We start from the raw sequence: 66980 nt of genomic DNA, 5'->3' as shown, positions 1-66980 counted from the left end.
ACACATGCTTCTTCTACTTCTACTTTAGCATCAAGTTATTGATAAATATTCAACGTCAGGTCAAGTTAGCAACAGTAGCCTAAATACGAAATGTCTGGTTGGACCAATCAACCGACTGGCATTGCCATCCCCGCAGCCAACATCGCTTACGTGGATAAATATGTATATGAGTAATCCATAATTGTCCTATGCCATAGGTTTATAACTTAAACTATAAACTATACTATACTCAACCTCAAGTTTTTTCATACCACTTTGTCTGAATGAGATAAGCATAAACATTTCCTTGATATACGGTGAGTGCATAATTTCAATGAGTGGCTTTTACTAACAGTAATTCATTTAACTCTGAAGGCCCAGTGCCAAGTTTAAATTTAGTTTGCGGCACAACATTAATTAACATACAGACGTGCTTATCGTTCACCTATCGATTCAGAAAGGTTTCCATCCCCAGTTTGCCCCTTTTAATTGCCTTGATGGGCTGAGACACAGGCCGAGACTGGGTATAAGCACTAGCAATAGATGTGTTACTAAAGATCGAAATTTGTGATAGTCATTACTTTGATTTCATTCACATCCGCTAAAGGTTTGGTGTCAAAGAAAGATAAACAAAGAAAGTTGAAATACTATAATTTATCTGATCTGTTCTTATTCTCATGTCAATATTAGTTTGTCAGCTCCATTTGTTCCAGAAAGTGCCTCTCACACATTACACTACACACTCTCACACTCACACTGACAAGCTGACATGTTCATGCTACCCACTCTTTAATCAGTCTGTGCCAAAGTGACAATCAATCTTAAGTTATAAAGACACAAAGATGCACATGCACACACCTATATACACACACATTCCTCTGAAAATGGACAAAACATTTCCCCAAGCACAAATTGCTAGTTACTTCCAGGTAGAATAAGATGGTATTCAAATAGATTACTGGCATTCAAATGGACTGATGTGCAGCTCAGAGGCTCGTCCGTGGAGCCAAATTATTACGATTCCTTTTACGATACTTTTTTTTTAGAAGATGAGCCTGAGGTTGCTACTAACATGCTATTTGATAGAGCCAATCATCACATCTTTGCAGATCTAACAACCTCATTGGAGGTGAAATTGCACAATTTAGGCTGGAAAGTCTTTTCTCGGATTTTATAAGGAAATAATTCCACAGTTTCATTTACATGCCAACAATCACCTGGAGGCTTCTCTCATCAGAGACCACTGTATCATATGCATTGGTATTTCTTCCGCATTGGTCAGACAAGATGCAGAGCACAGTTTTATAAAGTTCCAAGGATGTTGTGGTAGACTGTGGTGGATCAAAGACCTCGTCATCATGATCCTGCAGCGGAAACACTGAACACTCTCCTCACGAAAAACCTCAGAGGCAATCATCTAATGGTTGGGGCTTGCCGCGCTGCTAAATTGTCCACTCAGCAGCACTCTGTGTATGTAGAGCCTGGGCTCCTGCCAGGCCATTTCCAGCCTCAAACATCATCTGCCAAGAATCTTCTCTGATGAACGCACCTTTCTTACAACCCCACCACTGTACGGCCCATCATCTCGCACCCACACCCTGCCCCGGTCCTGTTTTTGTCTTTGTCAAACAACCTGTGCTTACACAAATTCTGCAGCCATGAGCATTTCTGATGGGGTCAGCCCGGGGACCACACCAGATATTTATCAAATTTAAGTGATGCAGCCCTACCTTGACTACTTCGATTCCCTTTTGTCAAATATAAATAGTGCTTAAGAAAGTGCTGGACTTGCAGGTTTCCCACTGACAAAAAAGAAATCACCTTTTTGCCAGCTGTTCATTTCCAGCAGGGCAGGTACCATATCGATGTGCGGCAGTAAATGTGCCATTGTATAGTGTATGGGCAGTCATTGTGACTGTGTGGGCAGGTATGATAACTTATCCTGGATGGCCAGTAATGTCCAGAGAAAGAAGGAGGGAGGGAGAGAAAGGTGGGTGCAGACAAAGTTAAAACTGAGCTAATAAATAGTGTTTCAGTGTATCTTCTTGCAGATAAGCTCAATCATGCCCCGGGCTCTTTACAAGGGAGACAAAGGCTATTCATCTGCTCTTTTGTGCAGCCAAAACAGTTTGGTCTCATCTGGCACACTGGCAGCTGAGCAGCATTGATGAAATCCATTTTCTTCTCTTTTCATTACTCTTTACTGACTGATGCCTGCTGCTGAGCCGTCCTAAAGCTGTGATGTAACCACCAGGATCTTGTTGTCCTTAAATTATTGTAACTGCTCTGGTCCAAGATCCACAAGTATGAGAGCAATTTTCAAATACTTTAAACTACTCCGATTCACATTAGACAAAAACAAATGAACTGATCCGATCAGACCGATAACAGTCTTTCTGTCAACAAAACTGTTGCTGTAGATTTCAAAGTTCTAGTTTGCAAGTTCACATTACAATGTAATCAACACACAAGAATAATCAGCAACCGCCAGCAATAATAGGACAAATGGTGCCATCAGACATACATGCTCTGTGTTAATAATAATGAGAAAACAGAAATTGGCAAAATACTGTGAAAAGAAAAGGAAAAACCGCAGAAAAAAAGGAAAATGAGACAGAGAAGCATAGGATTCTCCTTCCACTGGGGTTTAGAGTGGTTAATGTGAAAAACACTTGTGTCTAATTTAATTATGGTTTATTCACCAGTTCACTGAAAGAAACCTGACACTATTCACCGTATTATTATGCTAACAAAAGTGTTACTGACTAGAAAATACTTACTCTGAAATCAAATCCATTCTTATCCTGACCACTACCTTTCTCATAGCCTTTAACTCCACAGTGATGCAGCTGACAAAACCTAGAAACTGGATAAGGAGTGTGAAATGCAAGAAAATTGTCTGGTTGCTGTTCACACAGAAATTCCAATATGACACAGGATAAGGGAACTTGGAAGGTAATGTGTATTACACGCATTGTAGCAAGTATATTAAATGATAGTTGGTCACGGCTGTGTACATAATATCCACCGTCTCTGCAGGTATTTCCATTTGCAGCAGAAGGCTTTTGCAAAACAATATAAGCAGATCTGCATGCATAAAACATTAGCAAACCGCTAAAATCAGCAGTTTGACTTATGGGAAGCTGGGGGAAATGGTTTCTATTCATCTCTTCTGCATTTCAGCTGAAAAGCTTTGGGCTTCTTCCACAGCAATTTAGCATTGCAATAATCAGTCCACTGCTACATCGCTGTCTGGCTGTCTGGAAGAATCTAGCTGCTAGAAGAAGTCAAGTATGTCCGTAAGAATAAAAATACCAACATATAAGGTTAAAGTTTTTTTGTTTAATGCAAAAGACACTAGAGAAGAAAGTTAAATCGGTAAAAGGTCAGTTTTTCTGGATACATTTTAGAGATTTTGCCATTATTATCTTCCACTGCCCTTCAAATTCATTCCCAGCAAAGTCCCAAAGGACAGTTTAACTTCACTTCCCATTTTATGTGACAATCTTTGGAGACTTGGAAAGATATGTGGATTTCTTGTCCAAAATATTTCGTGTTATCCCAAATAAGAAACATTCAGCAGCAGCTCCAAATGTCTGTTGTCAGGGAAACAAAAACATTAACTCAGCTTATTATGTGGCAGTGACTGGGAAATGTGCTACCAAGTGGCCATGCCTGTCACATCCATGAGCCGTGGTGTGAATCCTCTGCTCCTTTGATGGAAACCAGATGGGATCTTCCTTGTTTTTCCAAGGGAGGGCAAGGTCTTGAAAGATAGAAGGAAATATTATCTTTCAGTCAAAGTATAAAATGTATGGAAAGATTTGTGCTGTAAAAAACCACAGTAGCTTGGTATTAAGACAAGGATTGTTTTGAGTAGTTTGGCTTTTTCAGATTACAAAACAAAATTAATATGGCAAAAATTTGACACAATCCCAGTATGCCAAAAAAGTTTTAACTCAGCATTAATTTATTTTTCTTTCCTCTTGGTGGAAGCACAATGAGCTGCAAACACAGCCTTGATGTATCATCACATCATAAAGTTAAATGTCGAGCATGCTTAGCTGGCTTATTTACAGTGCAATACACTCATTTTATCTCAGTTTTTGGTCACACCAACTCCTGAGGGAAATATCTGACTATTTAGCTGCTGAATGCTCCACTATGTTCACACTGCAAAAAGTGAGCTCTCAAAAACAAGGGAAAAAGCATTAAAATTGGGGAAATATTACTTAAAATAAGAAAAATTATCTGCAAACAGAACAAGAATATTTCACTTGCTACATAAGGAAAAAAAACTTGAAACAAGTGAAATTCTCTAACATAAAAGCTGCCAGGTAAGAAGAAATATCTGGTCAGACAAAAAACATGTATATTTTGCCTTCAATTAAGATAATTAAACTTACTTAGATTTTAGTTTTTGCAGTGCACCAGCTACTAGCCAAGTGTGTCTGTCTGCTGTTTGGCTCCAACCCAGCTCTCAAATTTGCCAAATACATCTGCATACATGAAGTCATGCTTCAAAGACACCCCTGCCTTTTTTGTTTGCCTTCTGTGCAGGCAGGTCAGCAGGGTCAGAACACATGAAAAGAGCACTTGAACCAGAATCTTCCAGGTGGTGTATGGTCAGTCAGCCCAGTCTGGTGGATCACCTTGGCCTCATTCAGCTGAGGAGACCAGGACAGTGTCTGCGATGCTGATTTAGTGATTGAGTGTGCTTAATGGTTTCATATAATGAGGGCTTCCTTGAACCAATGTCTTTAAGCTCTGCTTTTCTCATTTTCCCTTCCCCATGCTCTCAGTATTAGATATAATGGTCAAAACTGCCAAAACTCAACACACCAGCCCTGAAGATGAGAATGGAGAGCTTGAACATGTTGGCGATAAGCAATCCACTTTAAATTTCAAGATCTCTTGTATTCAGGACTTTTGTTTTCAGACTTTCCCTAAATAGAGATGAAGTTAGCCAAAATGTATGTTAAGTATGTATGTATGTTACTTGTGGTTCAGATACAGTAATATGTAACACATACACACAGTACACAATACTATATAATATAATTTTTACTGCCATTTTACTTCCATTGTTTTAGGGGATGATTACAAAAAAAAGAACCATTAACCTTACTGATGAAAGATTAGGCCTCTCATGTAATTGCAGGCGCACACATAAAGGTTATTTTAACAGACGTCACTCTAAACATGCTGAAATAAAACTTCCTCTGAGAGATGGATACAGAATGTACAAGCTGCAATCCTTTCATGATACAGCATGATGTGCATCCTGTTATTTATGGCTTTGAAGGCATTAATTTCCCCCCCGAGATGAGTGCTTGAAGAAAATAGTGACAAAACCAGAAAAGCTAATCGTGTGCTCCATCTTTGTATCTTGGCTCCTTGAGTCTATTTATGGTCGTTCCAAAATCATACTAATCCCAAAAAACAGTTATACAACAAAAAGTATTTTCTCGGTCTTTGGCATATTACACAACATCGTCCATATATGGTGTGGGAGAGACTACATGACCAGGCAGCAGGAGCCCACTCATCCAGGTGGGCTGCTATAGATTAGGTCTGTGTGGGCTTCACTGCCAGCTGGCAACTATCTGCACATTGATGGGATCAAAACAACTATAAGAGGAGGTTTGCCCTAAAATGATATACTTTGTGTTATATAAATGATGGTGAACCACTTCCAGACTTATTTGCCTCGCAGGTGCCAGATTTGTTGCCCAGTCAGGTCGTAAGCTACTAGGAAATTATGAAAAGTGTTATTCATTTCCAAATTGAGTAGAGTGTTGAGGTACTTTAGTATTTCTATTTTGTGCTACTTTATATTTCTACTTCTTTACATTTCAGAGGGATATTGTAGTTACTGTGTAGTTACTTTTGCATTAAAAACAAAAACACATGAAAGGCTTGTAAAATACAGTGCATTGTTAGATGAAACCAGAGGTACCCAAACTTTGGCATTTAAAAGAAAACGTGTTTGGTTGGTGCCCTTTATCACATTTATGAGTTGTTAGCAGTTCTTCCCCTCCAAACTTATCAGGTGTTTAAATTTAAATCACTATTTGAGGCTCAAAGATGTAAACGTGTCCAATATTTCACAAAAAAAGCAAAGATTTGAGAAAAAATATTAAATCAACAACAGAACTTTTTTCCTCTTCTGTCCTATCCCATTCAATTATGACCCACCAAATTTATCTTATGACCCTTTGGAGGGGGCCTGCCTCCCAGGTTGGGAACCACTGGATTCCACATACCTAATTGTTAATAATGTAGTTGAAAGTAGCTCCACCTCAACCAGCAGCAACAGTAAATTTGTGCTTAAACACTGTTGCATCAGTATTAACAATCTAATAATGTCAGCTAATAATCAGTCACGGGTGCCAGAGTTTTTTTCACTTTTGATGTATGAAGTACATTTTGCTGATAATTCTTCTGTACTTTAACTTATGCAGTATTTTTAATGCAGGTCTTTTACATTTAATGGAGTATTTATACACTAATGTATACTTTTACTTAAGGTAAGGACCTGAATACAACACTTCATCTTCAGACCTGATAAGCAGTAAACCTGTCATACAGTCAAACACAACTCTGCACACTTCTTTCTGCACAGTTTGTCATCTAAATCAGTCCTGTGTGATGATAAAAGGATTTGTTTCTCTTGCTGAACTGGATAGTGCTGAACATGTGGTGTCAGTGGGCAAAGCATAGCCGTGACCAGACCGGTCTGAGGTCAGGCTCTAAACAGAAGACTCTGACCTCTCACAGCAGGAACAACATTGAACCAAACAGTTTAAGATCCATGTCAAACTGGAAATCTCCTTCAGTTGCTGGCGCTCAAAGGAGAAATAAATGTCTGACATAACAAAACAAACTATTCTAAATGTGGGAATGTCTTTATCTGTAGTCTAGAAAAAAACATCTTTCTTAATCTGACTTGATTAATGTTAAACGGTTTGAAATAATGACAAATGACTGTGCAAAACTAGGAGCCATGTCTTTAAAAAGAAATATAATTGCTCCGTGTCTTATGTAATTCAAGATTTATATTGTTTGCCCTGCCAAGAAGAAAAGTTGATCCTCTTGAACTTGAGGCAAATCCTCACCACTGAAGCACACGAACAGACGGAGGACGCTCCTGTTGAAGTTGAATTTCCAGTGAAGGCTATGAAACTTTTCTTTCACCCGGAGCACTTGGCAGCATGCTAAGCTGCAGAAGCTTTTATGTTATCTGAAAGCGCGGTCTATTTAATCAAGTGAAATGGGCAGTGAAATGCACTTAATCCCAGCACTAAAATCCAGCCTTAGATATGAAGTGATGATAATTCCAGGTGATTCATCTTTTAAGAAAGATGCTCCTAATGACAGGGTGCTCTGGTGTCTGTTGAAGGATTGAAAGACTACGTGGGCGTCTAAAGCCTGATCCTCTCGGAAGGAATGCTGCCACACACTGTAAAATTTAGGGATCTCTTGATTTGCAGCTGCATACCTATTGAGCTCTGAAGAACATTAAGGTACATGAATAAATCCTATTAATTTATTGTTATTTAAATCACTCAGATGTTTTAAACTGACCTTTTGTGATCTTTTGGTAACCCCAAAACATAAAGAACGGGAAATTAATATTGAGAATAAACAAACAAATCAATTAGAAATGTAACAAAATGCCAAACTGGTATCAAAAGACAACCTGATGCTATGAACATTCCTGGGGAAAAGACAATGAAGCCAATGCAATCTGATGAGTAAATTAAAAAACACTTTAACTGAGCTTTAAAGATTCTGTTTTGCTCCACCAGTGTTACATCATGAGAAGTCAAAAAGCTCTTAAACAGGACGAACCTCAGTTATAGGAATGTGCTTGTGTCTGAACTCATTCCATTAAATCAGTCACTCCTCACCAACGGAGCTCATATCCAAAATGAGTTTACTTTGAGAAACTCTTGCATTTGACCAAACTAGGAGAGAAATACCTGCTATAGTAGAGGGGATTGTATGTTATTTTGCCTCCCTGAACATATTTAGGTTAACCACACATAGATGTAAACTGAGTAGATCCTTATTTCAAGGGTTATTAACACTGAGACATATTTGCTCCAGCATACCTTGAGTCACGTTTGTAATCCTCTTATTTCTTTCTACTGCCACTGAAATATATGGACCTTCTTTAGGTATTTCACACTAAAAGCTGGAAACAAAGTAAAAGTGGTTTTGAGTCTTTCACTTTGTCCAGTCAAGCGCTCCTCCCAAAACACTTCATTCTCTAATCCTTTATACAGTTGTGTAAATTGTTGCAAATACTGTGGAGTCACAGCTCTTCGTGTAATTATGCGTCATGCGTGGTTCACAGGCTGGTGTTGAAGTGGTCAATAGCTACATGGCAGAGCTGTGTGTGGTGCAGAGGAGGCAGGAGATGACTGCTGCCCCCCTCACTTCTCCACTCAGCCCCCAGGAGAGTGGAGAGGGAGAAGGACTGCATGGGGACTGTAGCCTACGGCTGCACAGCGAACGCTTTTTCTCAGCGCTGGTTTGGAAATGATCTTACAAACACGCAGCTAAACCATGCAGACTCAGGCCATTTAAAACCTTTTATTTATGTTAAGTAAAGCTCTTTCGTGAGTTGCAGTTACAAGTGAGTAGAAGCCTGCTATGGAGGACCTCTTGAGTCAAAATGAGTCTGAGCACTGACAATGTCACAAACTTGTGGAAAAATGGTTCCTCGGAACTCGACGGGACTCCGGGCGCGTCCTCCCAGGTCAATTTCACCAACAGCTCCGGGGGGAACAACACGGAGCACAGCGAGGTGGACCTCACCCGAGCCATCCCGCTCGGCTTGGTACTGGGGGCTTTCATCGTGTTCGCTATCGCGGGTAACATCCTCGTCATCCTCTCGGTGGTGTGCAACAGGCACCTACGCACCCCGACGAACTACTTCATCATCAACCTGGCCATCGCCGACCTGCTGCTGAGCACCACGGTGCTGCCGGTGTCCGCCACTCTGGAGATCCTAGATACTGGGTGTTCGGCAGGATCTTCTGTGACATCTGGGCGGCGGTGGATGTGCTGTGCTGCACCGCGTCCATCATGAGCCTGTGCGTAATATCCATCGACCGCTACATCGGGGTGAGCCATCCGCTGCAGTACCCGGGCATCGTGACCGAGAAGCGGGCTCTGCTTGCCATGCTCGGCGTATGGGCGCTGTCTGTGGTCATCTCCATTGGACCTCTGTTCGGGTGGAAGCAGGAGCCATCGCCGGACGACACGGTGTGCCCGATCACCGAGGAGCCGTTTTACGCGCTCTTCTCCTCCCTCGGCTCCTTCTACATCCCTCTCGTCGTTATTCTGGCCATGTATTGCCGGGTGTACATAGTCGCCAAACGGACCACTAAGAACCTGGAAGCCGGTGTGATGCGAGAGAGGATGAACTCCAGTGAGCTGACCCTCAGGATCCACAAGGGTTCTCAGGTGCAGGAGGACCCCGGCGGCACCGGCAAGGGCCGTGCGCACCAAGCGAGAAGTTCCCTCACGGTGAAACTTCTGAAATTCTCCCGGGAGAAGAAAGCGGCAAAAACTCTGGGAGTTGTGGTCGGCATGTTTACGCTTTGTTGGCTGCCCTTCTTTCTCGCCTTACCCATAGGTAGGTCCAATGGGTCGCCATTACTTTGGTCTATGATACTGTCATAAATAAAACCTGTTAGGCCAGTTAAAAATACAACACCCAGCCCCTTTACTCACAACCCATTCCAATTTAAAAAAACTTTATGATATTCAATAGTTGAAAACACTTTCCACAAAAAAGACATTTCAGTCTTCTAAATGACTGTAAGAAGTTAAAAATGAGGCCTTTAAAGGCTGCCGCAGGCCTTGTAAATCATATCTATAGCTGGCACTGGGAAAGTCTCATGGGTAGCATTAACTGCTCTGAACTGTCACCAAACTTATGAGTGGGCTTTGATATACTGTAGTGGTCATTTTTTAATGCAGGAATAAAAAATAACACCATCCATATGTTATTGCAGCATTCAATATATGGCCAGTGTAGGAGTAGATTTGTTATTTCACTGACTTCACAGCTTCTGTTTATGTAATTAAGTTATTTTGCATCATATTTTATGATTAAGATTTGATTTGAACAAAAATAAAAATGTTTCAATCCTGCATCATTTGCTCTACAAGCCAAAGCTAACATTATAAATTCAGGGCCCATAATGAGGGACAAAATATGACAATGAGAAGAAATTCTTCACAAGCTTATACAAACATTGTTAGAATAATCTTTGCATTATTCCCTGATTTTAAGTTAACCTGTTGCTGCCAAGTTAATTCAGAGACTTGTGGGGCCTCTCAGGGTTTCGTGATGCCACAGAGACAGGCAAGCCGCTGTCATGGCTGTTTTAAAAAAAAACTGCAGAGGAAATTAAACTATATTCTGTGGTGAAATGCTCATGCCGCAGGCTGTGTTGTGGTAAGGATGTTAAGAAAACACAAAACTTCTTTTTTTCTTTTTTTTAGTGATGGAGTCCGGACAAAGAGCTCATTGAAAGTTTGAACTACAAGCATGGCTGCTGTATTTTAGATATTAGTTTGCCTGATTCTCTGATTGTCAGGCCATTGATCCATTGTGGCATTGTGGGTTATAGTTGTATGGGAGTGTGTGTTTGTATATCAGCATGTGCCTGTGTGTACATACATTTCCAGTGTTTATGGGAATGTGTCTATGCCCCTGCCTTTAAGCTGCACCTCATCACATCCTCACATGGACACACAGACACACACACACACACACACACACACACACACAGGGCAAGATCATTATGCAAGGTGACATAGCAGGGATTATTTTGACTCAAGCCATTCTAGATAACAACAGTGTGTAACAAATGTAATTTAAAGATCAGAGAGGCTTTAGAGAGCAGATACGGGGGGATATGAGGTTCAGGAGGGGCCTGTTTATGTAACACTAATCAACAAACTGCCAAGAAACCCCAGAGGGTGCATTTTTTCTGTACAATCTCTGGTGCAGCATACTGATGCATTGTGACAAAGCACCATACAACCTTATTTCATGCCAGTTTTTAACTGGCCTTAGAAATGCATGAAAGAAAAGCACTCAGACAAGTCCAGCAGTCTTCTGGCGGGGAATTCCACATAATGCATCAGCTATACATCCACTATGTCAAAGCAGGACACTGAAACAGCTCTTTTCCCAACATTAGACCCTCCTCCACAGCTCCAAAAGGAGATTTGTGGTAGATGTTGTTGTTTTTCAGTTTAAGTTTGTGCCTCTGCTCTCTTGTGTGACTCTCATCTGGACTTCAGTAGTTCTTGAAGTCTGATATGGGCAGTAGCTCTCCCCTCGTGTTGCTCGAGTGTTCATTAGCCTCCACCCACAGAGTGGGATTTCCTGTCTCACACTTGTTATTACCTTGCTCCTTCCTCTGCACACTGTCACTGGTATGTAAGGGGGTTTCTGGTTCGAGGTGTGTGTGTGTATGTGTGTATAAGAGTGCTTAAAATGTATGCACGATAATGCTCATGAATCCAAGTGTGTTCACATGCATTCTGAGTGTTTGAGTAAATGTGGCTGCACCTGCCACCCTCCTCTATCGTCGCCAATTTTTAAAGAATTAAGAGCTTGCAAAGATGAAACTGAGGCTGCCAGCAAAAGCCACTGTGACCTTAGACCCCTAGGGCCTCAACCTGATAGCATATTCAGGTTAAAGAAATATATGAACTCGCTCCTTCACAACTGATCAAACGTATCTGATTCAAATTCTATAAATACCTTGTTTTTGTTTTTGTACATAAATGGCAAGCATTCAGCTACCAGTCTAGTTTCATTCCTTTTCAGTGTCTCCTTATACGCCTTTAACTTGGAGCAAAGTAAGGTATGCAGACTTCAAGATTATAAACATTACATCAAAGTTTTTAAGTTAGTGTTACTCCAGGCAAAGTTCCTTGGACACAAATCAGCCCAAAACTTCCCACACACTCAGTGAGCGCAGTCTAACTTTGTCAGTAAAGGTGACATTTCTAAATTTAAAGTAATTTCATAACACATTCTTGTGTCACATTCTGAAAAATTAACAATGTAACATCTTAATTACACAGTAATAATCAGAGGCTTGACCAAACAAGGTTTTTTTAATTGCCAGACACAGTGAAAGTAGAAATTCTTATATATTTTCTATTTGACGGCACAGTTTTATGTTTGATATCAAGAATGTATTTTCATTGAAACTCTTTGTCACCTTTCAAACTGCACCAGTCCCTCCAGCAGGGCTCTTCTACAACAGTATGTGGAGCAGCTAAACATCGTTCAGACACAGAGAACTTTATTCAATAATTCAGTTCAGATAACAAAGTCTCCAAACATTGAATGTAAATGTAAACATGATATGTTTATGGGAATTTTGCACAAACAAATGTTTGAATTTGGTGTTATAACCATAGTGCAGTTCAAAAACAAAATGATAATGTCTGATTTTTTTAATGACTAATATTGTATTGATTTTGACAACAAACAAACCAAAAATAAAATAAATATTTAGTTTAAAAAATTTAGTTTATAGTTTACTTACTGTAAGCACATTATTTCTTCAAATAGCACCAGAAAAAGCATCCAGCAAGTGGCTCCACAGGCCTCTGAATCAACTTGGCACACAGACCTGAGAACAAAGAAAGATGCATGTATACAGTGAATATGGAGTTAAAGCTGCAACTAACACATTTTCATAATAGATTATTCTCCCAGTTGTTTTCTAGATTCATCATTGATTTATCCTTTGGTCTATAAAATGTCAGGAAAAAGTGAAAAATGCTAATGGTGATGTCTTCATGCTGCTTTTTTTTTGTTTGAACAATGATCTAAAACTCAAAAATATTCAGTTTACTACAATGTAAGCAGCAAATCTTTATATTTTAGAAGCTTAAACCAGTAATTGTTTGGCAATTTTGATTGAAAGATTTTAATAAATAACCGATTCATTGATTATCAAATGTGTTTCTTGTCCATCGACTAATCGATGATTGTTTCAGTTCTATATTCAGGTTAACAAAGACAATAAAGGCAAGATAAGGAAACATAAACATAGAAATATTATAAGCATTAAAGAATTGTAATAAAGTGTAAAGAAAACATGGAGAACACAGAAGACTCAGTGGAGGGATTTGTCTACATTTAGGTGTTTCAATGAGCTGGTTTCTCTTATCTGCCGAAGACAAATCATCAGTCCTCGGGGGATACTCGTCTTATTTCATTGCACACATTGTCCCGCGGCTCTTTAACACCCAGCATAGGCACTGATGTCCTGTGAAGGCCTCGCAAATAGCAAGTGGTGCAAGCAGTGTGCCCAAACCAACAGTTTGTTTCCGTGTATATGTGTTTTTGGAATAGATTCTATGTCTGTGTGCATGTTTTCATTTCTTTTGTTACTTGAGCTGGCCAGCCCCTATGATAATTGAAATGGTTTTTGAAGGGGAAAAATAATGAGAGTGCTAAGTGTCAGAGCGACGACGACAAGAGGAGTTGAGCTGAGCTGGAGGGGTCAGGAGGCACGGGGGTGAAAGAGAGGGACCCTGAAATGTCAACCCAATTTTCCAGAAATAGCTTCATGCTATGGTTTCATTTAAAGCAATCTGCAAGGGCAATAACACGTCTGTCCTTTTAGATCAAGACATATTAATCATATTGGATGTGTTATGAAACAGGAGGTGTGAGTTTTGGAGAGCAGATGTGTGTGTGTGTGTGTGTGTGTGTGTGTGTGTGTGTGTGTGTGTGTGCGCGCGCGCGCGCTCTACATGGCACAGAATAGGCATCACTTCTTCCAATTAGTGAGAATAACAGGATGCTTTGTTTTGTTAAGATGTTCCTGTGTTTCATAGTGAGATGTGTGTGTGTGTGTGTGTCTGTCCTCAGGAAGGAGGTGCAAACATTTCTCTTAACAGAAGGGGCGAGACCACCAACAGTAACCCTCCCACAGTTATCTATATATACTATTGTCTTACAGCCGAGCCCTCGCATCCTCTGCCGTTAACACCTATTGCTTTCAACACAAACACTCTTCAAGGGACAAAAATGGACCACGTTCACACAAAACTTAACACAAACATGTACCATATCTGGGTACAGGAAGGTCTAATGTCAACCATATTTCTCCTCTGCAAGGGCCTGTAGATGCTTAAGGGACCCTACCTTGGAGCCAGGCAGAGCTGCACAGTTGTGTTTGCCCTTGCAGATGACACTATAAATACATATAGCTCATCTGAGAGGTTTATAAATGAAATGCAGATTTGAAGTTACTACACAGTATTGTGTCTCCAGCATCTCAACTATTAAGTAAACCATTTCCTATTGCCGATGCTACAGTTCTGCCACTGAAAATGCCCATTCAACCCAAACATACATGTCCATATTTCTGTTATGTAAAAGGAAAAAAAGAAAAGAAACAGATAACTTTAAAATTTGTCATCACATGGAAAAAAGCTGAAAAAACTGCAAAGCTCTTGTACCGGGCGTAGTGTCAATTATTGAAGAAAATAATTGTCTGATAAATGGACAATGGAAAAAATACGTAGTCGCAGTTCTAGCACAAAGGAGAAAATTATTTATTAATGATTTAACAAAGAGACTGGATATGCTGGTTTCTACTCAAGAGAATTACATTTCAATTTATTATTCTAGTTATACCGTCATCTAGCGTTTGTTGATTAATCGGTCAATCAACATACAGTAAAATTTACTGATTGGCTCAATATCATATTAGTCAGTTATCAAAAGCATTTGATGGCGAGAGCCTTACAAACACTTAGCTCAGCTTGTTTCTTTCTTTGGGGTTTTCTATGTTTGTGTTCTGCTACACAAGAATAAGACTTGTGATGCAGGCAAATATCAATATTTGAAAGTCAATTAAAGAGAGACAGATGAAGGGAGATGGAATGAGAGGAAGAGACAGGGAGAGACATTGCCAAGTATTAATTCCCCTCCATCGCACTCTGTATCCCAATCACAGGCATAACTCCCAGGGTTATGCAATCACACTTAAGTGGATGTCAAGAAGCAAAAATAGCATGTGAAAATACCAGCCACTATGAAAAGGGAACCATTTATCTACAGTACAGGAGGCCAAGAAGACAAAGTGAGATAGCCTTCTCTAGTTTTAACACACACACAGCTTGTAGTGCTGTCATTTAGGAGCCACTCAGTTAAATGAAAGCTGGAAGTGACATTTCCTCATATTGTCGCACAATCACTTTCCTTCAGGATAACAAATTGACTGGGGCATGTGTGTGTGTGTGTGTCTGTGTGTGTTTTCTCTGAATTTTGAATGGAAACATAGACCTTCTGTGACTTCAAGTTTGCAGAGTTGCAGGTATGTGCACAGGTTTTTGTGGTCTCAAACCAAAGCAATGTTGTGGATCATTTATAACTCATTGTGGACAAAGCTCCCTTCAGGCTGTTATCATTATGCAGGCATTAATACATTTCACCCCGTGGCTGTGTACTATATAATGTATCTTGTACCGGTTTTAAAAAATTGTTAAAGCTGTTGATCTGATATTCATGAAAAAGCACGCTGTCTGCCTGTAATAACTTACCAGAGGTAATTTCACACTTCAAAGCCTGAGATTATAGTGCATCCTCAGTCTCTCCAGGAATTATATCAATTTAAGAATGTGGGGGTAGCACATCTACCTACACACACAAATGTCTTTCTTTCTTTATTAATCTCACACTTGCTGTGAATTCCCTGTTACCCCTCTCACCTCATTAGCTTGTAAGATATTCTTCCTATATTTAAGCTTGGCCACAGGAAAAAAAAGCACCAGAAGGGTGGATTAATGCAGTTTAACAAGGCCCAAACTCACTCATTAGCATACACGACAAACCTGCTTCAGAATCCTTTGTATATTTGTCATCAGGATGGTCTGTAATTGTGGAGCTTCAGCTGTGTACATGTACTTATATTTTGCACAAACAACGCTACTTGAGACATCTGCAATAGCAAAAAATTTCCTCCATAACCTCTCACAGAGAAGGTGCCATTTCATTTCAACTAAAATGCCCCTTTGCGCGAAGCCCCCATTGCATTTATCTAAAAGGAAAATCAGGGTCACTGATTATTTTTTTCTGTATTCACACAAACGTCCTCCAGATGAACTGTGACAGAGCAGCTGGTATTTCTTTAATGATAAATAACCAAAGGATTGGTTGCCCTCTCTGGTCTTTTGCTCTTCTGCTTCACATCCTGTATGTAAGCAGTCTGACTCCTATGTTATTCTTAAACACTGCTGCCACCTACTGGGCAAAATATAACCTGCTGTCACAGAGAGGATCAACAAAGCCAAAAGAGAGACAAACACTCATGTACTACAAGCAAGGATGCTTTGATACTGCCCAGATATCAGTCATGATGTAACCAAACCATATTAAATACAGTTTTTTCATCATTATCATTTCAACTATCAGTGTTTTCAATATAAGTTACACTGATTGCATCACAGCAGGCTGGCAACTTAGATTTTAGTGTAATTCCTGCCCTCATGAATTCCTTTGACTTAATTTTCTCTCTCTGTTCTACTGTTGCTAGGGTCGTTTAATGTGAACTTGCGTCCACCTGATGTCCTCTTCAAAGTGATCTTCTGGCTGGGATACTTCAACAGCTGCCTGAACCCCATCATCTACCCTTGCTACAACCGTGAGTTCAAGCTGGCCTTCATTCGCATCCTAAGATGCCAGTGTCACCAGCGTAAACGACCCGGCTGGAGGGCGTACAATTACCGTTCCTCCAACTTCAGCTCCTCTGGACACTCACGCAAAGGCTCAGCTGACCACAATTCCAGCTGCTTGAACGGCAGCCAGCGTACTCTGCCCTCCTCAGCCAGTCCGAGCCCAAGTTACCTGAGCAAGTGTCTCCCACCTTGCCCTGAAGGAGAAACATTATACATCTGGGGGGCCACCACCCCAACTCCCTCCATACCCAACTTGCTGCCTGGTAGCCCCGTAGACTGCGAGCAAGTAGCTCTGAGAGGGGAGATAATGGGAGGGAAACCAGCTGAAGAGACAACCAGCAGCATTTTGTCTTTCTCCTTTGGGAAGAATCGAGACAAGCGAGGGATCAGCAAAGACAGCATTGTACCTGATGACAAGGTGTGACTGCTGAATCTTACTGAGATGTGACTTGTTCATTCCTTATAGGGATTAAAGTCACATTTCACAGGTTTGCTGCTTTCACTGTACATGGTCCCATGATCATTCATCGGTCAGAGGACTGTCATTGTCATTAGTGGTGAATGTAAGGAAACTGTGTATTGACTATGCTGCTGATTCATTCTCTATTTTGTATGTTACTGTATCTGTGGTTGACATCGACAGGAAGATTTCTTTCAATGGACAGCAAAGAGACAAAATTACTGTTGGCCACCCTCTTCAGGACTGAAGACACCAGTGCATGCATTTTGATTAAATTAAAAACACATTCGTTGGGAAAAGGACACATTTTCAGAAAACAGTCTTACCCAACCTTCACTTCAGTCCATCTCTGCCCTGTAAAAAGACTGAACATGACAAAGAACTTGACTTGTGTAAAATGTGTGATAAGACAAATGATCACCTTTCTGTTGCAGTCACTTGATATCTTCATGGTATGTTGTGGAAATTTGTTGTGCGCACAATCATCAGATATCTTGTTTGTATGTTTGATGTTCAAAAAGTTCTGAATATCAATATTAGAAATGTGATCGATATATGAATAAACATAGAATGTTGCTGAAATGCTGCTTAGAGGCAAACCCTCTCTTTGTGTATCCTGTATACATTCTGGATTTGAAAAGAACACTTTTAACACCATTATAATATAATCGTCAGAGATGTTAAAGTCAATCTGATGATAAAAGACCAGCAATGGGTGTCATTTGTTTTGAGTGGGGATGTGTCCCGGGTTCAGAGAGGGGCGCAGGTGTGAGTGTTTGCGGTAAAGAGCAAACATTAGGTGTTATTTAGAGGAACATTTCCAGTGAGAAGAGATTATACAAGGGTTTATTGCTTCTACAGACACAGACCTTTGATCACGACTCAGCCAAGAGACATTCAACTGTATATACCTACCTGTTCACTTACCTCATGGCCCACTGACTCCCAGTACACATCAGTTAATCATTTACTCCTGATGGGCTTTGTTATGGCAATGGATCAATACCGGACATATGCAAACACACACAAACAGACGGACTGGTACACATCACAGGACATGCAGCTACATATGGTGAAGGAGCAGAGAAGGGTTTAGATTAACCAGCAAGACATGATCACTCTGAAGGGAAAGGTATCCACTTGAGCGGCCGATGGCTTGGTTCTTCCTTCATCATGATTTCCATGCCAGGGACTAACACCTCAGGCAACGTCAGCCTGACTTCTGACAGCAGCGATTCTGCTTTATTTCATGCCACCACTGTTAATGTCTGTGTGCTGTGCCTGCTCCTACCCATCCCCATCTTTGCCATCATGGGAAATCTTTTCATCATGGCTGCAGTGGCACGCTTCCAACATCTCCGGACGCCCACCAACGCCTTTGTGGTTTCCCTGGCAGTGGCGGACTTACTGGTTGCTGTGCTGGTGATGCCTTTCAGTCTGGTGCGTTCCATCAGCAGCTGGCATTTCGGGCGCCACTTCTGCCGAGCACACTTCTTGCTGGACGTCACTCTCTGTACATCCTCCATTTTTAATCTCAGCTGTGTGGCACTGGACCGATACATAGCAGTGTGCGACCCGCTGCACTACCCTGCCCGAATGTCTCCCAGACGTGTGGCCATGCTGCTGCTGCTTTGCTGGATTCTGCCTGTGGTCATCTCCTCCCTTTGCGTCTCTCTCGGCATGTACACTCAGCCGCCTTTTGATGTGGTAGGCAGCAGCACACAGCAGGATACTCAAATGTGTCTGGCCACGTTTCATGTCCCCTATGCTTTTGCAACCTCGGCTGTCTCCTTCTTCATTCCCATGGGTTTCATGCTGTTTGCCTACGGGAAAATCTTCAAGGCCGCCCAGAGACAAGCGAGGTGGATCCATGCAATCGATCACCATTCTGGGCACCTTCAGATGAACCAGAGCCCCACGAGGACTGCTTCCACTAGACGAGACCAGTCTCCTGTGGAAAGATATTCTCTGAAGAAGGAACGGAAGGCTGTTAAGACACTGGGGCTGATCATGGGGGTCTTCCTAATCTGTTGGCTTCCTTTCTTCTGTGTGAATGTGGTCCATCCTCTGAAGGGCTACAGCACCAGCCCTCTGGTCCTGGAGGCCTCCATGTGGCTTGGATATGCTAACTCTTCTCTGAACCCCTTCCTCTATGCCTTGTTTAATAAGAACTACCATCACATATTTGCAGCCATGTTGGACTGTGGGCTTTTGGGGAGGCACTTAAGAGCCAGTTTGGATTCCTCACTTTTTGGTAGACAAGCACATACTGTTGTTACCTTGGAGACCATTTCAAGATGATCATTGTGTATTAGCCTGATAATGTTAACTTTTAAGTTACTTTGCATAACCACTCAGTAGCAAGTTACTCATCTGTTGCACCGACAGACAGATTTAAGAATGGTCAAGATATCGTGATATCTTGACTTTTAGTTCCTAGTGTGGGTCAAACACTTGAGCGTACATTTCCCACAATGCAGTTTAATAGTGTCTTTCATTAGGATCTCCAGTCCTGGTAAACGCCCACGTCTTTCAAAATACACACCTTGAGTTTGTCACGCATGCTTTCTGTTTTAAACGTAGTTTCAAGGCCAAAACAACCCTGATGACATCACCAGGGTTAATTTTTCAGCCGTTCCAAAGCTCCCTTCTGAATCACAGATATTATAATGCTGTTTCATAGCGTGAGTAATACTCCTTATTAGGAAAAGTTTTGTAGCAATATAACTGTATAGAGTGATGACCTAAATTATATACAACACCAACATTTAAAGACTAAAAACTGATGAAAGGTTTAAACACACTTATTTAACTAAATAAATATAGCTCGTGCCATCTTTGAGGTGCCAAAGAAAGCACATTTTGTTGTCACAGAAACTGTTGCTCTACATGCACTTTCTCAGTGAGTTTGGACGTGGTAGAGTGATTAGTAGTTAAATAGACTGGTCAATATATATATTAATTATTTTGATCATTTTTACTATTTAGTATTGTATTTGCCACTGCTGCTGTTATTCTTTGGTATTAAGGGATAATTCTGGGCCCTATTTTTTCATATCTAAATGACTAATAGTTACAAAAGGTTTTAGAATTGGTCCAGCTGGTTTTTAGTGGATGTACTTTTGACCAAACGTTTACTTTTAACAGAGTATTTCTACATCGCGGTATTGCCACTTTTGCTTAAGTAAAAGATATGAGTAGCCTACTTCTTCAAAACAATAAAATAAAAATCAAGCATGTATTTTATACTTTTATGCAAAATACAACACTGTTACTTTTTTTTAAAAATATTTCTCTGTGCACTACACTAGACAAACATTTGATGTCAAACCAAAAAAGATAATAAAGGTCACTCCAGCTCAGGCACTTTCCAGGGACTGAAAGACAAATAAGATAAAGGCCTCATTACCACTGACCAGCTCTGCTGAGACAGACATTACCTGGCTAAACAGATATGCCAGAAGGCAACCTCAGGTCACTCAAAAAGTGTAGGGTCTCTGCTTTGAAGGTAAGTAAAGATCTTCCTGCTGGCTTCATTTCCTTTCCTCTTCACCATGTCGATGAGGCAGCGTGCCATATCTGCACGGGTATTGTTCTCCCTAAGTATCGCGTCTTTCTCCCTGCCATTCAAGACACGATCTTCTAAAAGGTCATCCAGCAGATGTTTGAAAACTTCTGTGGAAAGCGTTTCCACAATTTTAACACTGGCAAGCTCATCATCTAGAATAATAACATTATCCTCAACAAATACTCAATTCTTTGATGAACAATGAGCTTAAAAAAGATCCATATGAGCAAATATATTTTTCAGTGAGTTGAGCATCCTAATTGAAGTTCTAGCCGCCTCCATTGTGCAGGGTTAACTGCACAACTCTTAAAAAGATATTTAAAAATCTCAACGGATAAAACTGAAGACGCACATTGGACAGTCAAAGTAGATGTAGCAGGACCAGAGACATCTTTTTTTATTCCAAAACCTGGCGCATACATTACTCACAATGCAGCTCAAGAGCCGACAGTTAGGTCAGAGATTCATGTGTTATGTCAATAGCGACTAATGTAGCCTCAAGCTCCCAGCTCCCCCACCCCAGATTATCAGATTCCCGCATCTCCCTCAAAGGTCACAAAAGGCTTTACACAACTTTTTCACTTTCAAGGTTCTGTGAAGAATACTATTTCAATGTATTAATGTTTGTGGTGTTTGTGTGTATTTAACTGAATTTATAACATACCAAGGTGATCACTGGGTTAGTGAAAGATCTACTTATGACTTATTCAAACAATTGCAGCTCTTCTAAATACTCATTACATACTCACTAAGTCATACCTCAACTCAATCTCACCAGTGCTTTGATAGTCATCTGAAATAAAAAATTGAATAAAAATTAGACATTTGGTTGATTTTGTGGTTTTATGTATTGCATTCACACGAGACACTAATGCATTTAGCTAATTAAGGCTGGTATATATGTAGTGTAAACATACACACAAACATCATAGTATTATTCTATAACCACTGACCTTTTTGAATTGCACAAGTTCACACTGGTCCAGAGTCATGTCTGAGTGTGAGTTGGAAGTTTCTGTCAGGATTGTTAATGAACACTTCACAAAAGTTCACTGCTATCATGTACGAGCTTTAATTTCTGTGAAAGAAATACATAAGGGGCGGAATTAGACTTTGTGCCTGGGTCAGTTTTTAAAAATGTGATAATTCCTACGTTATTTGTCAGATAAGGTAAAAAAAATGTGTTGATACTCTCAGACATGGAGCCAAAGAAAAATATACAGGCTAGTTTATCAAAAGCTGCAATTAATGAGAATATATCTATTTGCTTTCTTGCCATAAGTTAAAGATCAATTCCACTCTCACGTCTGTCCAGTAAATTGGATGGTGGTTAGTTTAGCACAAATACTGGTAAACCACTAGCCTTGTTCTGTCCAAGGGTTAATCCTTAGGATTGTCCATATGATTAATCCTTAAAAAACGCTGTTGAGGTTTTACAGGAGGTTAAATGCTGGGTGACTTCTTTGCAGAGTTCAGTTGACAAGATACAACATTTTAGTCAGTTTTAGTGGTGCTAGTAAGAAGATTGTTATTTTTGGACACAGCCAAGTTAGCTGTAACTCCTTGAAAGAAAGCACATTTCCTAAACGTTGTTTTCTCCCCAAATAAATGTCCTCATTATCTCCCAGGGATACCAGTTTAGCAAGATAACAAGATCAGACCTTTTAAGTCTATCAAATGAATAATTAACAAATGACATCTCTTGGCAATATGATCTTTGAAAAAACTGTTACATTAGATATTAATAGCATGCATATGCATACATTTCTGGACCACAATTCACTCAGATTTAATAGTTGAAAGACAGTTCAAACCATACTTCAGGGCAAATTTCTGCACTTTCCTTATTGGCTGTGAAGATGAAACAGTCACATATTCTGAGGGACTTCTCTGGGTATGGCTTTTGGATCATTTGTATCCACAGGATGACTCACCGTTTTTTTCACTGAAAAAAAAAAAGGTTACACAAGCCAACATTGTGTTTTGAAGTATGAATTAATATAGTGAGAGGTATATGAGATAACCTGTTGTAGAGCAGGATCATGAGGGATCAGATAAACATATTGTGTGAGGAATGCTTTGATGGTCCTGTAAATTAACACTTTACAGTTCATTTTCACGGGTAAGCTGGCTTTCATAAGGACTCCTTTTGGAGAGAGAAGTGGCTCAGACAGCTTTACATGGGATGGAGTGACCTCATACACTTGTTCCACGGGTCCATGTTCCAATATGTTCAAATATTATACATTTAAAAAAATATATATTGATTCAGTGATGCTTATTAAAATTAAATTCCACTTGTTCTTTACTCAATAAATGTAATTGTGCACAACTTATACTCTGAGTCTAGCAAAATACATTTTTTGATTAGATTTCCCTCGAATACTAAACAAAATTACAACTAGTCAACTTGAAATTAACAAAATGCCCATTTTCAGATAGTAGTCCTGAAAAAAAAACAAAAAAAACAAATACAACTCCATTACTACAATTCCAGTTCCCTTTATTAGCATCAAAATCTTAAACATCTGTCATTTCTACATTTAACAGACACAAAATAAGGCACATCTTGCATAAAGCTGAACAGACAAAGTAATTAACTGCTTGATCAAATAATTATCCAACAATTTTGATCAATTTGTTTTCATTCTGTTTTGCAATAATATTGACATTCTCTATTTCCAGATTCTTAATGAGATTTTTTGTTGTTAAGTGATATGAATCTCTTGAGCTACATAAAATTTCCTTTTACTACTCACTTGACTTTGTTTTGTGGGAAAAAGCGACTATGCATAATATTCCATGAGCAGTACTTCTACTTAATATTTACATTTATTCCTTTAGCTGACGCTTTATCCAAAGTGACTTACAATTGCTATATGTCAGAGGTCGCATGCCTCTGGAGCAACTAGGGGATAAGTGTCTTGCTCAGGGACACAATGGTGGATGTGTCACAGTGGAGGATTGAACCCGGGTCTCACATTAAAGTCTTACCCATGCGCCATCAAAATGTGGATTTAAATGTGGAATTTTTCAGAATCATAAGCAAATTAAGATAGCTAATAAAGTCCCACACTATGCAAATTGTTAAGTCAGGTAGACGAGGTAATGGAACAATCAGGGTTCAAGGGTGTCTTTTCGGTGACTTTATAAAACATAACTACTGCTGATGTGGAGCAGACAGGGAGACAGAAGCAGGGAAAAGGCAGGGTGTGTGTGCAGTAGGGCTGACCCGCAATAGTCGAAGATACGAAGGGCTGAGTCTGATTAGAATGTCAGTCCAAGCTTCGCAGCGATCATGCCACTTCGGCGATATGGAGGTCTGATTTTACATAGAACTGCCAGTTTTCTCCCAATAAGTTAATATACAGCCTATTACAATATACATTTCAACGTTTAATGCTGTAAATAAACATGTAAAAAGAATAAAACTTTCAATGTTTAAGAGTGCGTAAATAAATCCAAAATTAAAACCCTAACCCTGGATCGTCAGTGCGCATGTGTAGGCGTAGCATGTGTGGTGGCGGAAGAGAGGGGGGAGAGAGAGATAGCGAGAGCGAAAAAGGGGTCTTCAAAAAGCCTCAGTTTAGCTGGAAATTTACAGTGTAAGTTGAATGAATAGTAACTGCAGCTCTGCAGCTTCAAGATTAAGGCGGAGCTACCGTGTGTAAAACCAGGAGGACTATGTAAATCTTTAGTCGGGGACACCCCTACCCAGATGAAAAATCTTTTGCTCAGAATAGTCTTTTCTTTAACTCTTGAGAAAACACTAAGATCTCAATAGTATATCTTTTTGAGATCACTCCAATCTGAATTGTTGGAGACAAGGATGTGATGAAGAGAGATTGAGGTTTTGAGACTTAGGTAAGACAGATGGATACTGAATTGAGATTACAATAGGATAAATGAAAGCAAAAGATGAGATCTCATAATTGTATCTTTTTGAGCTCATTAATGTCTTGCTTATTGCTCCTAAAAACAGTTGGGAGCTCTGGGCAGATGTTTGTGAGCTTGATTGTATTACATTACTGTCTGTGCTTGGAGAACCGTGCTGGAGGCCCTGAGCTGGATTTGAACCCCACTGCCGCTGCGCCATCCAGCTAAAATTAACAATGAAGGACTGATTGTCTTTAAATAGAGTACAATTTTCCTTTACTTTAAAGAGGAGAAATACCATATCCACATTCATAATCCACTTAAAATTCTACTCAGGTAAAAGGTGTAAAAGTATTCCATAGTGAATGTACTGAAGTTTCAAAAGTAAAAGTGCTTATTCTGGATGACAGATACATGTTGTATCATGTTGTAGTTCTTGCGTGCATTCGGTCATTAATGAATTAATCTCTAAACATCATGTCAAAGTATTGGGTGTTCCAATTATGCTGGCTGTGACTTTAACCAATTGGAAAGCATGACATTTGAAAGTGTTTTAGTAATTATTTTCAATGTCAAAATTTATTTTATTTTTCTCAGTAACTTGTAACAGATAATTAACAATAAATACAATAAGGATTTGAAATTAAGGGGAGTAAAAGTACAAACCCCCATAAAAAGAAAATACTCAACCTCAACATTTGACGTGAGTAAAGTACTTGAGTAAAACAACCCCTAAGTGGGGTCACTAAGACAAAACTGAGAAATATCTTGGAGCGTTTTTTCTGATCCACATTCTGGAGACCGAAATTACACTTATTTAAGATACTGTAGAGATCTCATCTTTGAACAGAGTAAGACAGAGATGAGTTTCTGCTCCTGAGGCCAATATGAGAAAACTGAGACATATTTGAGAAGAATCATGAGATCCCAGGAGTCACACAGGAGTTTTCTTTGAGCTCTTTCTCTGAACTCATGGTCCAATGTTCAGGAGACTTAAATAAGACTAGAGATCTCTTGTTTTGATCAGAGTCAGACATAAATTAGATTTTATATGGTTGTTTCTCCTGAGATGAATTTGAGAAGTGGGAGAAAGGCCTTTGGTCTCATCTTGGTATTAATAGCAGCTTATTTGTGTCTAGGAAAAAAGAAGGAAACATCTATGAGATCTCATCTTGAATTTTGCTTTCCTATGGGTAGTTTGCAGTGAGAGACCAGAGGTAAAAGGGTGTGAGTGAGTGTAGAGAGAAGTCGAGGCAGGTGCAAAGCAGGTGCATTTACAAATAGAAATAATGTAAGATACATAAGATGGTATTTGTGTGGGGGATTGGGGGTCCTCCCAAGAAAATTATGTTTACCAATAAAGAAATATTGGAAATACTTAATTCCACATAATTGTGGAACATTGTTATTACCACATCTGTGAATCTCCCTTCTGTATTACTACAAGCATTTCAGTTGTATATCAAAATCCAAAAGAATAATCTCCACATTAACTTAAAAGGACCAACTTTAGTTTGCATCCCTAATTTGCTTTAACGTTACTAACCTCAGCTCCTCCGTAGTCAACACCATCCTCTTTAATTTACCTAAGTACAGGACAGAGCTGTAACCTGACAACTTAATGCTGATCTTATCCTCCACTAACTTTCACCGTCACTTTCCGCCGCTCTCTCCCTCAAAGTCACTCGTCATTTGAATATCTGTGGTACAATCCGAAAGAGACTTGCGGCAAAACATGAAAGCTGCCTTTTAGTCTTTGTAATCATAATACAGCGAATTATATTTGGACCAGAAAGAACTACACCACCACGGGAGGAAACATTGAGCGCTGTGGGGGCATTTCAATGAGCATTAGAGGTAGCGTTACATGGACGTTGGAAAATAATACCGTTTAAAATGATTTAAGACCTAGAACACAAACCTCAGCGAATTTAAGACTTCAAGGTCTTAAATTTTGAAATTTTAGACTTTAAGACCCTGCGGAAACCCTGCAGGACGTCTACCTGACAGGTGCTGTTATCAGAGCAGCTCCTTTAATCTGGAGGTTTCAGAGTGTTTTATTGTCCGAGTGACAGAAAGTGACGGGGAATCTCAGAGGATGAAAATATTCTGGCAGTAAAAGTACAGTGTCGGTGTGTCAGATAATAAATGCTTCAGCTTCTCCAGACCAACAAAAGTCTGTTCCCAAACGGTGGAGAAGTGATGCAGGTTAAAACATCTCTCCTTCAGACTGGAAGCTGAGCAGGAAGCTAACAGAACGTCTTTTAGTTCAATTTATAGAAAATAATGAGCAGCTGTGTTTTATTCCAGCCTACCTGTCCAGCTGAGAGAAAAGAGGTGTTCAACTCCGTCCTGAACATAGACTGAACGTCCATGGGGTACCATATTTAGGTCACACATAGCGACTTGTCAATCACAAGGTAGCCCCGCCCTAAAGCCTCCCCTGCTTTCTGGTCTATTTTCCTCTAAATGGGACCATAATTTACTAAATAATCATGCCGTGTTGAAGGAGACTAGCGACTGAGACCATAAAGTCATTAGAAAAGTGTTTACTGAGGTAATGAATCAGCTGAGAAATCAGCTGAGAAGTAGCCACATTTTCTCATAGACTGTTAGAGAGAATGCAGGTTTGAGGCTTCACTTTTCAAACCTGACACAAAGCTGCTTCCTGGTTTCACAAATTAGACACATTAAATATCAAATTTCCATGTGTGTTTTGAAACTGACCAATCAATGAACGAGACGCAGATTCAGGTTGTCCTCACACAGAGCAGCAGATGGAGGTGGGGCTAGGTACTGACGAGCTGCTGGAGGTGCGCTCCTCCTCGTTGTTGGGCCAAAGCGAGGTGAGGAGGCCGGAGCCTTACGGCAAGACTTGGGAGTCTTGGTCTGGGAATCTTTGTACTCCTGCAGGAGGAGGAAGTGATATCAGCCGAGTGAGTGAGTGCAAGCGTACCTCATCTTGTGGATTTCGTCACAGCTGGCCTGAACGTGCTGCAGAGCCTGAAGGATCGGAGTGAAGACTGGCAGAGAGACACACAATCAGTTATAAATACCTCCTGAAGCGATCAAAAAGCCTGTGTGTACCGACTGCTGTTCTGGTGTTGCTCAGGCTCAGCCTCAGGTTGTCCATGAGCTCCAGGATCTGTTCCAGGGTGAGTTGAGCCAATTTACTGTTGGAACTGTGAAAACTGAGGACGGAGACATAACCGCTGTTCAACAGGTATCCAGAGACCATCCACCATCCTCTGTCCTATGTCCTCATCCATTCGTCTTCACCTCTGTCCTGTCTGTCCTCACCTCCGTCTCTTGCAGGGCTGGTTGTTCTTGATCAGCTTGGCCTTGATGTGTTCTCCCAGCATGTTGTCCTGATTGGACGCCTACTGTCTCAGGATGCTGGTGGTGAACTGGTCCTCAGGGTGACAGGGACAACTCAGGACCATCTTCACCATCTCCTCACTGGGCCTGGGACACACAGATAGATATTAACGGGGATCCAGGAGTCTCTAAGACCAGTGTCCAGGTGTGTTCCTGTCGTACTTCTCTCTGCGGAGCAGCAGCAGACAGGACAAGGCCTCCGGGTGTTCCAGGAACACAAAGGCAAAAGGAGTCAGGACTGATCCTACTGGAGTACAGGGACCCTTTCCTGAACACCACTCACCTTTATATTTAAGGTGCTGCAGGATGGGATGATGTCTCCAGGGGGATGCTGTGAGCCAGGAACAGCTGCCAGGCGCTGTACTGCTCGAAGGTCTCCCAGTCTAGAGACTAAACTGTAGACACGTGAAGATGCCGCGAGGTCCTCTGAGAGTGTCTCACTGAGGATGTTGAGCACAGAGTCCTTCCTGAAGATCAACAGGCTCACCATCATCATGTGACACGTCAGCTCCTGCAACACAGAGAGGCCTGCTTACTGAACACAAACTGGATCAGAACCAGACTAAAGGTTCTGCAGAGGTGAGTCCTGATCAGCTGTTACTTGTGTGGAGTTGATGACAGCTATGATTATGTTGGGAAGCTGAACGCACTGCAGCGTCTCATCTGGGAACTGAACTGAGATAGAAACATTCAGATTTGGATCTGTGTGCGTCAGTGTAGATGGAGGGGGTGAGTTAGAGCAGCCAGACGTTGTCCTCCTGACACGCCTTCATGTACCCTTACTGAGGCTGCTTAACGATATCACTATCAATAATTTATTTGGTATTTGGTAAAATATTCAGTGTGCGATAACATTGTTAAATATTTAGATGAATGTAAATGCTCTGGATTTGTCTAGCGCCTTTCTAGTCTTTTCGACCACTCAAAGCTTTTACACTACACTACACTACATCTGCATTCATCATTCACTCACATTTATACACTGAGCCTAAGTGCTCAAGCAGAAACTAACATTCATACACTGGCAGAACAGCCGCCAGGGGCAATTCGGGGTTCAGTATCTTGCCCAAGGACACTTTGACATGCAGCCTGGGGTCACCTGGTAGAAGGAGGAGTGGCTGGTTTGACTCAGCCAGCAGCTGAGTTTACAACAATGTGCCAAATTGTAAGGCTGCAGACAGACAGATTTCCATTTAGCTTGTTTTTAAACATTTGGGTAATTGCCAAGTTAACATTAGCTGTGCAAGTAACATAGCCTACAGGATGACAGACTAAGGACAGATGATTTGTCTTAAAGACAGGTGTATTGATAAAGTATTGTCTTTTTACTCGGGAAGGTTTTATTGCACATACTTACAGTAGGACTAATGAGCATAGGTGTTGACAACTCGAGTAGTTTGGAGCAAACTTAACTTCACCGTCTCCTCCGCGACGGCGTGGCATCTCGCTCTGCTGGGCGCTGTGTGTGTAGGAGCCGACAGATAGCAGCAGAGGCTGCAGCCTGATAAACAGTCCTGGGCCGGTTTAAACACATAACGTTCCGTTTCCGTGACATCATTAAACACATTACTTTTCTTATTCATCAGATTAGACGCTCGAGACATAACGTTACATTATAGGACTTTTTTGAGAAATTTTGGAACCAGGTTCTTGTAAAACCGTGTCTCAATCCCCATCCCTGCTTAGCAAAAGCCAAAATGATTAGCATGTTAGCCGTTAGTTAGCTCGTCAGTTAAATAAGTTATAACCAACTGGCCCTGAGTAAACTAAACTAATGCAGTTACTGTCTGTACTAAATTCCATTTAATTTAGAGAACACACTCAGGCATTGAACGATGCCAACAATGAATCACTGTGATGAATGACGACATGATAGGCTACGTAATTAATAAGCTGGCATGCGGTGCACCTCCTGCTGTGAAAAAGGATCACGGGTGGAAATATCCAGTTCTGTGTCTTTTCTGCGACTTTATAAAACATAACCTACTGCTTATGGAGAAACTCAGGGGAGAAGACAGGGAGAAAGAGGCGGGAAAAGCCGGTGTGTTTGCAGTGAGAGACCAGAGGTAAAGGTGTGTGAGTGAAGCGAAGCGAGAAGTCGAGGCAGGTGCAAAGCAGGTACATTTAGAAATAAAAATAATGTCTGTGGGGATTAAAACTTGCTTCGCTTTTTTATTATTTATTTTCCAATAAAGAAATATGCAATTCCACGTAACATAACATTGTTAACACATCTGTGAATAAGTAGAGTAAGATTATGAATAAACTACACCCAAAAGCTAAACTTGCTAAATAAGTCTACATACAGTAATGAGCATACTTATTGGTTGTGGAGCAGTGGATAACACACATGCCTTTGGTGTGAGAGACCGCCGTTCAATTTCAACTGTGACACATCCATCAATGTGTCCCTGAGCAAGACACTTAACTCCTAGTTGTTTCTGAGGCGTGTCGCCTTTAACATATCTAGCAATTGTACGTCACTTTGGATAAAAGCATGAGTTAAATGACTAAATGTATTATATAAGTGGAATACACTCCACCTGGTTCACTTTACTGGCCCCACCGCCCTTTCAGTGCTAAGGTCTGCTGACTTTGCTTGGCGAGTATGAGGCAGATGCTGCAGCATTATATTAAACTAACTTACACCAAAACTTAAGAAGCAGAGACAAAATAACCAGTAACATTGCAGCTTATCAACAAAATTACAATCTTTAATAATTTAGCCCTGGGGCTCATTTACCCATCCCTAAAATAAACATAACAGTTTGTCAAGACCTATATCACCTATGGCAATGTTTCTTTAACTTAACATTACTGAGACAAGACTGTCAATTTTACATTTACTCATTTGGTAGACGCTTTTATCCAAAGCAACTTACATTTCAGGAACATACAAGCATTAAAGAGGTGGTATTATGCTTTTTGGCTTTTCCCCTCTCCTTTATTGTGTTATATATTTTTTTTGTGCATGTAACAGGTTTGCAAAGTGAAAAAGCCCAAAGTCCGGTCCAAAGGGAGTTCCATCTCCCACAGAAAGCTCTGCTCTGAACCGCTTGAAAACAGCTCGTTTGTAGTCCAGCCCTTCACTTCCTTCACTGTGACGTCACAATGAAAACGCGTCAGAAAGCTTGCCAAGCTGCTAGCTGGGTCAGGCACGCCCTCAAACCAAGCTAGTCTGAGCGGAGGCCCTTTGATTTTAGTTAAGCCCCTTTTCCACTGCTCACTGTTCGACTCACCTTTGTTTGGTTTTCCATTGTGGAAATGTTGTACCTGTACCTGCTTCCAGGTACTTTTTTTCATATCACCTCACCTCCATCGAGGTTCCAAGCGAGCTGAGGGATACTAAAATGTAACGTGAAAACACGACAGACTGCTGATTGGTCAGAGAGAACATTCACTGCATCATCATTGCCACCAGACAGAGGCCAGCAACATAAAGTTTTATATTTTATAATTTTCATATGGAATTTCATCACTAAATCCACTTCTGAGAAGTTTTGAGGTGAGAAATCAACTGTGTAGATTTCGAATATTGACAGTTTTACGAGAAGTGATGGCGGAACAAAGATGTGCTTGAATATTTTTGTAGTTCAGGAGCTCCGCAAGTGGCTGCGGGAGAAGCGTGTGAGGCCGGCCAGCCGTCCGCTCACCGAGCCCTCTGCTCCCGCCGTCACACAGACCGCTGCAGCAACAACGGCAGAGGAAAACACAGCTGGAAGGTTTTCATACCGCTTATCTGTCTTTACATTCTGATTAATGTTGAAACATTTTAACTTAAAAAAGAGAAAGCTGTGTGGATCGCTGGTGTGTGTGTCGCATTAAACATTACGTCGCGGCAGTTGTGTGTGGCGTCGCTATGAAGATAAGCTACGTACTATCTCTGGTACTATCTGCAATGTAAAACGGAGCAGGGCTGAGTAGAGTCGAGTCTATCGATTTGCGCTATGGTAGCATTTTTCGGCAAGGCAGCATAGATCATCAGAACACCGGCAACAGTTCAACGTTTAGTCCTAACAGACGATGCAACTCCGACTCTGGGCCTGGAAATTCACAATCACAACCTGTAAGTATGCTTTATTGGTTGTGAATTATATTATAACACATTGCTGTGTTTAGTAACTTCACAGACTGTTCAAGTGCAGAGTTGTTGTAAACGTTGGTTAACACAGCTAAAGTTATAGCTATAATGCTAATGTTACACCTGATGTGAAAGCTATTGAGCAAACCATTGACTGTATATAAAAAGGAGCAAATGTTCAAATTGTTTGGCCAATTTTTATGTAAAAGTGAGTTGAAATATGGTGATTTTTGTAGTGGTTTATGGTAAGATCTGGAACAATGATGTTGTGTGGTTGTGGACTTGTGAGTAACTTATACCATCTGCTAGGTTACAGTTGCAGTCTGAAGCGGCTTTGAACCCTTTCCCAAAAAATATTTTCTACAAGTAAGATGCATCACTCTGTAGCTCAAGAGCGGAGAGTACAACACATAGGGTGAAAAGAGGACCTGCAGCAATGTGCAGTATAAGAAAAATATGTTGTTTTTTGAAAATTAAACCATGTAAACCTGTTCTGGTACAACCCCTAAATAAGATTTTGAACCTGAAAATGGGCATAATACCACCTCTTTAAGAAAGCTAATTTAACTAGCTAACATGATTGCCAAATACACTTTTGAAAGGGCTGTGAAAGTAAATCAGTAAGGTAACACTACTTACTCCTAAATAAGCAGTTACTTATTCATGCGACACTAATTTGCTACGTCCTTGTATGAATGCCTGTGAATTGTCCGGCAGGGATATCTACAGTACATTAAGCTAAAGTTAGTTTGTTTAAGGTTAGCCAACTCCTCACACATGGACTCTGACATTTTAACTGATATATGGAAGATTTCAAATATTACAACAAAATTACTCTTCCACGATGACAATGTTAACATTACCTCTTGCCAGTACGGTCTAGTTTGACATGTTACTTCTCAATTTAATGGCACATTTAAGCTAGCCATCAACACGTCACGTTAGCCCTTTGGTATTCGGTTTAAAGATAAAACCAGCCAGCTGGAGTTTATGGTGAACATCAATATCAACTTAGTCTTCAGTACTGCTTCTGTTAAAATACAAAACAGTTGTTTAATAAGTAGGAGAGACCACAGCCCAATGACAAGTCATTTGATGTGCGGCGTCCATGCTGGTTTTGGTTTTACTTTAACAAAGCGCATGTTGCCGCTTATATATGTAGATATGACATTCCACTTCACCGAAATTTTGGCGCCAAATGATGCTGCAATATGAAGGGGCAGTAGTGTGAGCGAGGGCGCGACTGGAGGACCTTGACGTCACCATTGGATCCAGGCTGAATTCAGCGGAAAAATGTAGGAAAACATATATTTTTAAATGGAAACGGTGGTGCCTGGAACACACATTTGTGTAGCACGCCGATTTTTACTGCATTTTTAACCACAGCTGTGTTTACAAATGTGTTGCAGCTGATTGGGTAACACCTCTGACACGCCCACCAAACGGGGAAGCTCGTTGCCCAAGTTGCACAATGTTGATTGAAAAACTGTTAATTAATAACTAATTAAAAAAGTTAGAGAGAACCCAGCTTTCTTCGCAGTGCTGTGAAAGTGTTTTTCTGTTCTGTGACTTTATTTTATAACTGTACACTGGGATGACCGGAGGCAGTATGTGGAGTCAGTTTGCTGCATTCCTGTTATGGTAACGTTAGCAACCGATGGCTAACATAACGTATGCCTATCACCAGTGGCTGAAACCTTTCCAGACAGTCGTCAACACATATGATTTTTCATCTGAGGCTGCTCCTTGTTACCTGCGCTTTGGTCTGGTAAGTGAAAAAGTTCTGTTTTCAGGCGCAGTAATTTTAACAGAAAAGCTAACATTACTTGAAGTTAGCTGGCTAACACAATGATGTAACATTAATGTTAATTAACTTTGCACTGAACAGCTGTAACTTAGTAAACCTTACCTTAGTCCTTTAACGTTACTGTGGTCAAGCTCTGCCTTCATATAAGTTAACAAGCAGTTTCTGAACTTAGTGTTTGTAGTAAGATGTACGTACGGTTCCTCAAAAAGTGTAAACATTAATAATGTGTGGAACAATATAGCAATAAGCAAGTATTTTATATGTTTATATTTTACTTATATCTGTTTTGTTTTTCTGTAATCTGTTTTAATAGATCTGTCCTTTCAAGTGGTACCTGAGCGCTGAGTTTCCTCGAGCTTCAAAGACATTTCGGTAAGATGTATCCTGAAATAGTGTTGACGCATGGCTGAGTGTTTTATTTTATCAGCGGTGAACGTAATAAACCCCTGAGCCCTTCAACTGCAGACACAAGTTGCCTCATCTCAAGTGGCTGTAATATGTATTTGTAAAGGAATATTTTTACACTGTGGTAATGAAAGTTGGTGAGGAATGTTAAGATTTTATTTAAATTTAATATTATTTGTTCATTTTGGCAGATGTAGTTTGTGGTCTGGTGAACTGCATTGCGTTATAAACAGCTGAGTCTCTTTTTGTTTAGCATGGCCTCACTGATATAAATGGGATAGACGAAATATCAGAAACACCGGTCCATGTGATCCAGAACGATCATACAGTTGCAACAAAAACTGAACATTATCATTTTTATGAAGGGAGGATTTATTGCTGAAATGTTGGATTGGACTGCATTAAATTTAGCTAGATGTACCAAATAAACTGGTTACTAAGTCTTAAACACTAAATACATTTATCACAACAATAATCTCTGCCCATATCACATGTTAGTGAGAAGTGTTTATATGGCCTTTATTTTGTAAACTAATCAAAAGTTGGTGTTCATATATTGTGTGCTCATGCTGAAGTAATTTTGTCATGCCCTTAATCATCTGACTTGCGAAAGCAGATCAGATATTGGTGTGTCAGATAAATTATAATTTTATATAAATATATTTTATAATATAATTTTTTTTTAAGAAAATCAGCATTTGATGATGATCTTGTTGACTGGGCTAATGGGAAATCTTTATATTGTTTGTTATATTTGCTCTCGCAGGATCAAACAGAGTATTGAGTGGCACTACAGCTATCCAAGGTATGTTATCAATTTGCATATTTCTACATCAATTGCTGGCTTGCTAATCTGACATACTGAGGATATAAGAAATACTACATTGCTAGAACTGGAGCCAACAACATTTCACAGTGGATGACATTGAAACATGAAGGAAGATATTTTAGCCCTGACTTGAGACATAGGGGGGATATTGTACTATTGTACTGTTTTAGAAAAGTGCTTTAGTCCAGCTGTGACTGTGAGATTTTATTATGAATATGTATATTTAGCTATTTAAAATTCTCATAGATTTCTTTCAGAAATGATTGGCAGTGATCAAAAGCTGAGAAAACTGTAGATCCATTACAGCATTAAGTGTAAACATTTTTCACTGTAAGCTCTGTTAAAGGCTGTTATGAAATTATGATGAGATGGTGGAATGATTCCTTTATGGTTCTTAAACTATTTAGTACCTGACTGAAATTCTGTCTCAGCCCTGTTCAGATCAAAAATGGCACTGTTGAGAAAAACACAAGGGTCTGTGTTGGTGGGAATGTTGCTTCAGATAGAAGCTAAATGATGAAATATTATACAATTAGTCTAGTTTAAAATATGTTTGATTGGCTAACTCAATTCTTAGCCACATAATCTTTCATTTTGATGCAGCAAAACCTAAGTTAGGTTAAAGAAATTTGCAGGATGACCCTGCATTTCTTGTCAGTGCAGTGGTCCATGTCCATTTCTCAGGTAAAAACTATATTCTTTTTGCCATATAGTCAGCCATCCTGCTTAAAACAAGTAAGTAATACATTATGTTTTTCTGTCAAGCCCCAAGTTGGAAAACATTAATCTACATACATTTATGTGTTTGCTGAGTTCATCGCTTTACAAATGTTGAACCTATGCAACCAATTCTACTGCAAGCTTGAGAGAGACACACCACAACTGATTGCCCTGTACAGGCAGAAGGCCAAGAGAGCAGAGGCCCTGCAGAGATCCTCAGGATTTATGACCTTCAGGTGAGTTTAAGATTACCTTTGCCGTAGCAACAATGTTGATCACATAATGGTCAGATAATAAAGATTGGGACTGCACTTATCATTTCTCATTTGCATTTATTTTTGTAAGTTTTCCGGTACATGATTACTTTAAAAGCCATTTAAAAGCTTATTTTTAAATTTTTGGCCTGCCCTGAACACATAACCCAAGACAAAAAGTCCTCAATTTCGCTCAGATCTTATGTGCTGAGCATGACTTTTCTATTTTAGTCTGTTTTTTAGTCTAAGAGACTAACTCCATCCATGATCGGTCACCATATGGTCTACTGACAGTTGCAGAGACACAGAGAGAGATGTACTACAGGCCTTCTCCACAAGCAGTTCACCTGCGGTTGTTACCACAGAATCGTGGGTGAAAAAGTTCAAAACATGAGCTTTGTTTTTTGGGCAGTAAAACATACGGCTGACAATGAAAGTTGAAAGCGGCCAGATAGCAGCGTGTATGTGTCTGTCGCTGCATGATACAGCAAGAAAGAAACTGAAATTGCGGTGCAAGCTGGTGTGTGTCCTGTGTTGTGTGGGACAGAACAGTAGGTGCTTATGCGAATCTCCACATCCCAAAACTGAAAACTGTAAACCAACCCAATGAAGGAATAGTCGAATATTTGGTTCCATCTCTACTGCACTGGCTTCCAAATCTCTTCTATTGTCATGTTTAAGGTTATAGTTAGCTTCTATTTCTCACCCATTGTTTGAGTCACTGTGTTTGTTTAAATTTGACTTGTGTTTTAGTAGTTGCAGCTGGATGGATTTGTTGTTATTGCTATCAATATTATTATTATTTTAGAATTATATTGGTAGAACTGTTACACTTTATGGCTTGATGTGTATTTGTATAATAATAATCATTTTGATTGTCAATCTAGGAACAACACGAGGTACACATGAGATGCCATCCAACCCTCCGTGGCCTCCCAGTGAACCTGCTAGCGGATGACTGATGTCTTCAAAACCTGCAATGTAAGTACTCAGTGCACTCACAGAAATGTAAATATCATCGACAAGTAATGTGAAATGTAAATGTAATCTAATGAAATGTACTACGGAAAACCAACTCAAATACCTCTTCCAGCAACTGACAGGTTTAAAGAGATGAACACTGGCAGAGGTGAATTTTTTTTATAGTCTATCTCATAACAATGCTAAAATATGATGTGTACAGTGAAAAGGTTCCTGTTGGCTATTAGCATCCCCTTCATAGGCATGGCCAAATTGTTAGAAATTAGGGACAAATCCACACTTCTCCTTTCATGAAAAAATGTTTCCCAAACCTCCCAAGACCTGGGCTTTGATTCTGTGTGTATTTATATTAGTAGCATTGTCTTTGAACAGGGCGTACTTTTAGAAAAAAATGAGTATGTGTACTCAATGTGTAACAAAGAAGAAACACCGATTAGCACGCAGTGCTATCATTCTTTTATAATTATCCTCATTATTGGATTGTTTGTATTTTGCAGTGCAAAGATGAACCAGACATTGCTGAACCTCCTCATTGTGGTCACTGATGCTCCTGGTGCAGTCCGCTTCAGCCAAAGTGAAAGGTGGCTGTGGATGGATTTGTCTGTTTCTCTGGGGGTGGTGATGGCACACTGGATAAGACACATACCTTTGTTGACCCGGGTTTAATTCCCCATTGTGACACATCCACCAATGTGTCCCTGAGCAGGACACTTTACCCCTAGTTGCTCCAGGGCCGTGCGATGTCTTACATATATTGCTATTGTAAGTAGCTTTGAATAAAAGTGTCAGCTAAATGTAAATGTTAATGTAACTCATGTAAAAACTCCTGAAAGCACTTCTGAACTGGCCATTCAGGCCACCTGTGACGAGGTCCACAAGATGAGGTATGCACGCACTCACACACTGATGGGCGACATTACTGTGGAGGCAGATGATTTCACTTCCTCCTCCTGCAGCGACCTGTTCCAGACAAAACACAGTAAAGTAAGTAGTAAAAGGAAATTTGATTTAGCTCAAGAGATTCAAGTTATTATCACTTAACGCCAAAAAATCTCATTAAGAATCTGGAAATAGAGAATCAACATTAATGCAAAAAAGAATGAAAACAAATTGATTATCAAAATTGTTGCTGGTTAATTATCTGATCAAGCAGTCAATTACTTAGTCTATTCAGCTTTATGCAAGATGTGCCTTATTTTGTGTCTGTTAAATGTAGAAATGACAGAAGATGTTGTGAGAAAATTATACTAACAAAGCTTGAACTTGAATTGTAATAATGGAGTTGTATTTGTATTTTTCAGGACTACTATCTGAAAATGGGCATTTTGTAAATTTTAAGTTTACTAGTAGTAATTTTGTTGAGTGAGTTTCCATTAGTATTTGAGTCTAGCACAATTAATGTTTTTGAGTAGATTTCCCTCAGAGTATAAGTTGTGCACAATTACATTTATTGAGTAAAGAATAAGTGGAATTTAATTTTAATAAGCAAGCGTGAATCAATGCAATTTAGTATGCGGAAATTAAAGTTTTTTTAAAAATGCATTATATTTAAGTTAAGGTTTACTCAAAAATATTATTACCTACTTCAAAAATTTGAGGTAATTTGTGTATTCTGAACGTATTCGGGTTTACGGTGTATGCAAGACTGACAGACAGGAGAACTCCCAATGCTGAAACGCAAATTGCTCAACCACATACCATAAGTGTAACTTGTGGTTATGTTCATTGTATGCACAACTATGCTGGTGGAGGTTTATTTGTTACACAAGTCGTTTTGGTCCTTTTTAAAGTAGTTATCCACGCAGTTTGTGTGCTAACTTCAATTCAAGGATGCTATTTTCTCTTAACGTCATTAATCAGTGCTGAGCCTGAAAGAAAGAAAGAAATGGATTACATTAAACTAAAAAAATAGCCACATGACCTCTATTGCGGTAGGGTTAGTTGGTAACATGTAAAAAGGCACACTGTATGTTACGTGACCAGTATTTTACTGCAACATACGTGCTCAAACTTGCAAAGTACTGGAAAAACCGGACACTGCCAGGAGCAGGTAAAAATGGCCAAGTTACGACATTCTAAAATAAAACAATGCGATTATCCACCTTGGAAAAACACTGCTGTGGGGCTGACACATGGTAAGGGAGAGGGAATGAAGAGCAAACAGAGAGAGTATCTGTCACAGGCCACTCCTCTTTTTTTTTTTTTGGTTTCATAAACTCCTTCCTCACTTCGTCCTTTCTCTTTCACCATCATGGCTTTCACTGGGAAATATGAGCTGGAGAGTCAAGACAACTATGAGGAGTTTCTGCAAGCAATTGGTATTAGGATTTTTATTTTGTTGATACCAAAGCCATAAACGTGAGTCGTCCTTTATTTAAACATTGTGGAATGTCTCTATTTTGAATTTCACCTGCTCTGCTACAGGGCTTCTCAGTGCCAAGACAGACCACAAAGTCGTAACAGAGGTGGTTCAGGAGGGAAACAACTTCACCTGGACACAAAGCATCCCCAACTGGACCTGGTCCAATAAGTTCAGCATTGGTCAGGAATGTGAGTTGTCGACAATGACAGGTTCCACATTCAAGGTAAGTTAATAACAGGTGCTGAAAATTATCATTTAACAGCAACTTGTCATAAAGCTTTCATGCGAGCAGGATCATTGGCTGTTCCCTCTGTGACCTTTTGTCCTTGTGACCTACAGGCTCCTGTCACTATGGAAGGAGGCAAGATTTCAATCCAATTTCCTCAGTACCTCTTCACAGCAGAGCTCATTGAAGATAAGCTAGTAATGGTAAGAGAATGAAACTTTTTTTCATTACCCTGAATAGAAATTGTAGTTTGTTGTATTTTCATCCCAAATCTTCTTTATCTTTGCACACTGTGTCCTCTAGAATTGCATAATTCCAGGGGAGAAGGGCGTGACTTTCAAAAGAATTAACAAGAGGATCTAATGCTGCGAGACTCAACATGCTTCAAAGGAAGTGAGTGAGAGACATTGTGAAATTGCTTGCTCAAGTTACTGAAGCAAGAGGAACAAAGTCACATTCTGTAGTGAGGAGGAAGTGGAACATATCTCGGCTTCACTGGACTGTATTTTGTTTTAGTTTTTTGAGATCTAACTTATCAGAAATGGTGAAACTAGGCCACACTATGTACTGTATTCCTGCTAGGATGAAACAGTTCACCTCTGCCTGTGTTCAAGTTTGATCAAATAAAAGTCACTTTAAATATAGCCTGATTTGCAAAGCAATAATGGGCATTTTCTTTTACTTGTTTCACATCATTGATGTTGTGTTACTTGTATCTGACATTTTAAGTCTAAATATTAAAACTATTTCTTTGTAACTTGTTCACATACTCACCGCAAAGACATACTAAAAGATAGGATTGATTTGGCATTAGAGTAATTTAATGGTTAAAGAATCTATGTGTAGGTTACAAACTGATATTTTTGACACAGACGCACCCTGCTAATAGATCCTTCGGTCAGTTTTACCTCAAATGAGCAGAAAATACATATATAGTGTCTATAAGGTTTTCTAGTAATATTCCAGTTGCAGAGATTTTTCTTTTGTGTTCCCTCATTTAGTTTGTATTGAAGTGTTGATTCAGATCCACTAGTTTGTAATGGCACCAATGGTGTTGACCCATCAAAAAGTGAGGGAAAAAGGAAAGCTATTTTAAAAAGCTGCTGGCACGCACATACACCTTTCTGCACACAAATTTCACCAGTGTAGATATGCTCACCTCAACAAGCTTGTCTTCAACCACCTCACCAGTGTAAATATATTTAGGGAACTAAATCTTCAGTTTACCCCCCATCCACCGTGACAGTGGTCTAAATAAAACAAAAACAAGTATGATCAAACTGCAGTGGAACAAATGCAGTCAGTGTTTAAACATCATAAAACATTTGATGAGAAACTAAAATGTGACATGACCTTGAACACCTTCCCATCCATAATTTCCAGTTCACTCTCCTTCCCAATGAGGAATGGGTTGGTTCAGGTCTTGTCCATCAGAAATTTAGTCAACCTGGAGTCGTCATTCTGGTAGATGTCTGTTATAATTTCAACATTGTAGGGTTCTTTGGCGTCTTTAATTCCTACAGAGAAAATAACACATGCTTGATAATAGAATGCTGACATATTTATTTCTGTAGGAAAGCACAAGAGCTTTTAAGAACTCCTTGTAGTTCTCCTGGCTCTCTAGCACATATTTCCCTGTAAAAGCCATGATGAAGCAAACACTGAACTGACAGCTGAATTAAACTAAATAAGCGCCCAGGACCACTTTATATGCTTTCTGCTCCATTCTCTTCATGCAAATGTTTTAGGGTAGGGCTTTTATGTGTTTTTCACCAGTTAACCGGATGAATGTACACTTTTAAAGAAATGTGCCTCTAGTTGTTGGTCTGTAGTCAGTGTTTTTCCAGACATGCAGCTTACAGTTTTTCTCAATTGCTTGAACACTATAACCAGGCTATTGAACTAAAATTTTTCCATTTTTCAAAAAGCGCACCCATTTCTCTAAACTCTACACACAAATCCCTTCATTTCTTATTGCCTTACACCATGCGGTCATTGAGAAAGCACTGACATTACAGTTTTTCTCAATTGTTTACACACAAATTCTGGTACTTGAGACACAATGACCACAACATGTAACTCATTCACCACCCCCCTGAACCAATTCTGCTAAACTACAAGCACAATTCCTGCTTTACACTCAAATTGCAGTTCTAAAACACACTTTTTTCAAAACACTACACACAATTCTCTGCTTTTGGCACAAGTTTCATGCAGAAAATATCTTGTTTTCACAAGGAACACACTGCCATTCAAATATGCACACTGACTCATCACAAGGGCAAACACCCGTCACACAGTTTCCCAATTAGCAATCAGAGCTTTAGCATAAAAGGGCAACAGGTGAGCTCTTCAATGGAGCAATGGATGCCAACATTGGAAACAGAGGCAGAGCCAGAGGCGTGAGAGGACGAGGACGAGGACGAGGACGAGGACGAGGACGAGGACGAGGACGAGGACGAGGACCGCCAAGGACCGTAATCTCTGATGAGATCCGAGCCACTTTGGTTGATCATGTGGTCAACCATAGTCTAACAATGAGGGAGGCTGGGCAAAGACTACAGCCAAATCTGAGCAGGCACACTGTAGCATCCATAATCCGGACTTTCCGAAATGAGAATAGGTAAGAAATCTACTCTCTCTAGCAAATTGCAGTATTGCATATCAATACAGTACTCAATGAGTACAGTAGTACAGTATTGCCTGTGGACTGTTCTGTAGGACTGTAAAGTATGTTTCAAGTATTTAGGAAATGTATACCTACTTTGTATTTACAGTATTTTACTATTTGTTTGGCAGAACTGAAAGATTACCAACACAAGGTGGTTGGGAACGTCTTTTGTCTCCTGAACAGGAAACTGAAATCATAAACATGGTCCTAGAAAACAATACCATAACATTACAGCAAATACAAAGAAAAATAATAGAAAACAATGACATGTTTCAAAATATTGATAGGGTAAGCTTATCGACACTGGACCGTGTCTTGTCCAGAAATCATCTCAGGATGAAGCAGGTCTACAGGGTGCCATTTGAGCGCAATTCAGAGAGTCAAAGAATTGCGATAACTATGTGCAAGTGAGTCCCACAATTGATGCATACACTCAACACTGTATACAGTAAATTATACATATTTCAATATTGTAATCATAATTGTGCTTCACAATAGTGACCACTCCATGTCTATTTCTGATATTGTCATGTGTGTTTCAGAGAGTCCTTGAGCTAGAGGTGGCTGCAGTGGAGCACCAGTTCATCTTCTTTGATGAGGTTGGGTTCAACCTCACAAAAAGACAAAAGAGGGGAAGGAATGTCATCGGCCAGCATGCCATTTTTGGAAGTCCCTGGCCAGCGCGGAGGGAACATCACAATGTGTGCAGCGATTACCCTTGGCCCCTACAACACCGCCCATCTGATCACATTCCTGGACACCCTACACAACACACTCATTCCACCAGATCAGGTAGATGGCCCAGAGCAGCTTACATTGTCCCAAATGACAATGTAAGTTTCCACAGGGCTGCTCTGGTTCACTGCACACCCACGCTTTTTAGTTGTTTATCTCCCTCCATATCTCCATTCCTCAATCCTATTGAGGAATTTTTTTCTGCCTGGCGATGGAAAGTGTATGACCGAAATCCACAAACGCGTATACCTCTTCTCCAAGCTATGGAGGATGCATGTGGAGATATAGCAGCTGATGCTTTTCATGGCAGGAATCACCATGCTAGGTGATATTTCCCCCTGCTGGCTTGGGAAAACATTGCTTGTGATGTGGATGAGGTGCTGTGGCCAGACCGCAACAGAAGAGAGGATGCAGCATAGTTTGTTTTTAGGTTGTTTTTTTTTTTTTTTTTTTTTACTGTAATTGTGTACAGTAAATTCTTCTTTTTTGTATGTGCAACTTTGTGTTTGGGAATGGGATGTACATTATGGTGGGGGTATTTTTGGGACAAAAAATATATATTTTACCGTGTATTTGTGTGTTCAGAGTATAAAAATATTCTCAAATATTTTACAACACACTTATGTATGTACTGTCTGTAGTAAGTGCAACACTGAACAAAAAAAGGCTTAAGTCAGAACTGATGATGAATGGAGAAGAAGTGTTTTCCATTCATCATCGCGTTTTTACATTGAGCACATCAGTGTTCAACTGGTTCTTATGAATATCTATTCATGATTTGTGTGTCATTTGAAAACAATACCATTTTGAGAAGAAATAACATTGTTTTGAATGTAAAGTTTCATTTTGCAGGAGAATTGAGGGGTTTTGCCATGTGTGTAGAGTTCTGAGAATATGAGGCATTATTTCAGAAAATGTGTGTAAATAATTAAACTGTAAATATTGTTCAGTCAATTTGCACACAGCTACCCAGGTGGAAACACAAACAGTCAAAATTGATAAAACACCAATCAGAAGCTTCAATAGACAGATAAAAGGGCCAGAGTCAGCAGGACGGAGGAAGAGGAGTATGGAGGAGGTGGAGAACAAGAATCTCTGGCCTGTCCCAGACTAAAGACAGGACACTGGGGCAGAATAATTTTTTGGTGTTGTACAATACACTATAATGAATAAAAGTGCAAATGTTTACATTTCTTATTTCTTTTGTTGCTTTCATCATGTGAAAAGGTTTTTTTTTTTTAGGGGGAGAACCACAACCAACATAAGTAATAACCAGTTTTTCTAGTATTGTTTTGAATTTGTCATCAGTGTGTAAGACTGTGTGTTTTTTGAGGGCTCCTGTGTTATGTCTGAGGTCAAAGTTTGGTTTTTCAGCAAGATTGGTTTGAGTGGAAAGCTTCATTTTGACCTGAAAATAGGATGTTTAGGGAATTTGGTAAGAAGTTGTGGATTTGTGTTTAGAGTTTCAAGAAAAAGAGGCATACTTTTCCAAGCAATCAAGAAAAGCTGTAATAAGTAAACTAATAGCAGGATATTTTCCATAACCATTTATATACAGGTTTACCCATTACTGCACACAATTGTTGTTCCTCTGTGTCATGCTGAGCTTTTCCAAAATTTCAGACTATTGCTTTAAAAGTTATTGATTATTATTACACAAATGACCCGAAGACACAATGAGGATCAGGGGCCAGGTCTGTATGGACAGTATTTTTTACATGTTGTGCAACTGATGATCCCTGTTAGCAGAGGGACCGGCCGTAGCCTGCCATGATTCTATAAACTGATTTCTGGAAAATCTTTTCGAGCATACCATGGACAGCTTTTTAGCGCTGTCAGGGAAATGCCATTTATGCCATCAACGCACACCTCTGAGGAGTACAACACGTTATGGTAGTAACACGAACCACTAACTAGCTTGCACACAACGTAATGAGCACGATGCGGTCCTCTCACCCGTAGTTCAGCAATGGTGACGTCACATTTACCCGACCTGATTGCTCTCTCGCCCTCCCAACCGAAACACAGAATGGATATTACACGGGAAAAGGGAAGGTTCAGAGTCTTTTGTACAGTGCTCTTGTGGCAGCTTGTCCTACAACTATTTTGTTACACCACAAGCGATCTGCTACAGATCTTTCACTGACCAAAAACTATACTCATTCTCTTTTTTTGCAAATACAAAATAGCCAACAAAAGTATGTACAAGCAAGTAACATTTGCTTCTAATGCATAAAACATAAGCCTCCCCTAACCTTTGGTTATCTCCACACATTACCTGAAACATCACAGTATTGTTAATCCACAGAGTGTAACTAAATCCGTCTGTCTCCTCTGCTGTGTAAGTAGTACTGTGCCATCTGTGGTGTTTAAGTATAAAGTAGAATTTCCTCTTCTATAACCACCTGCACACGACACCAGCTGTCATGACACCAACAGCCTGTGTACTCGTTATACAGGAGCAGGCCGCCATTCAAAGACCAAATGCTGTAGTAAAGAATTTCCCAGCTCCACAGTAAGTTCAACTGACTATCACAGCACTGAGAGACCCCAGATGATCAGCTGCCACTCAATTCCGTTGATCAAAGAGCAAAGATATCATGGTAGACACGGGTTTTCCGAGCCACTACCTGTCACACAGTGGGAAGATGGGGGGAAAGGAACACATTTCCAAATTCCCTACAGGCCTTCAAATTACCACTGCCGCTGTTCACAGGACAGAGGTTCCATGATCCTGATAAGGGGTGCTCACAGATACTGGAGGATCTAAACCTGCCAAATTAGGCTTGCATAATACATAAAACACTCATGTAACCAGAGAGCACACAGGCAGAAGATTACACATTGCATATAATCCCAAAGCACTGGACACAGGATAAACAACTTCTCTCCTTTCCTTTGCTCAGGATAGAGTGAGAAAGCCACTAAGCAGGTCACAGTATTAACAAGAGAGAAATCTTCATGAGTGGTATCAGGATGATCAGAGCAAAATATCTGTTCCAAAACTGTTTTAAAAGCATGTTTTAATTGTTTAACTTAAGCTTATCCATCATACCTAACAGTGACGACACAGTCGCGTATGTCAGTTATACTTGTTTTGCTTTTCTTGATTGCATTCAAGTCATTACTTGAGGCCCCTCTTGTTCTGTTTCCGTCTTTGTATTCCTAGTTTGTCTTGTTCTTTAAAATGCAAATAAACTAAATTAAACCAAATGCCTGCTGGGGGACCACCTGGGCCTCGCCTCAACCCAGGTGGTAGAATATATTTGAAAGAAATCATATTTGATTAATGCAAACTGTGCCTTCGGAGGTTCTGGAGTCATGAACACAATATCATGAACACCTGTGCAAACTAATTCAATCCAACGGCAAAAGATGCAAGAAAAACTGTTTGTTGTATTAATGTTCACTCAACGTTTTGGGGTATTTATTGAGATTTGTAATGTTGTTGCACTGAATTGCAAACATAGCAGTATTTTGTAAGGTGTCTGTCATATTTGAGTCTGGCTGATTTGAAACGCAACATATTCACAGCCTGGCACCAGACCTCTGAAGACAAACCAGAAGAAAATATAAAGACAATTATGAAGTGAGATGGAATGGCAGTTCTGATTATAAAGTTATCATTTACATGAACATCAGAGAAAGCATTGATCAAGTAAATGTAACCAATGTTTTGGTAAGAAGAACACCCTTTGTTTTATTTTTTTTGAAATTAGAGGTGTAAAATGATAAACAGTGCTCCTGTGCCTTTTACAATCAAAGTTTTGCATGCGTATTGCTGGTGCAGTTTACCTAGTCCAGACACTTTCACGTTGTCACCACTAAGAGGCGCCTTCATACTTCGTTAAAACACCAGAAGGTCTTTGCCTCTTTAAAGTGTTTATCTAGTTCAAAGAATTAAGTGAACAGGTTGCTGCTTTTTGCAAGAGGAATATAAAATGTTCACATTTATAATAATAATAAGAAGAAGTTAATAAGAACCACTTATTCCTCTGTGCTACCAGACCTTTGGAATACAAATCTTCAAGTTGTGCTTGTTTAGCAGTAGAGAAAACAATGATGGTGCATGAGAAGAAGTCTCTATTTATTAATCTGCGTTCCAGTGCAAACACTGACACATTCTTCCCTCTGTAACAGATAGTCTTGGTCACATTCACCCACTCTTCCTGGACATTTGACATGCTGCATTTCAAATGAAAAGGAGAAAGCGGAGAATCTGTTGCTTTTGCAGCTGCTGCATGGTAAAAAGTTTACTCATGGTATCATATCACAAGGTTCCTATCATGGAGTTGTGTTTTTAATAAGTGTAATATCACACATCACAAGGAAGGATGGAATCTTTTCTGTCACGTGTTCTTATGAGGAACTGAGCTTAATTTTCATGACACAGACTGGACCTTATGAAAGCTGAAATTCTTTCCCCTGCACTTACTTTTTGACTTTTGAATCACTGAGGGGATAGACAATCACATGATCCTTCCGAAGCTTTGATGATGACCTTTATTTCTCATGGCTTCTTTTGCAAACTGACACGGTGCTGTCATTTCACCACAAACAGGCTTAATGTTCTGCACATATATGGTAATTCAACTGCACAGTGGAATGGTATTGCCCCCAAAGTTTACAATTCAATGAAGCGTCACAGAAACATTTAATTCATGTAACAAATATTAAAGCATGGTCGGAGAGGGCCCCAGGGCAAAAACAAGCTGCCGGACCCCTTTTAATCCCATTTTCCTGACTTTTTTGTGCATTGTGTGGAACTTTCTAGGCTGGAATACTTCCAACCAGGCCCTAGATTTGTTCTGCAGTCATTTGATTAAACATGAACTACATTTTTGTCATGGATCTCCTCTATTAGACAGGATCACAAAAACGGGTAATAAAACAGGACCCACTTTTAGACCAGCCTTTGATTTTACATATTCTACCCAAATAAATGTCAATTAAATAACAGTAATTCCTATCTTGTGTTAAACATCTTTTTAAGCATACACGAAAGGAAAGTCTCTGAAAGCACACTTGTTTCATGCGCCTAAGTCTGCAAGTGTTGATTTCACTCAGCAGTCCTGATGTAAGTGCCATGATCCTTTCAACAATGCTGATTAAATGTAACAAACATACTGTAAGGTGAGTAGCTCCGCCTGCACCCCCAACCTACCCTTTTTCCAAATTCTCCCTTGAGGACACATAAAAGGAATCCAGCAGCCGGCTTCTTTAGCCCCACATACAAAAGCTTACAGGAGACTGTGAGAATGATCCATTATCAAACTGACAGCTGTCTCCACCCACACATCTCCTTTACAGATGGGCCACTTAACATTGTAGATTTTGAAAAACTCCCTTCAGTCTCATAGATATTTTTTTTAACCAAATGTTAAAAATACACAAATCATGTAAATAGCGTGCATGCGCGCGCTGCCAAATACTGATTGCTCTTTAATCTGTAAGTCAAGTTAATTACGTTTTCATCAGGCTTAGGTGGAAGAGCATTGCATAGCTTTATTTTTTTCAAGTCTGTTGTCTAGCTTAATGCTAATTAAAGATCTGTGCACTGATAGGCATATGCACATGGTTAAGTTCCAGATTTCTGACTCAGGAAAAACACACAACTCCTCAATTTCATAATAAAATAAACATTCTACTGTGCTTGAGAGAACAGAGCCAAGGCTCAGAAACTGCAGTCGACTGCAGTGTGTCCAAAACGAGAAGGATGGTCAATTTGCAAGCATTATATAGAAGAATAATATCGTGTGAGAGAGCGTCCCATCGCTGAATAGATTTCTACATATCAAAATGCCATAAAACATAGAAAGCTCTGACTGGGCTGTGGAGGTGGAATTAAGAAGCTGAACTCCTTTCTCAAATGCTGAATAATAACTTTGTCTGCAGTCGGAAAACTGCTCATGGACATACTATTCCACCAATGGTCATGAGTGCGCGAATGTCAGATTAAATGATTTGCTTTTCGAATACAATGTGTGCTTTAGTCAGTGGTGGGTAAAGTATGCGCATCCTTTACTTGAGTAAAAGTAGCAAGTCTACCCTGTAAAAATATTCCAGTACAAGTGTATATGGCATGAATCAAGTATAAAGAGTAAAAGTACTAATTTTGCAGCAAAACAACCCATGTCGGAGTTTATTTATTTTTATTATGTATGTACACCCTTATATACCGTTTCATCTGGAGAAATGCATCACATTTTATAGGATAAAAATAAGAAATGTAGTGGAGTAAAAAGCTGATTTTCTTTGAAATGTAGTGAAGTAAAAAAAGAAGACAACGAAAATACTCAAGTTATTATGAACACAAATACCATATAATTGTATTTAAGTACAGTTCTTGAGTAAACATACTTAGTTACAGTCTACCACTGGCTTTAGTTTGGATTAGTAGCGCAATGTTTTAATGGATGATGTGCTGCACTGGCAGCATGTGGTCACAGCTGGAGGACTGTGTGTAAATCCTGCTGGGTGTATCACTGGAGCTGCTGCATTGTCTTCCCTCTGAACCAACTGGAGCAGTACAGTGGAAACCATCATTTCCCTAAAAGCTGCAGGAACGTCAGTCATGCTTCCTCAGAAGAAACACACCCTCAGAACCTCAGTTCAGAGTTTATTTTTCCATGGCACATTATGATAAAAGAATTCCTTCTATCGTTCAGTGTCACATAAACCAAGACGACAAATCGGTACAAAATAATACAAAAATATAAACTGGATGTTTGTGGTGTCATTTTGTTACTATCACATTAGAAAAGTGTTGAATGACATCGGCACCTTTCACAGGAGGGATAAATGTGTGGTAAACCTCTAGCTAAAAGACCAAAGCATACAGTAATATCCATCACTCAAAGGAAGTGGCTGCAATATGCAACAGATTCATTGTGTTCAGAGCCCACTGCCCTCTGGAGGAGATCAAGCTACAGCAAGTCAAATCACACAATTATCAAATAAGTTACAAAAGATGAACCAGTGGTGTGTACACGAGACAGTGATGGCTGTGGTCAGTTTCAACAGAAAAACAATATATTGCACCTTTGACACCTCAGTGAGAAGTTGCTCATGAATTATGAGGAAAAGACTGAACTAAAAAAAAAACAAACAAGAAAATGTAGTTCACACCAACAGCATTCATCAGGAGAATCACTAAAAGCTTTTACTAAAATACACTGAAAGGGAATGTAAAGTAAAATGTAACATACCTGTACATAAAAAGTTAAAACAAAAGCATAGGATCACTGAAAAGGAAAACAAACAGGTCTATCTGTAACAGGTTTGGGGATTCACGAGTCTGTGTTGCAGTTTTCACAAGGCTTCATGTAGTGTTATCTTAGAAATGCACATGTCTGACTATGAGGGTTCACAGTTCAAGCAAGGCAACTTGCTGAGGGACAAGGCACAACGTGGTAACATGTCAAAAGTCCACAGCAGAACAGTCTCAAGTGGTAAGTCAAAACTTTCAAACTACACGCAAATCGAGATTATTAATCATTTCCTTCACAATTTTCCACAACACTGAGCAGCTATTGGTTTCAATTCAGCCCACATCATCTCAGAAGTTGGGGTCCATAGTACAGCTGGAACAACTGGTGGACCTAATGATCAGTTGATCGACAAAATTATTTTTACAAGCAAAAACGTCCCCAATTCTCTGGTTCCAGCTTCTCGAAATGTGATGCTTCTCTCCTTTCATAAATGGTAGTGAGCTGAATATCTTTGGGTTGTGGACTTCCGGTCAATTTGAATATTTCATTTTTAGCTGTCGGAAATTAGAACTGACATTCTTCACTATTTTCTGTCTGTCAAAACGATTAAATGAGAAAATAACAGACTCATTATTCAGTAATGAAAATCATCGTTAGATGCAGCCCTAATTCAGTCAACAACATCCCGAACTTTGGGTCCGTGGCCATTTAAGGTATCACTATGGTAACCCTTGAGGCAAACACTGGGAATCTGGATGTATTTATGCTTTAACAGGAAGTGGAAGATTGGGCATTGCAGCTTTTAGAAAGCTGGGAAGCAATTAGCGGCGACTGACTACAGATGTGTGTGTGTGAAACCAGTGACCACGAGGTTGTTCCACTACGATGCAAACAGCCTTGTTTCATGCATTTAGTAACTGACTTATAAGCAGAGCATGGTCCAGTGATGAAGAAAGGGAATATTCCATCCCCCGCAGATGCTGCATTAGCATCCACTTTAAAGCATATTAGCACAGGAAAAATGGGAAGGCTGCTAGCTTCAGCCTTGAAACCTGAGCATGAATACACAGTTTCAACAAGTACAAAGAACACTATAATTAATCCATGGTGTTTTTCTAAACTGGTATAAAAATCTACATTATATCAAACAAAAATGAAATTCAAATAAAAGGAAAAAAAGTCATAAATAAAAGCTATGGCATGTTTCAATGGCATCATATTCAAGTAATCTTGTTCAAGTCCCTGATACTCAGTGGTTCATGTAAACATTGGAGTCATTAACACAGACACAGAACCAACAGTTCATAAGAAGGCAGCAGCAATTCATATGTACAACACACAACCAACGCCCATGTCTCCTTCACCATGCTGGTCCAGTCACGTCAGTTTGTGTTCAATTCTTTGAGTGGTGCCCGGAAACACTGAAATTAAAACTTTAATGTGACAAAAGCCTTCAGCTGCCAGACAGCCACATTTTCACCTGGGTGTATAACGGCTCTGCCACAAGGCTCGACTTTGGAGGTGGGAGAGAAGAGATGAAGGGATGAAGGGACACGAGAGGTGGAAAGAAAAAAAAGAAAAGAAAAATACACTGCAGGCATGTTCGAGCTGTGGACTTCACCTGCTGTGCTCTAAACAAGGAATTCTTCATCCTCTCTGAGGGCTTATGTGGTGAGGAATTCCCAGAGGGGCCCTTCAACTCCAACAGAGACTACAGGAGTAAGTTCAATGTTCGCTGACATTCAGGAGACAACTGAAAATTACAAGCACAGCCTCTTAGTTTCCTGCCAAGGCAGCGACAAGCCTCTACTTCTCCATCTACTTCTCTGAAATGGCTCAAGAAATAATACCAGCGAATTTGTCCTCCCTAAAATGAATACAAATTTTTGTAATTAGGAATAAGAACAAATTATGTCAAGCAGCAAGATATCCTTATCACAGATATTTTGTGTTATGTGCGCTTCTAAAATTGGCTTAGCTATCACACAACTGAGAACAGGCACTGAATGAGGTGGGTGTTAGATCACACAGCTGCTTTCATCTCATTCACAGTGATGACAGTCTCACAATAACACAGATTTATAAAACCAGTTCAGAATATGGCAGTAACATTTTTTGCAATGCCTCAGTATTTTATAAGAGTCTGTGAAGCATTTGTCACGTTAGTGTGATGACTTCCACCGGGTCTGTCTTGCCTTTGCACCTCTGCTTGCGTTTGAGGCGTCTCTGCAAGTGTGACGGAGCAGTTGGACAAGCTGAAGGTGTTGTGGAGCTGACGGAGAGAGAGAGGAGGTCTGCAAAAGGATATTTTGGGGTAGGAATTTGGGACGGAAGCATAGCACTGCACTCCCGCAGGGGTTTGTGTTCCCTCTCCGTCTCCTGGCGTCACCTGTCAAAGCAGCCCGCTGTGAACGTGTGATGAGCCCCCAGGTAGCCCCCGCTGTAGGCCATACTCAGACAGTGACGCGGCTCTCCAGCAAGGGCCATCTGCATAGAAATGGGGCCCTGGAGCGGCAGTGCACGAGCCCCTGGCTCGAGACCAGAGGTCAGGCTTGGGTAGGAGGGGAACCCAGCCACAGGAGTAATGGAAGGAGCCCCAGTTAGGAGACCCATCCTGTGGCTCTGAAGGAAGTCCTGAGACATGTTGACTACAGACCCCAAAGCCTGGGAGTCAGCTAGCACATGCAGCTGGGAAAGGGACGGGGAATGGTGGGAAAGGTGTGGGAAGACGTCTGGCTGAAAGAGCAGCTGTGGTGTGGAGGAGGATGAGGAGGAGGAAGAGGCTGGTCTCTGGATGGCCGACATCGGAGAGAGGTGAGAGGACTGGGGCTGAGCCTGCAGAGAGGAGGGTCGGTGAGGAGGAGTGGATTTGGCCTTGTTGGCCTCCTTTACGTCATTGTCATGAGCACTGTGGAAAGAAAAAAAGATGAAAGATACATCATCCTTGCATTGCAAGGAGAGCGCAAAGTGTGTGCGTACCTGACTAAAACATCTAGCCAGGGAAAAAAATGGCGGCTCAGATAAACCCACTGACGAGGAGATCAGTCTGTACTAACTGCTCTTACTACCACACAATAAGTGTGAACATGTGTTAACAATTACACAGACGCACACAAATAAACACACAGTCGCCCGCTGACCAATACATGTGCAACTTAAGTACAGCTATTAAACTACACAGCACTGAGGCAATCAGTTAGGATTATCAGATGGCTTTGTCAGATGATACACAAAACATTTAAAGTCTCTACTGGTTAAAGCAACTGGCATCTTATAATCCTAAACCATGGCAACAAAAAATATAGAGATAGGGGCCTTAACATCATCTACCTTGAGTTGCCAACTAAACTTCAAGAGCCTGGCTTTCTGTTTGACCTTTTTTCTCTATTTGAGTGTGTGTTGTGTTGTGTTGTGTATGTCCCTTACAGCAACATGAGTTCAATGCACTGGGTGAGGTGGTCCCAGGTGTAGCCCGTTAGTAGATGCAGAGGAGTCGTCCAGCTTGGGGAAATCTGAAGGCAAATACGAGATGCTGCCACACACGCAGCAGCCACCTGGGATGGTCGGAAACTCAGAAAGGCGTGGTCTGGAAGAACCAAGAGACAAGAGTTTCATAAATTCTTTGATCAAACGGAAAAAGATAATAAATTCACATCTTACACCAAAGTCCAGTTCTCCTTCCTCCTCTTAACCCACCTTGCAGTGAGACTTCCAGAAAGTAGTGAGTGTATTTGTCCATGAAAGCCTTGGTCTTAGAGAGGGAGGAGAGGGGCCAGCCGTTGTACAGGTCGCCCTCCTGCACCGAGGCATGGAGGTAGTAGTCGATAAAGTGGGCCGGTGTGGGCATGCACAGATTCCAGCCAAAGGTCTCAAGCAGCAGAAGCTCCATTTTGATCAGATCCTTCTTGTTGAGAACCAGGTTCAGGCTGCACATAAAGCCCAGAGAGTTCAGCTGCTCCAGTTTGGGAACCCGGTCCTCCTTCTCCTCAAATTTACCTGGAAAGAAAGGAAGAGTTGCAGAGAGGGGTTACTGAACACTGTTGATACTCCACAGCCACATCTGAAGTGAAAACATGGATCAACTCATAAAGACAGACTACCCGTACACGAAGCATTTGTGTGCATCATAAACAGTTGAATTCCTATGAAAGTTTATATTTATATCTACCAAGACTTTCTCTGTACTGTACTTACAAGATTTTACCAAGATACTTTTTTAAAAATGTGACATTACAGCTGAACATGACTAACAGTGTTTGTTAGAGTAATGCATTTTTATTTTCACAATAATGTATAAACACATTACCCCATTAAGTGTTTTTTTTTATTGAACTTAAACAATTAGTTCATTAATAGATTAATTAACCAACAGAAAATTTAAACTGCAACAAATTTGATGAGAAATTAATCATTTCCATTACCAAGCAAAAATGACAGTCCAGCTCCTCAAATGTGAGAATTTGCTGTTTTAGATCTTTAAAAAAAATGAATACTTTTTAAAAGGAAGGAAGGAATTTGAACCTGTTATTTTTCACTATTTGACATTTTATAGACTATACAATTAATGGATTAATCCCCCCAAAAAGATGCTTTTAGGAAATCATAACCACAGAGGACACACTATCATTTTTACAATTACATCAATAAGCTAATTAAGACAACTACTTGTGGATTTTAATTTTACTAGTTTTAAAATCTTCGCTAAAGAACGTTTAGTTTATTAATTCCTTTCTCTCAGTAACACAATGAACACGTGGAGCAGGTTTATGGTCAGCCCTAAAGAGCCTTACTCCGGCTTCCACAAAACCTAACAAGTGCCTGCTAAGCATTTGCAATTACGCTGACTATTACTGAACATCTGTGGGGCACTTACTGTGGATTATACAAGCCCAACACTTTCTATGAAAACGCCAGTTAAAGCTCGATCCCTAATATTTCTGTCCCTCTCACACACTCCAAATTCTCACAGACATTACAGCAGTGCCATTATGGCGAGCCCCCTCCCTATTCTAAGACATCCCCTTTTCCATGGCAACAGCCCCAAGGCCTCAGGGGTCCATGTGACCAATGAAGAGAGGCGATTCTGCCTTTAATCGAAGGGTCCAACAGGCCTCCTCTGCTCAAACTTCAAGAATGAGGGAGGTGTCAGGTTTCTCTTATACAGACTTCCCTCTAAAGCATGTGCCTTAGCTACACAGGAAGATGTGGGGACACGCTGAAGACGTATAATGAAACGGAAGCTAAAAATAAAGCTCAGCTGTTACTGGATTTTTTAGGCTGATCTTAACATTTGCAAACACAATAATGAAATATAGCACACTATTATACACAGTTTATACTGTTGCTTAATGCCATAACTTTAAAACATTTAATAAATGGTTCATTAAAACAAAATGTAGCTGTAAGCAGACTAAGTGTTTTTTAATGTATTTAATTTCTCCATAGGAGAAGGTATAATTGCTGAGAAATACTGTACATTAATAATCACTTTAAAATGTTATCTTCTGTTATCTGCTAACAACTACATTATAGTTCGTTATAAACCATTTATTAATATACGGTTCATAAATGGTAAACAGGAGGACTTAAAGTAAAGCATTGCCTTTGATAAATATCCCTTTTCTTTTACTGATATGTACTGAGTGGAACACTTTACAGTTGAAAAACAAGCTTATCAGTCTATGTAATGGCAACATCTTCTAAATGCCTGAAATATTTCTTTGGCATTTCTGTTCTGCAACTTCTTGTTATTTAACTGGATAACTTGTGCAACAATATATCTGCAAATAAGCTAATATTGAGCAATATACTGACTGATTTATCCAGCTCTAGGATTTGTCTAGCCGTACAGAGAATTATTCTTCATTGACCACATCTGTGGAATGTATGAAGTATGTTTAGCATCTTTGTCCAAGTACAAAAAAAAGAACTAATTCTCAAAATTATTACAAACATACATTTGCAGCAGTACATTTGGGCCGTCACAATTCATTTGAACACACCAACAATCACACACTGCTGACAAAGTGCCATTCCATCGCTTTTGCACAATCACTTTGTGTTAAATCCACTGACCAGGAATATTAAATTAAATGTCTCAGCTTTGTCAGAATATGAATTCTGCTGGAAATTACAACAACCCTTCTGTTGTGGTAAATCTTGCCCTCTAATCTAAAACCATGGCAACCAAACATAGCATACATAAAACAGGGGCTTTATTGACTTTTCTGAGCTGCAGTTAGAAGTGTATAACAATTGTCTGTAGTGACACAGGTCCTGGTTGTCTTTCATGGACCTCATTAACCTCTTTATGCTCACGTCTCAGGGAGCTGGGCGTCTTCCTACACAGTGCAAGTTTTACCACTGATGTTGTGATCTACCATTAAGCTGGGGGGTGGGGGTGGGGGTGGGATTAAGGCAGGGGTGTGGGGGATCTGCAGCTCAACAGGCCACACGGGTAATTAGTAGAGAGGCAATAATGGCATCTCTCCACCAGAACAGGAAGCACTGTGAAACAGGGCTGTTTACAGCCACCAGTGCTCGTTCCACAGCCCAGTCCACACTTGCCCCATTCTCTCACCCTCATATCCTCTGGATCAGGGCTCTGCTGCCAGACTGCTATGTCCACACAGACGCTGCCATAAAAAGCCATCAATGCCCCCCAATCTCCACACAGCTCCAGCCTCTTTGATCTTAAGAAAGACACAGCGGAAGTCAATCTTCTCATTGTGCTCTGTGATTACTCCTCTGGTTTACTACTGCGGGTGCCGGGCACATGGGACACACGGGATGCCCAAAACCCTTGAAAACTAGAAACGAAACAACTTCAGAGAGACCTACAGAAGTACAGTATGATTAGAGCCACAAACCGGTTTGATTTACTGTAAAAAGAACTGACTCCTGTGTGTAATACACCCTGTATGACAAAGCAGTGATCTCATTCATTTCAAGGAGTTGGCACAGCAGGGGTGCAACCACAGAAAGCTCCAACAAAAAGAAAAACCCCACGGGGTAGTAGGGCGAAAAAGGTTGATCATGGTTCTACTTTATCTGTAGCACAATCCAACATCAAGCAACGGGGCCAGGTTTCCTTTGTTACATTAAAGTGCTAATTAGGTGCAGCTAACTTTTATTTACATTATGCACTGATCTGTCAATTACTTTTTTTGGTTGATTAATTGTAGTAGAGGACTGAGAAAACCAGCAAATACTTACATTTGAGAAGCTGGAAACAATACATTTTGACATTTTTTCTTTAAAAAAAAATGACTGGAAAGGTTCATCGATCATCACAATTGCTGCCGAATAATTTTCTTTAGATGCACTAATTGTTACAGCTCTAGTGCTTATATGAGTTTCGTCACCTATAGCAGGAGGATATTTGAGGAACAGAAACATGTTTTTCTACAGGTCTCTGTCTCCCTATTTAAAATATGCCAATTGTATCAAAGAATGTATGTTTAATGTCTCATTACAAAACAGACATACAAGATATTTGCTTAACCTCAAGCTAATATTGGCTGAGTTATAACTTAGATCAGGAAATAGATCCATGAATATGTAAACAAGATCAAGTATTTGAGCAAGAAGGAAATCTCTTCTTATATTCATGATCTTTTTTGATAATTCATGTTTCAGACACATTCAGTTGTTTTTCAAAAAGTACTTGGGTTCACTACCAAGCCCAATCCACAAACACATTGCACTGGTCAATTAAAAACATGCACACACCAGTGTGTAGTGAGCACCTTGTAGTAATGTGGCAATTGCCCATTTGAAATTGTACAATCCTAATATAAACACCCATTCTGTGAATCAGCCATTAAACTGGACTTCCTGATTTGTATTTGTCATCCTCTCACTGAAACCCCGTAAGCAACACCAAAGCAGCCCCTTGTATGGTTTTACGGTCTTCAGTGTAGATGTGGCCTGAGAGAGACGGTGCATTCCTCTCCTGTGAGTTCAGCCTACCTGGAATGCAGGTAGCTAAATGATCCTATCTTAAGTCAGCGAGCAGCGAAGAGACACACTGATGACCAAAAAAAAAGACAGACTTCCTTTTCATTCCATCTATCCTTTATCACAGCACCCGCAGGTGACGGTGATGATGAGAAAAGTTCAAGTAAACAGGGAGGAGTTAAAGGTCAGGGGTTAGAGAGAGGTAAGGCCAGGATGCAGGGCCTCCTCACAGGTGTGCTGTTTTGGGTGGGGGTGGGGGTGGGGACGGTTTCGGGTGATAGGGGCTGTTAGGAAACCTGAGAGCTGTATTCTCACATAGAGATAAAGGCCTCTGTTTCTGCTGCTTTTCATTTAGCAGATGTCTCAATTCTATTCCATTTCCATCAGTGCTCAAAATAGTTCCTCTAAAAGTAATGCAAAGTGACTGAAATCATTTTTATGCTTTTAACTGCCCAAATAATCATTTAAAAAAAGGCAAGCAGTTAAATAGACATCAGATTTGTTGAATGGTCCATTATCTCTAATTTCTCTGAAAATTTGACAATATATTAGGTTAAAATAGCAAGTGAAAAGACTATAACGAAGGAATGTGGTATAAAAGTGCCCCGAACACGTGACCAGTGAATAGTAATAGTAAAAAAAAATACAAATGACACATCTTGGGGAAACCTGACATTATACAAGACTCAAATCTGGTACATTGTAGTGGAGCTAGAAATTAAGCTGGAAACTGTTTATCATAATTATTGATAATGTCTTGCCAATAAAGATTTAAGGCCAATCTTCATTTTCTTTTCTTTCTCTTCATCCTGGATTTGACAGCCATGGAGGAATTTCCTCTGCTCTTTAAACTCCTTTTATTTGCTGGTTCATCTTTCACTGGGAGTGTGAAATTGGTCACTGCTCCATCACAGAATCTCAGTGTTGCCACCCCTGGCCCCAGCAGCTCTCACAATGTAGGCCTGGGCCGACCCTTGACCCCTGATGCTAATGCCTGGGTGACCAAGGAGAATTCTAGAAACCCAGCCTTGTGTGTGTGTGTGTGTGTGTGTGTGTGTGTGTGTGTGTGTGTGTGTCCAGTTTTGGGGGACCCATCAACTGATGGTGCAAAGCGCCTTGTCGTATGGGTGATGAGGGCTGACACGGGGAGTGTGTGGACAAACGGCCTCAGGCATTATAACAAAACATGAAATATGATTAAAGTCTAACATTTGCACTACACAAGCTCTCTCATATAAACAAAAAAGTGAATTGGTGCTTTGGGAGCATCTGATAATATAAATATTTTCCAAACCCATCTGTACATCTTTACATAATGTCTTTAATTAAGGACAGCCCCACACAACAACAGCTCCATCAGAATTATTGTCAAACCTCTGAAAGGGGGAAGTGGGTTCCCTATTAATCTACATTTCAGGGCACCCTGCTGGGTGGTTCAGTTCTAACATGTCCCATTTTGCAGGCCACAACCTCTACCTCCCTTTCTACTCTGTTTAACATCAGCAGCCGACCTGCCTTTGAAGTGCCGCTCTACTCGTTTCCCAACCCCCCAGGGATGTGGGGCTGCTTTTACTGGCTGCCCTGTCCCAGGACTGGCTCGCTCTGCCTGTCCCTGACAAGGTGAGAGAATGAAGAGGAAACAGAGACAGTAGCCAAAGGCAAAAGGACACCACCAGAGCCCAGTCAGTAAAATGGTCATGTGGCAGTAAAACAGTGCACTTTCAACAGGAAATTCTCTAATGGATTAGACTTAACTGTGTATCTTAGATGATGACAAGAATAGAAATCCATAGGTTTATCCACAGGCTGCCACAGTGATCACAATGATCCCATGTAGCAAAAACACATACACGCACACACAAACACACGCCTGCACACACAACTGCCACCCCTCAGTCTTGGCTCCCCTCCCCCTCTCTGGGAAGGGTCTGGCTGGCTGTCCTGCTTGCATTGACGGGCTTTTGTTTGAGGCCTGACTCAGAGAGCATATGGCAGGTGCCCCTCGGCACACAGTTCCTCCCAACCCCCGGGCTCAGAGGCCTGCGTAAGTGCAGTGTGAAGTCAATGGCTCTTTTTTAAACAGACATCCCACAATACTGCTGTAAAGAAGACCCATCTTCATTTTGGCATTGCTTTTTTTTTTACACTGAATCAAACAACGCCAGCATTATTCTGCTCCAGTGTGACAGTAACACAACAGCGTTGGCGTCTAACCTACATGAGTTCTGAGGTGCTTTTGCTAGCCGTGCACATTTATGCCACACTGCAAATGTGATCATATACAACATGATGCGAACAATGGAAGATTTGTGCGAGCAATGTGTTTGTGCGAACTTCTTCTTTGAGTTGCTAACTGCTGCTAGCGGCTTTGCCTTCATGCATGAATTATGACAGCCTCAGTCAGGATTTTTTTTCCTATGTGTTCTTATTGCTCTTTAGGCATGCAAAATAAAATAGAATTAAATATTTTTTAAACACACATTTTTCAAGGAGTTTCTTACATGTCCACTAAGGTGGACAGCATGTGCATAAGATTTTAACTGAAGAAATATTTATTTTACAAACCAATGAATAAAATTATAGAGTATGTGAATACTATGTTTTTAAGGCTGTTAAACTAATGTGGTCACATATTTTAACATATCTAATGGCGTTTAATGCAATGCAAAAACGCTAAGCCTTACTTCTGACTCCTCAGCTCCACTATCAATGCTGCTAGCATTTGGGGATCCACCCATTTCTGGCAGTTTAACAATTGTATTATTCCTTAGTTATTACTAGATGTTACCAAATTTTATTTACCTGCAGGGTTCTCCTATAGTTGGAGGAACGTCAAGATATACCTGAGCTGCACAGCGTTTCCGATCATCAGTCGGCCGTCTTGGTTTTGATGAATTTAAGTTGCACTTACAACGGCTTACCAGAGGGTAGCAGTGTATGGCATGACACACTAGCGTCCACTGTAGTGGCTGATATGCAGCTAGACTATCAGAACCTCTGCCCATTCAAGTAAATTGAATAGCTGTCCACTGTAGTGACCACTATGCGTGAAATGGTTAAATTCCCCAGCGGTGGGTCACACACATAACGTCATCAATGCGTGACACCCTGTCCCATCCTGACGGCTTTTTTTTTTTTTTTTTTTTTTTTTTTTTAAATATACACAATGGCGAGGCAGCGAGGCCATCTTTGCAATCAGAGTAGTTACTGCGTGGGATAAATCTGAATATGAGACTTGAAAGAGGTTTTTATTTAAAAGCAATCTCATGAGAATTGGCCTTGAACAGGTTGTATGAAAGGGGCTAGTATGACTGAGCTTCTTGTGCGTTTCACAGGATGATCTTTTGTTTACTTAAACACCCTTCTGAATCAGGTTCAGAAAAAATAGATACAATCCACTTAACAATAACTTGCTGTAGAACCACAACACTGATCACAAGATCACCCAATAACCATAATCAAGAGCAAAATACATTAAAACCCCACAAGATTCATGTTCTAGCTGGCAGCAAAGGCACATCCATGATGTCATTTACCATAACAAATAGCTGCAGTATGCAGAGCTCTGACTTCAGGGACTAAGATCTGCCAGGAAGACTGATGTGATCACTGCAGGACCCCATGCACAAAACACAATAGAAACTTAACATTGGGGATGTGGAGTGGTTTATAATGGAAATATTCATGGTAAACACAAACAGTCTTCGCAGCAATTCACATTAAATTTCCCAGGAGTTTTTTTTTTTTTTTTGAATAATTGGATTCTCTTGAATGAGGCAAAGTCTCTAAATAAGTGCCCAACAGTTAATAACATTCGAGCCCTGTGGGTTTGAAAAACTGACCATAATCTTACTCCAGCAAATAAAGAACAGCTCATCCACGAACAAACACATGCACTCACAAAAACACACACACACACACACACACTAGAGTAACAGGATTAAGCAGGGACTGCTGAGAGGCAGAAAAGAGGTGGCAATTAATTAACCGAGTGCGTAAGGCTGAAAATCCTAAAGAAAGACAATGTTATGTGCCTGTCAAAGGCAGGCAGTGGGACCTGGGGAGGGTGTTCAATAACTAGGCCAGATTCCAAAGCACCTCAGGACAGATAAAAACCCGAGACAACTTTGAATCAAAAGCCCTTTCAAGCCTTCATCAATCATGGCAGAAACTCCCTCGAGTCCTGGAGGAGTCAGAGGCAGGAGAGCAGGAGAGCCTGATGAACTGAGAGCCACAATCAAAAGATTCAATAAAACCTGATTAATCTATTAGAGAATAGAGGAACCACCTCTGTCCACGTTGGCTTGATAATATTTATATCAGCCCTATGAGCAAGCTCTCAAAGCTATTCTTGGATTCTCATGAGATTGCTTTTAAATAAAAACCTCTTTCAAGTCTCGTATTCAAATTTATCCCACCGCAGTAACTACTCTGATTAAAAAGATGGCCTGCGCACGACTACGCACACACACATACACAGAGCCCTCCCAAGTGAGCGGGCCCTGTTCCAGACTCCCACTTTGACGACATCATTAGTCTAATTACCCATGATGCCAAGGGCTGCATTAATGTACAGAAAACCTCACAGTCTGTTAATCACCAGACAGACACAGAGACACTTCTAACTACCACACAAACTGCACCATGCATCAGCAAGGGAAGACTGATTTACACACCTGCTTTACACGAAAAAACACACAGACAATTTTATACTTCACAGTAGAGAAGCATGTTGGTTACGGGTTATCACACTAAATCCTTCTGCAGAATCACTGACAGCTTGAGAAAGGACACAACTACAAGCAAAGAATAACATCAACCAGTCATTAGCCGAGGGAAGAAGAGATACTTAGGAATTTAAATCCAAAGCTTTAACTTGATTTACATCTGCACAGTGCAATCACCAAATTTGTCTTCAGTCAGACAGCAATTTAAAAAGGACAAGGCTGGTGTTATTATATATTTTCAGTTAACAAATCCCATGAATCATTCCTACTTTCCAACTTCCCTTTCTTTAAATGGCTCAGTCATATCTTAAAACAGCTGGCCACTGTTTTTAGCAAACGTTCCTTAACAGGACGAAATAGTGTGTGTGTGTGTGTGTGTGTGTGTGTGTGTCTTGGGGACTATTTTACGCTGTGGATTAATACACATTTGGTGCTTAAGTGAGTATTTAGAGCAGCGAGGCACTGTATGAGTGATCGACTCTTTATTCATGGTAATGAAGGAATATGTCAGCCGGTAAAACTGTGTGGCTCATTAATGTGCTTTTAATAGATTTTGGACAACGACTGAGCTCTATTGCACAAAGGAATAAGCTACAACACGTGTTGGCTACACAGGATATACGTATTAGTAGGATCAATTTATAATTGCTTTTTATAGGATTTGATGACAATAAGAAAAATATAGAATGTCATTATCCTTATTCTTTAGATATGAAAACATAGGCTTATCACAGAGAAAATTGCCACTAGAGATTTAACCTGAAGACAAAATGGATGTCCTCTGCACAAAAATCACATGTTCTTCAGCGACAGAGTAAAAAAAGGAAAAGAAAACATTTTACACCTTTGATTAGAGGACATTTTGACCTTGGTACGATCAAACTGAATGGATGGGACTAAATCAGCAGTCGCAGACATGTTATCACAGACAGGATTAAAGATCTACTAAATGTTCTGCAGACACGAGCGTAATCCCCAACAGTTTCTCCTAAAAGAATGGCACAGTCATCCAACCACAATGGCAACCGTGTTTTTTTTTTTAACATTGCAGCTACAGTAAACTGTCATTACAGGCTCTAAGATCAGTCTGAGAAGTGAAGCTTGAAGAAAAAAATACCATCGCGGTCTCTTCAGCGCAACTCAAATTAGCTTTTGTTGCAGGAAGTGTTTCACCTTCTGTCACGTGTGCATAAACCACAGTGACGGAAGATTCAGAGTGTAGCTCTTCTGCATTTACAGACAATCCTTGTCAAGATAAAACACAAAACCTAATCTTTACCTTACCTCTGTACTAGATTTACCATAAGTTTAAATTTTTACAGTTTCCAAAACATACATTTAAAAACATCAAGTCTAAAGAAGAAAAAAGAAGAGCTGTTCTTTAAATAAATGTTCCTGTCAAGCAAACCTAAAAGATAAAACAAACATGTAGATGGGTTTAGGGAAGAAGGTATAAGAAAGAGCACTTACTAGCTAGGAGCAAACAGGAGAGGGCAATGACATAGAGCTGCTTGACAGCCACATCGTAGTGGTCCATGAACAAATCCAGCAGGTACACGGCTAGGTGACGTGCTGTAGGACATAGCTGGTAGCGATTACTCAGGATGGCCAGCAAGTCTGCAAAGTATCGGCGCATGCCAATCTGCGGCGAGTGGGCCCTGTAGACCGGTAGCTTCAGCTCCTGGAGGGAGAAGAGAAGAGGGGGTGGGGGCATAAAGGACAGGAGGTGTGAGGAGCAGGCTGGACAGGAAGAAGTCCTGGAGAAACATGGAGACTGTGAAGAATATGCATAATAATAGTGATGCATGTCTCCTGCTGACAGGAGATCTGCTGTGGGTCTAAAACACTTACACCAAGAATAAAACTCAATTTACCATCATTAATTCTTATGCTTCAGCCTCATTTCAATTCCATTTAATTCACCATCGCTGCAAAGAACAGGAGCTAATGTGGGTCATTGCAGGGGTCTCTGAAAAATGGGTGGGGTGTGTGTGTGGTTGGGGGGTGGGCATGGTTCTTCCAGCGGAGGTTGAGTAGTAGATAGGATTAGCTTTCACCCCAAGCACATCCCCTATTCATGTTCAATTAGCTGCATGTGTTTCAAAGTGGGAGGAAGATACTCGGGGGGCATTAGCATTAAATCAGCCTCTTGTATCTTCCCAATCAGTTACGGAGAACAGGAGAGCAAAAGGCTTCCGTTTCAAATTCAGCCTCAGAGTAAGAGACAAAAAAGATTTAGTGCTGGATGTACAAACTCCCAGCACATCATTTCTCTGTATTTAAGCTGCTTATATCAAAAATGTTTGTTTTTTGCTCTCTGTGAATCTGACTAAAAACAAGGGCTTTTGATGTGGATTTAATAAGAGATTGAGGATTGATTAATCTCCTTAAATTCAAACTGTGAGGGGTCCTTCAATTGGAGGAAAATTACAGGAATCATCTACATCATGTCAGGACTGTTGTTTAGGAACATCATGACCATCATAACATCATGAACTTAGGCTGGTTTAAACAGTCCCAGTGTGGCTTTAAAGCTCCGCATTTAAACTCATAGCAAAACATGCTAGTCAGTACTCTGCAAAACACAAAGGGCACAATGTACCAACCCGTCATCTATTTATTTTGAGCTGAACTAAAACACCAACGATGCTCAGACTGACACTTCAGTGGAATCCAAAAATAAGCTGTAGCCCCCCTCCCAAATCCACATACAGCCACTCCACCCCCAGTGCCACAACCAACTGTACCACCCAATCCTTCCCAAACTCTTCTCTCCACTCAGTGCTTCAGCCTCTGGTCCATCTGTCTGTCTGGGGGTACAAGGGCAGCAGGAGAATGGGGGTAGATGAAGGGGGAGTCTGGAGGGGGGACTCCGGGGGGGTCTGTGTGGGGTGGAGAGGTGCCTTTGTGGGGACCCGCACCATAATTAAGGATTCCACAGCTGCCTCTGCCTGATTTGCATGTCTGATAATTTGCCACATGCTACACACCACCACTATCTCCCACATCAGGGCATTACCACTGCAGCAAACGTCATTAAGGCTGAAGGAGACTGTGGGGGAGCAGGCGCCATGCAGGAAATCTGAACACTGTGTGAAGGCCTTTTTACACACAGCTCTGATACTGATTTCACCATTCTTTTCCATTTCACGTTTTACTGTGTCGTCAGCTTAACCAAGTCTGAATATATACACATCCACTCATCAAAAGTTTGTGACCACTATAAAGTATTTTCAGCATTTTTATTAAAATATAAAGCAACTATTTTTATTTTCAATTAATCTGTCAATTGTTTTTTAGATTAAGTGTTAAATCCCTAAAATATTCAAAATAAATAAAACATAACCACCACAACTTCCCAGAGTCTAAGGTGACTCTACTGATCGCTTTTTTGGAGAGCTGTAATGGTTAGTTGACAGAAAGAAAATTAATCTGCAATAATGTTGATAATCAAATAATCGTTCATCATTTTTCTAGCAAAAATCCCAAATATTTGATGACTCAAAATGTCTGAGTCACTTGACCTACAAATGACTTAAACGAGATGATTATCAAAACTGTTTGTTGTCCCAATTTTCTTTCAGCTGATTAACTGAATAATCAAATATAATGCATTTCAGCGTTATAATAATAATAATGATGAGGTCCTGGCAGGATCTGAGCACTTTCCGATTTACAGACTCTTAAATACAAAATTTCCTCCATCACTACAAGAAGTGAATAGCTATAAGTTCACAGCAGAGAAAAATTAAGCCTTTACAACTCTGAGGAATCAAAAGATCGTCTTCCTGGGCAAAACTCTTTCATTGTCTTTATGATGAGTAGGCGCTCCTATGATTAACTGGGTAATTAATTTGTTGAGGGACAGAAAAAAAACACCTTGGGCTGTGGGAAATTGTAACAGGTATTTTTCACTATTTTCTAGGGCAGCAACTAACGATAATTTTCATAATCGACTAATCTGCAGACTATTTTAACGATTAACTGACCAATCATTAAGTCAATAAA

The 66980-nt window shown here is 40.3% G+C and overlaps 3 protein-coding genes and 2 pseudogenes across 4 annotated transcripts in view; 3 read left to right on the top strand and 2 right to left on the bottom strand.

Annotated features, from left to right (window-relative positions):
- The first annotated feature begins 8225 nt into the window (after positions 1–8225).
- Positions 8226–17768, top strand: LOC119889190 (annotated as a pseudogene).
- Positions 17769–17919: 151 nt separating this feature from the next.
- On the top strand, positions 17920–21570 carry LOC119889191 (5-hydroxytryptamine receptor 4-like). The gene has a single exon (XM_038700107.1). It carries the CDS (start codon positions 18356–18358, stop codon positions 19481–19483), a length of 1128 nt encoding a protein of 375 aa, XP_038556035.1. The 5' UTR covers positions 17920–18355; the 3' UTR covers positions 19484–21570.
- A 5786-nt stretch (positions 21571–27356) lies between these two features.
- Positions 27357–28777, bottom strand: LOC119889349 (annotated as a pseudogene).
- A 10487-nt stretch (positions 28778–39264) lies between these two features.
- LOC119889203 (gastrotropin-like) lies at positions 39265–40319 on the top strand. Its single transcript, XM_038700119.1, has 4 exons — positions 39265–39399; positions 39506–39666; positions 39783–39872; positions 39973–40319. Exons 1-4 carry the CDS (start codon positions 39333–39335, stop codon positions 40030–40032), a joined length of 378 nt encoding a protein of 125 aa, XP_038556047.1. The 5' UTR covers positions 39265–39332; the 3' UTR covers positions 40033–40319.
- A 9362-nt stretch (positions 40320–49681) lies between these two features.
- ccnjl (cyclin J-like) overlaps positions 49682–66980 on the bottom strand; it is a 20229-nt gene continuing 2930 nt past the window's right edge. For both annotated transcript variants that reach the window (XM_038699781.1, XM_038699780.1), the window contains exons 3-6: positions 64443–64653; positions 53983–54282; positions 53713–53872; positions 49682–53194 (exon numbers count right to left, since the gene is read on the bottom strand). In XM_038699781.1, the coding sequence (XP_038555709.1) occupies positions 52672–53194; positions 53713–53872; positions 53983–54282; positions 64443–64653 (1194 nt within the window). In that variant the 3' untranslated portion in view covers positions 49682–52671. The remainder of the gene's footprint in view (positions 53195–53712; positions 53873–53982; positions 54283–64442; positions 64654–66980) is intronic.

This window comes from Micropterus salmoides, unplaced genomic scaffold (genome assembly GCF_014851395.1).
Source record: "Micropterus salmoides isolate LMB-PRFRI ecotype aquatic unplaced genomic scaffold, ASM1485139v1 Ms_hic_scaffold_5, whole genome shotgun sequence".
Taxonomy (NCBI): Eukaryota; Metazoa; Chordata; class Actinopteri; order Centrarchiformes; family Centrarchidae; genus Micropterus; species Micropterus salmoides.
Note: the sequence above shows the minus strand (reverse complement) of the source record. Positions and strands in the feature narration are given on the sequence as shown.

Bases quoted from the DNA above. Each gene is read 5' to 3' on its own strand.
- LOC119889203 (XM_038700119.1), top strand. From the start codon at position 39,333: ATGGCTTTCACTGGGAAATATGAGCTGGAGAGTCAAGACAACTATGAG. The intron at 39,400-39,505 runs GTATTAGGATTT...GCTCTGCTACAG, and splicing joins GGAGTTTCTGCAAGCAATTG to GGCTTCTCAGTGCCAAGACA. The intron at 39,667-39,782 runs GTAAGTTAATAA...TGTGACCTACAG, and splicing joins TGACAGGTTCCACATTCAAG to GCTCCTGTCACTATGGAAGG.
- LOC119889191 (XM_038700107.1), top strand. From the start codon at position 18,356: ATGATTTCCATGCCAGGGACTAACACCTCAGGCAACGTCAGCCTGACT.